Source organism: Theropithecus gelada, chromosome 4 (assembly GCF_003255815.1).
Source record: "Theropithecus gelada isolate Dixy chromosome 4, Tgel_1.0, whole genome shotgun sequence".
Classification (NCBI taxonomy): Eukaryota; Metazoa; Chordata; class Mammalia; order Primates; family Cercopithecidae; genus Theropithecus; species Theropithecus gelada.
Window position 1 is genome coordinate 155,207,368 of NC_037671.1, and position 72,089 is coordinate 155,279,456.

A 72,089-nucleotide genomic window follows, 5' to 3' on the forward strand; every position below is an offset into this window, starting at 1 on the left:
TTGGATGTGTTGTTGAGATGCTTTAATGAGATGCTACAAAATGCAAAAGTGCTTCCTGTTGTGCAAAGGAAATCAGTGCTCAATAAATATTAGTTTCCTATAATAATTCTTTGTTTTCTTTCTCAGAGTTCCATCAAGGGTAAGACTGTATTTTCAGGAAAACCAGACTGGATTGAAATGTAAGAAAACTCTGATCTACTAAATTGTGTTGCAGCTGGCCTATTTGGGATGGTAATATATTAATACCATTTCTGAGGAGTACTGGAGGTCTAGAAAAGGGAGCTATTGAGCAAGAATTTGTCAATACTTTTCCTTTGGTATCTAGGACAGGGGCATTTTGTTTCTAGACAATTAGTAAGATTCTATAGACAGACTGACATATCCCTCGTGAATATTTCTGTAGAGCTACACATTTATACACCCCACAACTGTGTCACAAAATTGTATACCTATAAAAGGAACGAAAATGAAAAAATGCAACAAGAAATAACTTCAAGGAGAGACTAGTTAGCTATTTTCTTAAGGACATTATGTGGAGATTTCTTGATTGTGGTGATGGGGTCATGTTAATAGAGTCTTTTTCAATTCCATTTCTATTTAAAATAGATAGGCTAACCATAGAGACCAATTCTCAAAGTATACTACCAATTAATTCAGTTTTACAGCACAATAATGCAGTGCAGTAAAAAGAATCTGACACAGCAAAATCTGCCTAATTAGAATCTGGGTCAGTTCATATAGGAGTATATTTTCTACTCTATAGTTAAGAAAAGTATTTTTAAAACATTTTTTACAATAATAGGCATATTTTATCAGATTATATGTTCATTGTAATATTCAGGCCAGTTCCTTGATAACTGCAAGTTACTACTCCCATCTGAAAGTTTCCTATAATTTCTGCTTTGGTTAATTGCTTTAATAAAATAGTTCTTAATAAATTATTAAGATCAATAACCTAACTCAGGAAACAATCATGGAAAGAGTCTAAGTATTCATCTAGTTCAACCCTCTCATTTTATAAAGGAGGAAGCAGAGGTCCAAAGAGAATAAGTTGCTTCAGACCACAGAGCTAGTCAATGTCAGGGGCTACACTGGAATCTATGACTCTGATTGTCCAGTACATTGATTCCACTAGCAAGGTGGAATGTATTTTAGAATGTAAATAAAATGTTTTCCTTGTAAACCATGAAATAAGAAGAGGAACAGCTGTGAGCATTGAATGAAATGATAAATGTAAAAACAGGTAGCACATTACCAAGTACTTGTGACGTACCCAGTAAAAGTTATTCATGCTCATATGTCTTCCCTCTAATTAGAAAAGTTATGATGATACATTCCAGATATACTCATGATTCTGTTTGAGAAGTGCTGAGAAGTGCCACCAGCACTAATGAGACTAGCACCTTTGTAACATTCCAAGATCCCATACCATTTCCCACCAAATTAACTTTGATATTTAATGTGTCAGTATAGTTCTTTATGATTTCTTTATAATTACATATGCACATATCAAAAACATATTGTTTTATTTTGTATGATTTAAGCCCTATACAACATGCTATTATGTATTTGGCCAACTGCTCTTTTTTACATTCTGTATTATGTTTAGGGGATTTATTTAGGTTGATTTAATTCTAGTTTATTCATTCCTTTTCATTGCTGTACAATATTCAAGTCCATGAAGATTCACAATGTAATGACCTGATCTCCTATTAATAGTCATTTATAGGTAGTCTCCTACTTTTTACCATGCAAACAATCCTGCCATAAACATTCGTGTATGTTTCCTTATACATATGTACAAGAATTTCTCCAGGGTATAGTCTTAAGAATGTAATTGCCAAGTTGAAGATGTACGCATCTTCAACTTAGCTAAATATTGCCAAACTACTGTCCAAAGTTGGTTATGCCAATATAGATTCCCACTTGCAGTGTGTAAGAGATCCTGTTGATGTACATCTCTGCCAACTCTTGGAACTGGCAGACTGAAACTTTTAGCAATCTGAATGGTGTGAGATTATATCTTATTGTGATTTTAGTTTTCATTTCCTTAGTTAATAGTGTTAACAAATCCACTGAAAAGAAAAAAAAAATGTTTTAAATTAAAGAAACTTTATTGCAGCCAGCAGTTGGCAAGTCAGGGAGATGCGGCCTTCAGTACAAAACAGAGGTGCACTCCGCCAAAACAAAGAGAGAGGTTGTTTTTATAGAACCTCAGGTTTCTGCTTGTCTGCTATGCAAATAAAGGGTGGCTGATTATTTGTTCTGATTGGTTGATGTTAAGATTTATCACAGGTCACAATCTAGTGGTTAGATCCAGGAATTTTCTGGCAGTGTTGATTGGGGCAGTGTAAACAGGAACAGATAGCTATGAAAGTCCCAAAGTTCCCCTTGCCTGTGGTTTTTCTGAGAATGCAGGATATGTGTGTGGTCTCTAGTCAGCAAATGGACACTTGGCTCCATTTTGAATTTAAGCCCAATTAGTCACTCAGGATCCATCTTGAAGGATTGGCTGTTTTGGAGTTGACAACAGAAAGGATAACCAACTTTTCACATTTATTGATCTTTAGTGTTTTCTTCTTTTTTGAATTGGTCATGGGTATTTGTTGTTCATTTTTATTGGGTTACTTATATTTATTTCATATTGAGTTTTAGGAATTTTAAAGAGCATATAGTCTGGTAATTACTCCTTTCTGGGGCCTAATGTGTGAAAATATCCTCTGCCAATTTATGGTTTGCATTTGAGCTATGTTGTCTTTTGTTGTGAAGAAGTTTTAAATTTTAATATTTATTTTTCTTTATATTTGGGTATTTTTTAATAACCCATTTTCCATTTTAAGGTAACAGAAGTATTCTCTGACATCTATAAATCTAAAATGTTTACTTTTCATATTTCTGCCTTTGGTCGACCTAGAATTCATTTGTGAACATTGGCTGGAGGAGGACTCCAAGTTAATTACCTATTAAGTTAATACATCCTATTGACATAGAAGCCAATTTTTCCAGTACTATTTCTTGATGCATTTCCCCACTGCTTTGTAATGTGATTGTAATTCTATTCCTTGATTTAATTCATTCTATTTATTTGTTTATCCCTGCCCTGATACCACGCTGTCATGATTTCTGTAGTTTTATAATTAATACCTTAATATCTGGTAGGGCTAGTCACCCTTTAGTCTAGTTATAGTGTGAATGTTGACTTCTCGTATAAACACAAGCAAAAGTTTCAGACATGTTTCAGACCTCATGAAAGAATGTCAGATAACTAGTCAGTATGGGGTTGTGGGAAAAGCATGGAGCACTGACTCAGGGACTGTGAGAAGTGGTGCAATATTCACAAACACTCTGGGGTTCAGTTTCCTCATCCTTAAAAATGAATTAAAATGATTGGCTTATAAAAGTTGCTATTTTGAGATAGCAAGGGCAGCAAGGATGATGGAAAAGAGGAAGGTTTTTACAAAACAAGGAAGTACTCCATTTTAAGGGACCTCTATGGATAGGTATCTATAGCTAAAGAGGGCACAAATGGGCCTCTAGAAAGGACAGACCTGGCAGATCATGTTTAAAACATCTGCAGAGAAGCACTTTCCAGTTGGAATATAGATGGCTTATCTGCTGCTTAATAAGAAAGAATGGAATGCCTCCATGGATGGGCTATAGACTGAGCTACTTAGCTGTAATATGAAACAGAGGTACAGCTGTAAGAATCTAATGGTTTTGGAGGCCATAAGTTGAATTAAATATCTATACGTTCTGTGTTTATGCAGCTGGTCCTTGAGATTTCCTTTCCCAAGGAAAATAACCATTGTACCTCACACAGCTAACAGAGTGTGTGTCTCATAAAACCCGACAGTGGGAATGCCACTTACACAATCCAAGGAAGGAGAGCACTTTGATCTTTATGATGCGGTGGTGAGTAGTATTAATAGCAAATGTGATTCCCCAGTTAGAGCTTCCATGACAAATTTTACCATATATAGAAACTCTTGACCATATTATATGCTTAAGGGCCTAATTGGCTTCTTTATTTTAAAGCTACAGACCCTAAACCAATGTCGATACTGTTGATGATAGAATTCCCAGCAATGTGTATTAAAGACAACTGAAATTTAAAAGCCATTTTTTGGCCTCGTGCAGTGGCTCACACCTATAATTCCAGCAGTTTGGGAGGCCAAAGTGGGTGGATCACTTGAGGTCAGGAGTTCGAGACCAGTCTGGCAAACATGGTGAAACCCCATCTCTACTAAAAATACAAAAATTAGCTGGGTGTGTTGGTGCATGCCTGTAATCCCAGCTACTCAGGAGGCTGAGGCAGGAGAATTGCTTGAACCTGGGGGGAAGAGAGAGGTTGCAGTGAACCAAGATTGCACTATTGCACTCCAGCCTGGGTGACAGAACGAGACTCTGTCTCAAAAATTAAATAAATAAATAAATAAATAAAATCCATTTTTGTCCTCCTTTGAGGGCCTACAAAAAGGTGTTAAAATTTTATAAATTAAAAAATAAATGAGGTCTATAAATTGCCTGTAAAACACCTAACCTTTATTGTCTCGCTTGATACTTCCAACAAACCTGTGAGATAGGTCAATTGTCTTCTTCATTTTATAGGTATGAAAATAAGGTGCAGACAAACTTGCATAAATGATCAAGTTAATAAAGCAGAGCTAGGCTTTAAACCCAGGTGACTTCTTGAAAGGATGAAATCTTGACTACTAGGTGTTGCTGCCTGTGTCAGTTAAAAAGCTGTTGGGCTTTTTTTTTAACTTTGTACAATTTTTAATGATTTTTATTCCTTTTAACATATCCAACATCCTTGTTTTTATTTCATGGCAATGGTGTTGAGTTGTGAATGTTCTAATAGAGAAGCTGATCTAGCAGTCTGAACTCAAACTTGCCATCAATGTTCATACAGTGAGAAAGTGATATGGTTTGGCTCTATGTCCCCACCCAAATCTCATGTTGAATTGTAATTTCCAATGTTGGGGGCAAGACATGGTGGGAGGTGATTGGATCATGTGGGTGGATTTCCCCCATGCTGTTCTCATGATAGTGAGTTCTCACGAGCTCTGATGGTTTGAAAATATGTGACAATTCCCCCTACACCTTCTTTCTCTACTGCCACCACGTGAAGAAGGTGCTTGCTTCCCCTTTATCCTTCTGCCATGATTGTAAGTTTCCTGAGGCCTCCTCAACCATGTTTCTGGTACAGCTTGAAGAACTGAGTCAATTAAACTTCTTTCTTTATATAAATTACCCAGTCTCAGGTATTTCATTATAGCAGTGTGAGAACAGATTAATACAGAAAGTATCCTCAATTTTTGGTGCATTAATTTTACATTGCCATAGTTCCCTGAGCTTTATTCCATAATTTCACTAACTGTTCTGTGTAGCATTTGTGGGATCCTTCTACTAGACAGGAGGCACGTTGAGGGCAAGGACGGTCATTTTTTCTGCTTTATACTCCCAGGAATTAGCACTGTTCCTGATACATAGTAGGCACTTAATAAATGTTTGCTGAGTGAATAATGAAGGGAAACTCCACTTTAAATTATTTTCAAATTCTTCACTTTACCAATAATATAACTGGGGCAGAAATCAGCAAAGTCGACTTACCAAAGATCTACATTTATTGTGTAGTAGACACAAGGCCCCTCGTGTCCAGAATCTGTGCCCAGTGCTGTTTTTTCCATGGATAACTAAAATCTATGAGTACAAATAGGAAGAAAGAGAGAGTCTGCCTATAGAGTGAAAATTGCAGATATATTCTGTTACCTAGCGACATCATGAGAAGTGTTTCAGTTTCATCTCTCATAAAAACAAAGGACACCATTGTTAGTATCTGACTCACATCAGTGCTGTTGACAACGCAAGGTGTCTCAGCACCTGGAAGAAACCAGCAGCATTAGTAAGTGTTCCCATTATAGAACCACTAATGAGGTAATTTGTTAAACCAGCATCCCCCTGGAAACCAAAATCAGACAAATGAACTGGTACATTTGCAGGTTTAGGAAAACAAAATTCTCAGTAGAAATAGAAATGAGTCTATGCCAGGTATTTGTGACATATTGAATTCATCTGAGGCAATCATCATGACTCATCATCAAATGGAAAACCTAGGATATCCAGCCCGTTCTGCTGGAAAAAGTGGTCATGAGGGTGCCAGCAGGTAGGATGGTTTTATTTAGGAGGACTCTCCCTTCTCCTAATCCACTGAGTAACAATGCATGACCAGTAATATTTTCAAAGGAACTACAAGAAAATTGTATTGATACTTATGTTCCGGTATAATTAATTAGCAGATGAAGTAATTTCTTAACCTGATACTCAAGTCTTCTATGATCTGATGACCATAAATGCCTCTGTACCCCATAATACTCACTGTACTGAGAGAATATCTGCATCTCTTTACTCATGCTGTTCCCACCTTGCTGACATTACCTCCTCCTGTGCATCCACCTATAAGATCCCACTCTTGGAAATACTGGACTTCCGCCCTCCTTCTACACTCAGTACTGACCTAGTTCCCAGCTTCAGCAACTCTAGCAACACTGCCCTTAACCTTTTGCCTTTGGAAACTTGGCAGCATCATCTCCAAAGGATCCAAACCCAGAGTCAAGTCCAATGAGTCTTCTCTGGTCCTGTGGCTGAGCAGCCCAGCTGGCACAGCATGGGTAGAGACCACCTGTATCCCATCAGCTTCCCAATCCCCCTTCAAAGTACTTAATAAGTGTGTGCTGCTAGGTGATGTTGTGGCACAGAGACGGTTTTGTCAGATAGAAGAATGCTGCCACACATCTATTTTTACTTGACTTATTTAACAGTTTGGAAGGACATGCACAATCGCTCTACACAGTATAGATCTGGCCACCCAAGAGATGGCTCAGACTCACCAGGGGACAGGGGACAGCCAGTGCTGAGGAGTGCCTGCCTTTCTGCCCCTGGCTACACTGTGTCCCAGAAAAGACATTTTCTCACAGTCAAAAAGCAAGCAGTCACATCACTGAAAACTATCTAAAAAGATATTTTTCTTAACTCTGCACCTAGAAAATCATTTGGAGGATGGTGCTAGCAAAGACTGCTAGCTCTTATAGACAGGTGACCTTAGAGAAGAGCAGGGGACTGAGGGGGGTGGAAATCCCATGGTCCAAGTCTTAGCTTAGACTCTAATTGAGATGATAGAACTGTTACTTAAATAGCAGTTTCTTTTTGTTTCTTCTTTTATAAAATAAGGAAAATAAAATCCACCCTATTTGACAGATGGGCAAACTTAAGATAAAATCAATAATATATGTGAACTGACTACGGGATTGCAAAAAGCACAATGGATTGGGACATGTTGAGATAATAATAATTGTTCCAGAAAGATATGGAACCTCTTATCTTTCCAAAAGCCTAAATGTGGCTGAACATGGTGGCTGATGCCTGTAAACCCAGCACTTTGGGAGGCCGAGTTGGGAGAATCACTTGAGGTTAGGAGTTCGAGACCAGACTGGCCAACATGGTGAAACCCCATCTCTACCGAAAATACAAAAATTAGCTGGGCGTGGTGGCACATGCCTGTTGTCCCAGCTACTCAGAGGCTGAGGCAGGAGAATCACTTGAACCCGGGAGGCAGAGGTTGCAGTGAGCTGAGATCTTGCCACTGCACTCCAGCTTGGGTGACAGAGCGAGTCTCAAAAATAAAAAGTAAAAAATTTAAAAAGCCCAAATGCCTTATGAAACTTCAGTGAGTGATCACAATCTTTAACATTTGTAAAGGATTTTACAGAGCACTTTTACATAAATTATGCTGCTTAATCCTTACATTGACATCAAATTATGCGTGATTATTTTTTCCATTTAAAAAAAAAATGAGAAAACTGAATTCCAACGAGGTCAATCTACTTAAGACAGCTCAGCTGGTTACAAGCCATTAACTGAAGTCTTTTGACTCTCATTTTCTTTTTACAATACTACTGGTTCAAGAAAGCGATTGCAGAAAAAGTTGCATTAAAAGCACCACACTTAATACTTTGTTATTTGTGCTAGACAAAAATGTCCTGTGGGCATATAATATCCTCGGATTCCTTTCATAAACCAAATTATCCTTGAAAATTGTTAAAAGATTTTATTCAGATTCATGTATCTGTTAGGCTAATTAATATTTCCTACAGAGGTTAACTACCATAAAGAACATTTCCACCATTTTGCTAACTAAATAGACTTCTTCATTATGAAAACAAAAATGATATATGGAATTAGATGGCAGCTTTAATAATTACAACTAAAACCATATGTAAAGACATAGATGAAATAAATCTAAATGAAATCATTTTTCAGGCAGGTTATATGAAACATCAGTAGCCTTTTTTTTTTTTTTTAATTATACTTTAAGTTCTAGGGTATATGTGCACAACGTGCAGGTTTGTTACATATGTATACATGTGCCATGTTGGTGTGCTGCACCCATTAACTCATCATTTACATTAGATATATTTCCTAATGCTATCCCTCCCCCACCTCCCCACAATAGGCCCCGGTGTGTGATGTTCCCCTTCCTGTGTCCAAGTGATCTCATTGTTCAATTCCCACCTATGAGTGAGAACATGCGGTGTTTGGTTTTCTGTTCTTGCGATAGTTTGCTGAGAATAACATCAGTAGCCTTTTAAGAATAATAGGTTTGCTTGATGATGGTTCTTAAATATAGACTCATTAGATGTCTTATTATTGATGAGTAAGAATATAGTACAAATCTTAGAATACTGTGTATATTTTTAAGTGTAATTTTTTAATTAATAAAGTACATTTGGTATTTGAGTTAGTAAGGACAGGGCTAAGGGATCTGTTTTGCTCACCACATTAAAAAAAAAAAAAAAAAGGATTATTCATTGATTCCCTGTCCCCAGGGAGAGTGAAATATGGGAAAATTAAATGGTACTTGGCAGATGACATTTCTGAAGCCTGGTAACAGAAATGGCAGAATAAACATTCACAGAAGCCCCTCCTATGCCATAGGAAACTTGTTCTAATAGGATCATCCTGATGATCCTGATGGTGTGTCTCATCACTCTTTATTGCCCTCATTAGTCACAAATTAGATTACAGAATCAGCATTTAGTAAATCTTAGCCTCCTTCCTTTCCCAGACTAGTGACTCATCCTCGAGTTTAGGAAAGAACACAGGAGGGAAAGAAGGCAATATCCCTCTCTGCTATCTCTGCTGAAGCTAGAAAACTGAGAACAATGTCCTTTATTTCTCAAAGCAAATAGCATGTCTTATTGTATTAATCATGTTTTTTATTTTCTGTATCTTACGATGCTTTGATATCTTGGGGAGTCTTGCTAATATGGAGAGACTGCCCCTCCAGGGGTCAGCTAATTCCTGGAAATAGCACAAGATTTCCCACCCTGCCCCCGCACCTTGCCAACACATTTTTCAGAAGCAAACTAACCAATCCAGATATCCCCACAGAAATGTCATATCTCTTTTATCTAAGTGACACACCAGGCCAATATTTTCCTGCCCTGAACCATCCCAGGGCCAGGTTTTAGATGACTAGAGACCACCTCTATAGCCCAGAGCCCACCAAAATTAAACTACCCAATCCTCAGCTCTTCACCCTGTTCTGCACTCCTGTGGGAACCACATTAAAGGCCTGTGGTCATGCTTTTCCCTCCTTCTCCTGTCTTCCAACTGACCTGGTGCTTCCCCATGTGACCCTGTGTGGTATGGCATGCCCCCTTCTCTTGGGGACTCTGAGTACTACAACTTTTCTTTCAAAGACAGTTGCTCTGCACCAGTCACCTTATCATACATGATTAAAACACATCCCAGGTACAAATCTCGAGGCACTCATATAGATGTTCTGTTGTGATGATTGTATGGAGAAAGGGCAAAAACAGTCAAGTCCCAGTTTCTAATTCCAGCTATTTTACAGAATGTATGGCCTTCAGCAACTCTCCAAGATTCAGGAAGAGCAAGAGATCTGGACAATAAGTTATTTGTGAATCAGTGGATCAAACTAGATAATCTCTGCCTAATTTCAGAGTTAAAATGCTATCATTATGTATACGTAAAAAACTTTACCTAAAAAGGTCACTGTATTAGTCCACTTTCACACTGCTGATAATGACATACCCAAGACTGGGTAATTTATAAAGAATAAGAGGTTTAATGGACCCCCAGTTCCACATGGCTGGGAGGCATCACACTCATGATGGAAGGTAAAAGGCACATCTTACACGGTGGCAAACAAGAGAGAATGAGAGCCAAGTGAAAAAAGAAACCCCTTATAAAATCACTAGATCTCGTGAGACTTATTCATTACCACAAGAATAGTATGGGGGAAACTGCCCTCATGATTCAATTATCTCTCACCAGGTCCCTCCCCCAACATGTGGGAATTATGGGAGCTACAATTCAACCTGAGATTTGGGTGGGGACACAGGAAAACCATATCACTTACCATTATTAATATTTTTAAATTTAAGATGCTATTGCTAAATTCAAACTCACCAGTGAATTACCAAGCCCCCTTGCAGAGTGATTCCCAAGCCTAGGTGATTATTAATATATCATCTGATGAACTGTGTAAAATTACATATGCCCAGGCCTTGCCCACAGCCTCTCAGCAAGGATCTACGATGGTGGGCCCCAGAATTGGTTTATTATAAAAGCCCTTTGTATGACTTTAATGATCTGCTAGGTTGGGCACTACTGCTTTAACAGTAATTCTAAAATTATTATTTCACAACCACAACGCTTTCGAGAACTTGGATCCAAGCCAAGAGACAAAAAACTGAATCTTTCAGAAAGGATTGTTTACATTTTACAGGCAAAAATAACAGTAACAGTAACTCGAGATTTCTGAGATCCACGTTGTTAAGTGACTTCTAAAAGGTCAATGAACAGGTGAGTAACAGAAGTAGGCATGAGCCAAATTCTGACTTCAAATCCAGTGCTTTATCCACTATGTCACCAAACCATCTTATCATTCCAATTTATGAGACAACTACTTAATCAAGCACCTATTATGTCAAAGACACCATCCTATCACATGTAGTAGAGGTTAATACGTTTTTGAGTTTTGACTATGTGCTGAGCACCATTTTAGGGACTTAAAAATTATTTAATTCACAGAACAAACCTATGGGGTAGATATTAATACTATCCCAATTTCATACATGGAACAAACATAGAACAGAAATGATATGCAACTTGCCCAAGGCCATACAGCTAGTAAGGGACAAGGTTAAAATTAGAGCCCAGGTGGTTAGCTCCAAAACCTGAGCTCTTTAAACACTATGCAATATTGTGTAGAGAACATTTGTTGAATATTCTAGAATTGAGGTTGCTATATGTAATGTATTACCTTCTTTAATCCTCCTGGGTAAATAGGCTCAGGATCTTGAGTCACTAACCCAAAATCTCACGGAGTGGTGAAGAAATTGTTTTACTACTGTATAACTTAGGACTTTCATTTTTGTTTTTTGAGATGCAGTCTCGCTCTGTCATCTAGGCTAGATGGAGTGCAGTGGTACAATCTTGGTTCACTGCAACCTCCGCCTCCAGGGTTCAAGTGATTCCCCTGCCTCAGCCTCCCGAGCAGCTGGGATTACAGGCACACATCACCAAGCCTGGATGGCTTTTGTATTTTTAGTAGAGACGGGGTTTCACCATGTTGGCCAGGCTAATCTTGAACTCCTGACCTTAAGTGATCCTCCTGCCTCAGCCTCCCAAAGTGCTGGCATTACAGGTGTGAGCCACCATGCCCGGCCATAACTTAGGACTCTTTTCGATGTGTCAGCAAACTCAATCTTAATGGACTTAAACAAAAAAGGAATAATACTGGCTCAACAACTGGAAAGTCCAGGGATAAAATGATGTGACCGGGACACGATTTTCTTGGGCTCTGCTTCAGCTACCTCTGTGTTTATTTCATTCTCTATCCCCTCATGGAGCTCCATGAGAAGACCCCCTTAATCAGAAAACAATCTACTTCCCAATAGCTAAAACCCGAAAGTTTTTACCCTGAGACTATGCACCTACTACTGAAACAATCATGCAGGGTGTGTAATATAATGACTGGCTTAGCCTGGATACAGAGACTGAGAGCCAAAAATAAGAGATGCCAACTGCAAATCAAACCCCAGCTAGCTGGCCTCCCTATAAATAACAGATTATTTGTGAGTACATTGGTGTGTTTTCTGTTAGCATCCCACAGTGTTTTCTTCATAGAACCTTCAGTTTAAAAGCTTTCCACTACTATCCAAGGAGAAAAACATGTGGTCAAGCGTTCACTTGTGTTGCTACTGAGGGATGCTGTTCCTGTTCACCTTCCTCCCAGGTCCATACTCCCTCTGCTGCGTGTGGGCCCTGCTGGGTCATGGGAATGTCCACGTGCAGATGCCCTCTCTCTCTTTGAGCACTGCCATCTCCCTGGGGCTCTGCTCAGGGAGCAGGACACAGGTTCCCTTTTCCTATCAGATACCAGAATCCTATTTGGGTTTTGGAGCCTCCACATGGCTCTGGCCAAAAGGAAGCCACAGGGTCTTTTAATCTAATGTCCATCAGAGTTATTGATTCTCCTCAGATCTCCTCTCCTCATCTTTTGCTGAGGAATCTTTGTTGTCTATCAGGGTTTAGGGGGTCGAGAAACTGGGAAAAATCCCTAACCTCTTCAGCAATCTGACATGCAGACATATGTCCTACTCTTTCCACCACCCAAAGGCCTAAATTTTTGGAAAGCCAAAGCCAGGAACGGATCAAGTCTACTTCCCCTACCTCCTCTCTCTCCTGAGATACAAAGAGCAAAGAAGAGAAGGAAACTACTAGTATAAAAACCAGTGGCTAATATTTCAAAAATCTTTTTCTACCACTCTACCATCTATCAAATGCCCACAGTGTACAAAGATACAAACTAGGCACTTTGCACGTCTCTTTTGTTTTCCACAACTATCTACTATGTCACCACTGCACCGACAAGGAAACCAAATCTCAGAGATGTAAAATGACTTGCCTACTGACACAGGGCCGAGCCTGGACCCCTTTGTCCTCAGATCCATTCTTCAACCATGCCCTGTTCTGCTGTGTTTGGGGCAAAGGGAGGTTCCCACATCAGCTGATGGCCAGCTGGTTTGGCCAACAGGAGGCACAGATAGGAAATAAGAGGGTGGGGAGGGGAAATATATCACCCCTTTTGTCTAAGACAGCTTCACTGGCAGCTGCTGAATCTCCTCTGTGGCTCCAGCTCCCATTAGACGGCAGTCTGGTCTTGGTTTCTATCGGGTCCTGCTTTGGGATGTAGTAATGAGGATGACCAACCATTTAGGTTTGTCTGGCAATGAGTTTCCTGGCACGCAGGGTTTTCAGTGCTAAAATTGAGAAAGTTCTCAGCAAACTGAACATCTTGGTCACCCAAGTGGTAATAGCACCTCCTCTTTACCCCTAGGCTGCCTCTGTAGCCAAAGAGTGCTAGGTTCCCACCTGCAGGTAACCTCTGAGTCTCTGACTATCCTCTGCATGGCTTCTCAGCCTCCAACACCTGTTCTACTCATCCCCTTCATTAAATTCCCTGTGTTGTAAATAGTTGAAATTGTTGCTGTTTGTGTGGTTAGAAGGGTTAGAAAGGCATTTCCTTTCTCTTCTTTGCTCACCAACCCTCAAGGGAGGGTTGGGGTAGGGAAAATAGCCCGTACGTCTGATACAGTTACCCAGCCAGTAAGTGCAAAGGTGATACTTTTACCAGGGCTGTGCTGTTATCACTACATTAAATTCACTCAGAAAAACAGTGCACTTCAGCTCAGGGAAAGAGGCTTCTCCCCACCTGCCTGCCCCTGCCTGTATAATTTCACCACCAGGAAGTATAATTTTATTTTAACTTTGCCTTGAAGGATTAAGTCATAGTAACACAACTTACAAATGAGTTATTTTTAGCTTGAGCAAGTGAAACACAGCTTCTGTCTGCTTTTCTGAGGTGGAGTAGGAAGGAAACAGGGGGAGGTTCTTGCTTGCTGCCTTGTGGAGTTCTACAGAGAAACCAGAAGCTTCTGTTAGCTTTTTTTTTTTTTCAAAAGGAAGCAGTGGTTACACTTATGGTAATGGCAGAGGCCTCCCAGACACTGACTTGGAGTTCTGTTTATTGGTTATGAGCAGATTTCTGGATACCTCCCACCTGACCAATAAAATGGCCCTCGCCGTAGAACACATTTAGGTAATTCACATTAATGTGTGTAGCTATTGCTATGGTAACAAGAAACTGGGATTTTTTATCCCTTTTCTTATTTTTCTAAAGTTCCTTTTTTGAGGGCAAATATACATTCAATATTTGAAAGAAAACAATTCGTAAGTCAGAAATATGGCCTTAGATATACAGATGCAATATAGGCTTGTCTGAAATACATTACAAAATAGTGATGTTGGACATACGTCAATTAGTTCAAATTAGGATTTGCTGGTTGTGAATCGTACAATTTCAAGACAAAAGAGTGTCCTAAAGAGTCATGTTTCAGATCAATCTGCTTCTCATACATATTTAATTTTCTTGCAAATGTTGAAACATGAAACAGTTCGTGCTGAGCAATAAGCTATCAATTTGAATTCAACAGCTTCTAAAAACAAGTGGTCTGAGGTGTTCAAGTTCACAACAGCCTGTTTCCAGGTTTTATTTCAGTTAGACAAGTCATTGAGCAGCCTGAACCCAGGAGAGTACAGCAAGAAATTACTTTATTTTTTCTTTCATCACTGCCCCCAAAGGAGATGTAAGATGGTCCCCTTTCTGGCCCCCTCCAGACATCTCATGTAGGAGTCAGAGTTTTCTGGCCATTTTCAAATACAAAAACTACAGTCTGGTTTAGTCCCTTTAAAGCTTCAGTTCAACCCAGTGTTCAGCTCCTGTCTCCCTGAGGGTCAGCATTAGGACCTGGAGTTGGGAGGGCACCTGGTCAGTTCCTCCACTGGGATTGGGGCAGGGGCAGAGGAAGAGGGAGAGGGAAGGGGTTAGTGTCTCTACTTTCCCAGTTGATTCTTATCTCTCCTCTTGGTTGTCAGTGAGCCCCCCACTGCATAGTTGTCTGACCTGAGAGACTGCTTTGGCCTCCTGCCCTGGAAGCTCATGGTGAGGCTCTCCCTCCTGGAGGCCTGTGAACTTGTATAGACTGTTAACAAGATGGCTCAGCTCAAGCCAGGCTACCTTCCAAAGTAGCCACTAGACCATCCTTCCATGCCAAACAGTGGGAGGGGGAGTTCTTCCTGCCCTGCCACCACTCTCAGTTCTTTTAGCCAGATTCAAAAAGCATGGAGGATGGATTAGCACAGAATGAATTGCTGTTTCTGTGCCCTGTGCCCAATCCTAGGAGCATTTTTCTTAGAACTCACCTTCATATAGGTTGAAGATGGAAGGTGGAAGCTTTCCTTTTATTTCCCTAGGGAAAATCCACTGTGTCCCTCTTCATAGACTGACATCTCTTTTTTCAAATGACTCATTTCAAGTATCTCCAGATTTCTGTCTAAATGAAGGACCAGGCTCGTGGTAGCTGGCCTAGTGTCGCTGCTGTTTAACAGGTTATGTCCTGCTCCTCCTGGGTACTTATTGTTTTTACTTTTAGGACTCTAAATGCAATCAAACAAAATAAGAACAGCTCCAGTCAACATTCTATTAAATAAATCATGAGCCTTTGCAATAAAAGTATCACTACTAAAGACTATGCAAATAAGGGGCCCCTGGCTTCCAGTTCAGGTGGCTCTGAGTTGAGGGTAAGCACCAGGGCAGTGCCCTTTTACCAGATCCATCCAAGTGGGATCACCCTCCAGTGGGGAGCTGGCCCCTTCTCCCAAGCATGCCAATCAAATTAAGTGCTCATCTCTTTAACACTTAAGGAGAGGCATATACAGGGGAGTTTTGGTCTGGGTGGGTAGAGCAAGGGCTTTCTGCTGAGAGGAAAAAGGCTAGATCTGAGGACTGAGGGTGCACTGGGACAGTGGGAGTAGTGGGAGGGAAGATGTGGCACCAGGCTAAAGGGACATCCAGGCTAGGGTTGGGCTGCACTGAGGGCCAGGGAAACTGCTCTGGATATATGCAACTTATTCCCAATGGTTCAGAAAAATTTACATATATGTGTGTATATGTGTGTCTGTACACATACATATGTATATGTGTGCATAAAAAGAAGAGAGAGAGCTAATGACAAGCAAATGAGGTAACATTGAATAACAGGTGAATCTGGGTAAGAGGATCATAGGTGTTCTTTGCACCATTCGTATTTTTGCAACTGTCTATAAATTTGAAATTACTTCCTAACAAAACTTTTTAAAAGGTACCCTTTGAATCTCTACTGTAGATAACACAATCAATGAACTTTGTTCACCTCCCTTCATTTTCTCTTTCCTTCCACTTCATTTCTGCATTGTAAATAATATTTACATACTGTTCAAACATCCCAATTCTCACATTTGCTCTAGCCATGATATTACAGTTAAATATTTTAAATGTCCAGCACCCGTGCTTTTGCCATGGTTTTTCCAGTCATCTCTTGATTGGTTGAAGGTTCCTTTAAGGAGATTCCTTAAGAAAGGCTCATGGGAACAATATCCATGAGATCTTTCTTTAAGCACGTTTTACTATAGCTGTTATACTTGAATGTCAGTATATTAGTCCATTTTCATGCTGCTATGAAGAAATGCCTGAGACTGGGTAATTTATAAAGAAAAAGTGGTTTAACGGACTCATAGTTCCACATGGCTGGGGAGGCCTCACAATCATGGTGGAAGGCAGAAGTACAAAGGCACATCTTATATGGCAGCAGGAAAGAGCATGTGCCTGGGAGCTGCCCTTCATAAAACCATGAGATCTTGTGAGATTTATTCACTGTCATGAGAACAGCACAGGAGAAACCAACCCCTGTGATTCACTTACCTCCCGTTGGGTCCCTCCCATGACATGTGAGGATTATGGGAGATACAATTCAAGATGTGATATGGGTGAGGACACAGCCAAACCATATCAGTCAGCTTACCGAAAGATAAAATCCTTGTTGCACACTTTGTAGAAATGGCCCCATTATCCTCTGGTAGTAAATATAACTGTGGAGAAACCTGCAGGCAGCTGGTTTTCTTTTACTGCTAAAGAAAAGGCTTGGTCTTTTTTCTCTTGGCTGGCCAAAGGCTTTGTTGTTGTTGTTGTCATTTTAAAGTTCAATTACTTTAATAAGATATGCCTTTGGGTTGATTGATCTGGGCCAACTTTCTCTAGAACACATTTATGTCTCTGGAGATGTAAATGTACACAGTTAAGTCTCTGATTTCAGGAAAATTATCTTTAGTAATCTCCTTGAACATTTATGGTATCCCATTCCTTTGCCTTATTTTTTCTTTAAGGACACCAAATGATATAGTTTGGATGTGTGTCCTGCCCAGATCTCATGTTGAAATGTAATCCCCAGTGTTGGAGATGGGATCTGGTAGGAGCTGATAGGATCATGGGAGCATATTTCTCAAGAATGGTTTAGCACCATCCCCTTGGTGCTGTCTTTGCCATAGTGAGTGAACTCTCATGAGATGTGGTTGTTTAAAAGGGTGTGGTACCTCGACCCTCACTCTTTTGCTCCTGCTCTGGCCATGTGACATGCAGTGCTTGCTCTGCCTTTGCTTTCTGCAATGATTGTAAGTTTCCTGAGGCCTCCCTAGAAGCTGAGCAGATGGCAGTATCATGCTTCCGCTATAGTCTACAGAACCATGAGCCCATTAAGCTTCTTTTCTTTATAAACTACCCAGTCTCAGAGTTCTGAAGGATAATGGATAGGGGGCAGGACTAAATTGCAGCTCACACTCAGACAGAGCAGCATGTGAAGACTCACATCATAAACTTTCGCTTTAAGAAGTACCCCAGGAATGTACCAGGAAAGCCGAGAGAATCCACAGACACTTTGATGGAAGTGGATTGCTCCTACAGGCCCCAGGAGACACTGAAAAACTGTGAGTACCCAACATGTGAAAATCTGAAAGGGAGATTGTCCGCCCCCCAAACACACACCCTCACTGGGAAAACTGAAAGTCCAGGTCATGGGAGAAGAATTTGACCTTACCTGGACCTGAGACAAATTTAGAGAGCAATATACATGGGTAGAAGCAGTGGGAAGAGCCCTGTGAGCTCTCTCAGTCCCCAGGGAAGGCATTTCTGACTGTGTCACAGAGGTCCTTGGGGAGGGCTGCTAAAGGAACTGGGAAAAGACTACAGAGAGAAGGAAACTTCGAGCTGAACTTTGTAACAATTTCAACAGAAGGCAGAGTTACCTGGACAGAATTCAGGGGAGGGGGTGAATCAGGAGTGCAGATGCAGCTCAGAAGCCACAGCAGGCAGGGAGGCATGAAACCTGAAAGCCCTTCTTGTTTTCTCAGCCAAGAGGCTGGTAGTCTGGGGCAGGTTCTCAGCCCTGCTCACCCACTGCCTGGAAATAAACTCAGTGCTACTGGGGGACATGGTGGGAGTGAGACTGGCCTTTTGGGCTGTGTGAAAGCAGGGTGAGACCCGTGGCTGCCGGCTTTCCCTCGCTTCCCTGGCGACCTGCATGATGCAGCAAAGGCAGCCATTGCCTACTGGGAACATAAATCCATTGATTGGAGAACCACACTGCTATGCCTCACAGCAGCCACAGCAAGCCCCACCCAAAGAGAGTCTGAACTCAGACATGCTAAGACAGACCACATTATAGGCCATAACACAAGTCTCAATAAATTTAAGAAAATCAAAATTACATCAAGTACTCTCTCAGACTACAGTGGAAAATAATTTGAAATCAACTCTGAAAGGAACCCTCAAAACTATGCCAATACATGGAAATTAAATAACCTGCTCCTGAATGATCATTGGGTCAAAAATGAAATCAAGATGGAAATTTAAAAGTTATTTTGGCTGAGTGCGGTGGCTCACACCTGTAATCCCAGCACTTTGGGAGGCCGAGGCGAGCAGATCACTTAAGGTCAGGAGTTTGAGACCAGCCTGACCAACATGGAGAAACCCCGTCTCTATTAAAAATACAAAATTAACCAGGCTTGGGGGCACATGCCTGTAATCCCAGCTACTCAGGAAGCTGAGGCAGGAGAATCGCTTGAACCCAGGAGGCAGAGGTTGCAGTGAGCTGAGATCGCGCCATTGCATTCCAGCCTGGGAAACAAGAGCAGCAAAACTCTGTCTCAAAAAAAAAAATTATTTTAACTGAACAATAATAGTGATACAACCTATCAAACCTCTGGGACACAGCAACGGCAGTGCTAAGAGAAGTGTTCACAGCCTTAAATGCCTACATCAAAAAGTCTGAAAGAGCACAAATAGACAATCTAAGGTCAACCTCAAGGAAATAGAGAAACAAGAACAAATCAAACTCAAACCCAGCAGAAGAAAAGCAATAACAAAAATCAGAGCACAACTAAATGAAATTGAAACAAAAAAACACCCACAAAAGATAAATGTAACGAGATGCTTCTTTGAAAAGATAAATAACATTGATAGACCATTAGTGAGATTAACCAAGAAGAGAGAAGATCCAAAAAAAAAAAAAAAAAAAAAAGCTCAATTAGAAGCAAAATGGGAAATATCACAACCAATACCAGAGAAATAAAAAAAAAAATCATTCAAGGCTACTATGAACATCTTTACTTGCATAAACCCCAGAAAACCTAGAGGAGATGAATAAATTCCTGGAAATATACAATCCTCCTAGATTAAACCAGGAAGAAATAGAAACTCTGAACAGACCAATAACAAGCAGCAAGGTTGAAATGGTAATAAAATAAATTGCCAACAAAAACATCTAGAACCAGAAGATTCACAGCTGAATTCTATCAGACATTTGATAATGAATTGGTACCAATCCTATTGACACTATTCCACAAGGAAATCCTCCCAAAATCATCTATGAAGCCAGTATCATCTTAATACCAAAATCAGTAAAAGGATAAAAAAAAAAAACAAAAAACAAAACACACACACACACAAAAAAACACTACAGACCAATATCCCTGATGAACATAGTTGGAAAAAATCCTTAACAAGATACTAGTTAACCGAATACAATGGCATATCACAAAGATAATCCACCATGATCAAGTGAGTTTCATACCAGAAATGCAGGAATAGTTTAACATACACAAGTCAATAATGTGATGCATCACATAAACAGACTTAAAATCATATGATCATCTCAATAGATTCAGAAAAAGCATTTGACAAAATTCAGTATCTTTTTATGGTTAAAATGCTCAGCAAAATCAGCATAGAAGGGACATGTGCCTTGAGTTAATAAAAGCCATCTGTGACAGACCCACAGCCAACATAATACTGTTTGAGAAAAAGTTGAAAGTATTCTGCCTGAGTTCTGAAACAAAACAAGGATGCCCACTCTCACCACTTCTATTCAACATAGTACTGGAAGTCCTAGCTGATAAGAGAAAGAAATCAAGGGTATCAAATTGGTAAAAAGAAAGTCAAACTGTCACTGTTTGCTGATGATATGATCATATACATAGAAAACCCTATAAATTACCCAGTCTCAGGTACTTCTTTATACCAAGTTGAGAATGGACTAACACATCAAATATGTGCATGCTGTATGTACTGTGTCTTTTTCTATAGCTATCGTGGGATGGTATTGAATAGAGGCTCTTTCCCCAAGGTGACTGCAGTTGGCTCCTACTCCATCTATTTTTTCAAGTGGAAACTAATTGAGTCAGGCCGTACCTGATAAGCAGAATGTGTACCACACCAACTTGCCAGAATTGGGCTTCTATTTTCCAATAATATGCTTTCCTCTTCTCCTTTGATCAAAATGAGCAACTGACCCTCACTGTCCTATCACTAGGAAGAAGGCTATATGAGAAGGAGGGGACTCCCTTCTCATTGGTTTAAAAGTCCTAAAACTCATGTTTCCGTGTCTCTCAGGATAACAAAATGATCAAATGAAAGAGGTATAAACACAATTTTATGGTTAGTATTTGTTGATGAGTAGTGTGTTCTTTTTACCTTCCATTCACACTAATTGCAGTGCAAAAAAAGAAATCTGGACTCCTCTTTACCTTTTTACCTCTCAGAACTTCTGTTTTATTTCCTGTAAAATAAGGTCAATAAAAGGTATCTTGTGAAATTCTTCCAAGGATTAGTGATAGAATATGTAACCTTCAGCTATGGTTTGTGGCATACAGTAGGTGCTTGACAGCTGGACAGGTATTGATCTTCCTATCATCTTATCCCTTTGCTTTTCCCTCTTTTATATTTAGAAAGAACCCATCCCAATGGAAATAAAAAATGACTTTTGGGAATTTAGCTTATCCCACAGTTGATAGAATTATAGAAAGGAAGTTTGAAACAAAATCTCTCATTTGATTTTAACTCAATTTAGAAAACTCGAATTTTATAAGACACATGCACATGTATGTTTATTGCGGCACTATTCACAATACCAAAGACTTGGAACCAACCCAAATGTCCATCAATGACAGACTGGATTAAGAAAATGTGGCGCATATACACCATGGAATACTATGCAGCCATAAAAAACGATGAGTTCATGTCCTTTGTAGGGACATGGATGCAGCTGGAAACCATCATTCTCAGCAAACTATGGCAAGAACAGAAAACCAAACACCGCATGTTCTCACTCACAGGTGGGAACTGAACAATGAGATCACTTTGACACAGGAAGGGGAACATCACACACCAGGGCCTGTTGTGGGATGGGGGTAGGCGGGAGGGATAGCATTAGGAGATATACCTGATGTAAATGACGAGTTAATGGGTGCAGCACACCAACATGGCACATGTATACATATGTAACAAACCTGCACGTTGTACACATGTACCCTAGAACTTAAAGTATAATAAAAAAAAGAAAACTCGAATTTTAGTGCACCCTGATTTACAACTTTAAATAATATATATATATAGGGTTTTTTTGGTTTTTTGTTTTTTGTTTTTTGTTTTTTGAGACGGAGTCTCGCTCTGTCGCCCAGGCTGGAGTGCAGTGGCATGATCTCGGCTCACTGCAAGCTCCGCCTCCCGGGTTCACAGCATTCTCCTGCCTCAGCCTCCCAAGTAGCTGGGACTACAGGCGCCCGCCACTGCGCCTGGTCAATTTTTTGTATTTTTAGTAGAGACAGGGTTTCACCGTGGTGTCGGTCTCCTGACCTCGTGATCCGCCCACCTCGGCCTCCCAAAGTGCTGGGATTACAGGTGTGAGTCACCGCGCCCGGCCTAAATAATATTTTTTAAAAACAGTAGGAAAAATATCTTACTTATATTTATTACTATGATAATAAAATACTAATCTATTCAAGAAAGATAATTTGAAAAGCAGTTTTGAAAAATCACTTAAATGTTTAGTAGTAAGATCCAACAAAACATAGTGAAAATAGTACAGATTTTGACATAAAAAATGCCAAGCCGAATGACTTGAGCTTAAACTACACAACTCTTTTGAACTCCAGGTTTCTCATCTATAGAATGGCAGGTATTTATTTCTCTCATAGGACAGTAGGGTTAAATGAAATAAGAGATATGAAGAGGGTATGCAATTTTAATTATTATCTACTGTTTCCCAAAGTATTTGTATTACAAAAAATCACTTTGGGATTCATTATTCATGCTTGTGAGTCTGAATTTCTATAGTTTCTATATTCACCAGGGTCAAGGTGGAAGCTACTTAAAATAGCAGTGATTACCTTTGCCTAGGTGTTATCTAAGGACCTGCGAGCTAAAAAGGGAGCCAAAGATATCTTAATTGCCACCTCCCTTTCAATAATTTACTTGAAGTCTATTAATGTTCCTTTTGCATGAAATGTTTCAGCATCTGGTCAGGCCAGGCAGGCACCCTCAGATCAGTTCAGCAGGTACTAAGGCCAACTAAGGAGATGAAACTAAAGAGCACTGGGAACAAGATTCTTTGTCTGCATCCATTTCTAGGGCAAAAAGTCAATTACATCTTTGTTGTTACAGCTGGGGAAAGATCTTCACAAATTTGCCATTTCCCAAGCTTTCTAATAGCTAGCTATTCATATGTGGTTCCTGCACTCAGCCAGTTGTCTGTCATCCAAAAGCACTCAGAAAAATGCCTTTATTTTAAAATTCTGTGGGTGCAAAATTCTTATAAACTCTGTGAAATCATGTCTTCTAGTTTTCCAGGTGTGGCACCTTATTGCTGTGATCTCTGAATAACGCAATTATCAGAAGATGTAGTCATAAAAAACTTGAGTAAAGAGTTTGTGTTTTCAACATGTCACATTGAAGAGGCATGTGAAATCAACAGTGCCACTATTTTGGCTGTATCACCTACAACTTCTAGGCAAAGTGCACAGCCATTCCTGTGAGCTGACTCTATCCAACATAAGCCATGTGTCATCCGTCATGAAGGTATGCTTCAACTACAGCAATCGCTTCATTCGTGGGGCTATTCAACATTTGCCAGGTTTACTTTATCTTATTAACATTTTTAAAAGGCAATCTTTTTGAATGTCTACAACTCACTAGGAAAAAAAAATCGATGAAGTAGAAATCACTGTCTTGAAGACAATTTCTAGAATGTCAAGTATTTTCTGACTTTCCAGTCAGGGCTGGCTCATGATGATGACTGTATTCTTGCATGATAAGCTCCTATTCCAATCACTTATGCATCAATTTACAGTATTGGACACTACTTAGCCATGATTTGTCTGATGGATCTAAGATATAACTTGCCAACAAGTCAAGAAAAATGCTTTTTACATAATGAAACTACATATAAACAAAAGGCTTTGATGTTATCCAGGGATCAAGAAGAATTCTCTCCCAAAACCCCTTCCTCACTAGGATTTTTTGGTACTTTTAAAATTTGAACTAATCTTGTGGTTTGTAGCATTTAGTTTGCATGATTATGATAGAAGTATGTGATAAAAGCATTTCAACTGAATAAAAAGAGAGAATATATACAGTAATGAGTTATACTGGTAAATGGATTATTGTCTATATGACCAATTTATTCCTTCAGAAGGATTTTAATGATGAAATGCTGAAATATTGCAAGTGTTTGACAGATAAAGCAAACAGCTATGTTGGAAACATAAGCAGGTGACTTGACAAATGTGCTTTCACAATGAATAACCAGAGCATTCATCAAACCAAAGGCCAATGCCTAGAAGAAAATGTGCATAGCCACTGCATTGGCCCATGTCAATAGATGGTGCAGGTTTTTTTTTTTTTTGGTGGTCGCTCTCTCTTGCTGTTGACTAGAGTACAGTATTGAAACCCAAGTCATGGGTAAATTCCTTACACAGGCCAGAGAGAGTTGCTCTAAGCACTGAAGCTCAAATGGCTGTGCTTTGGTTTTTAAGAGAGGTCAATTGAAAGAATGTGGATTGATTGGTTTAAATCTACATATTCATTTTGTGGAAAACATCCACGTGAGAGTAGAATTACATGACCTTTCACGCAGGAAGACAGTATTATGTTTTATGCACAGGTAGTCTGAAATCACTGCTGCTTTTTTTTTTCCCCCAAAAAATAGCCTCACAAAGCTCTTTTATTATAATAATAATAATAATAATAATAATAATAATACTTTAAGTTCTAGGGTACATGTGCACAACATGCAGGTTTGTTACATATGTATACATGTGCCATGTTGGCTTGCTGCACCCATTAACTTGTTATTTACATTACATTAGGTATATCTCCTAATGCTATCCCTCCCATCTACCCCCACCCCACGACAGGCCCTGGTGTGTGATGTTCCCCTTTCTGTGTCAAAGTGTTCTCATTGTTCAATTCCCACCTATGAGTGAGAACATGTGGTGTTTGGTTTTCTGTCCTCACGATAGTTTGCTGAAAATGATGGTTTCCAGCTTCATCCATGTCCCAACAAAGAACATGAACTCATCCTTTTTTATGGCTGCATCATATTCCATGGTGTATATGTGCCACATTTTCTTAATTCAGTCTATTGTTGATGGACATTTGGGTTGGTTCCAAGTCTTTGCTATTGTGAATAGTGCCGCAATAAACATACGTGCGCATGTGTCTTTATAGCAGCATGATTTATAATCCTTTGGGTATATACCCAGTAATGGGATGGCTGGGTCAAATGGTATTTCTAGTTCTAGATCCTTGAGGAATCGCCACACTGTCTTCCACAATGGTTGAACTAGTTTACAGTCCCACAAACAGTATAAAAGTTTTCCTCTTTCTCCACATCCTCTCCAGCACCTGTTGTTTCCTGACATTTAATGATCACTATTCTAACTGGTGTGAAATGGTATCTCATTGTAGTTTTGATTTGCATTTCTCTTATGTCCAGTGATGATGAGCATTTTTTCGTGTGTCTGTTGGCTGCATAAATGTCTTCTTTTGAGAAGTGTCTGTTCATATCCTTTGCCCATTTTTTGATGGGGTTGTTTGTTTTTTTCTTGTAAGTTTGTTTGAGTTCTTTGTAGATTCTGGATATTAGCCCTTTGTCAGATGAGTAGATTGCAAAAATTTTCTCCCATTCTGTAGGTTTCCTGTTCCCTCTGATGGTAGTTTCTTTTGCTGTGCAGACGCTCTTTAGTTTAATTAGATCCCATTTGTCAATTTTGGCTTTTGTTGCCACTGCTTTTGGTGTTTTAGACATGAAGTCCTTGCCCTTGCATATACCTATGTCCTGAATGGCATTGCCTAGGTTTTCTTCTAGGGTTTTTGTGGTTTAAGTCTAACATTTAAGTCTTTAATCCATCTTGAATTAATTTTTGTATAAGGTATAAGGAAGGGATCCAGTTTTAGCTTTCTACATATGGCTAGCCAGTTTTCCCAGCACCATTTATTAAATAGGGAATTCTTTCCCCATTTCTTGTTTTTGTCAGGTTTGTCAAAGATCAGATGGTTGTAGATGTGTGGTAGTCTTTCTGACGGCTCTGTTCTGTTCCATTGGTCTATATCTCTGTTTTAGTACCAGTACCATGCTGTTTTGGTTACTGTAGCCTTGTAGTATAGTTTGAAGTCAGGTAGCATGATGCCTCCAGCTTTGTTCTTTTGGCTTAGGTTGTCTTGGCTATCCGGGCTCTTTTTTGGTTCCACATGAACTTAATGTAGTTTTTTCCAATTCTGTGAAGAAAGTCATTGGTAGCTTGATGGGTCTAGCATTGAATCTATAAATTACCTTGGGTAGTATAGCCATTTTCACATATTGATTCTTCCTATCTATGAGCATGGAATGTTCTTCTATTTGTTTGTGTCCTCTTTTATTTAGCTGAGCAGTGGTTTGTAGTTCTCCTTGAAGAGGTCCTTCACATCCCTTGTAAATTGGATTCTTAGGTATTTGATTCTCTTTGAAGCAATTGTGAATGGGAGTTCATTCATTATTTGGCTCTCTGTTTGTCTGTTATTGGTGTATAAGAATGCTTGTGATTTTTGCACATTGATTTTGTATCCTGAGACTTTGCTGAAGTTGCTTGTCAGCTTACAGAGATTTTGGGCTGAGATGATGGGGTTTTCTAAAGATATAATCATGTCATCTGCAAACAGGGACAATTTGACTTCCTCTTTTCCTAATTGAATACCCTTTATTTGTTTCTCCTGTCTGATTTCCCTGGCCAGGACTTCCAACGCTATGTTGAATAGGAGTGGTGAGAGAGGGCATCCCTGTCTTGTGCCAGTTTTCAAAGGGAATGTTTCCAGTTTTTGCACATTCATTCAGTATGCTATTGGCTGTGTGTTTGTCATAAATAGCTCTTATTATTTTGCGATACGTCCCTTCAATACCTAATTTATTGAGAGTTTTTAGCATGAAGGGCTGTTGAATTTTGTCAAAGGCCTTTTCTGCATCTATTGAGACAATCATGTGGTTTTTGTCTTTGGTTCCATTTATATGCTGGATTACATTTATTGATTTGTGTATGTTGAATCAGCCTTGCATCCCAGGGACAAAGCCCACTTGATCATGGTGGATAAGCTTTTTGATGTGCTGCTGGATTTGGTTTGCCAGTATTTTATTGAGGATTTTTGCATCGATGTTCATCAGGGATATTGTTCTAAAATTCTTTTTTCTTGTTGTGTCTCTGCCAGGCTTTCGTATCAGGACGATACCGGCCTCATAAAATGAGTTACGGAGAATTCCCTCTTTCTATATTGATTGGAATAGTTTCAGAAGGAATGGTACCAACTTCTCCTTGTACCTCTGGTAGAATTTGGCTGTGAATCCATCTGGTCCTGGACTTTTTTTGGTTAGTAGGCTATGAATTATTGCCTCAATTTCAGAGCCTGTTATTGGTCTATTCAGGGATTCAACTTCTTCCTGGTTTAATCTTGGGAGGGTGTATGTGTCTAGGAATTTATCCATTTCTTCTAGGTTTTCTAGTTTATTTGCATAGAGGTGTTTATAGTATTCTCTGATGGTAGTTTGCATTTCCGTGGGATCGGTGGTGATATCCCCTTTATCAATTTTTATTATGTCTATTTGATTCTTCTCTCTTTTCTTCTTTATTAGTCTTGCTAGCGGTCTATCAATTTTGTTGATCTTTTCAAAAAACGAGCTCCTGGATTCATTGATGTTTTGAAGGGTTTTTTGTGTCTCTATCTCCTTCAGTTCTGCTCTGATCTTAGATATTTCTTGCCTTCTACTAGTTTTTGAATGTGTTTCCTCTTGCTTCTCTAGTTCTTTTAATTGTGATGTTAGGGTGTCAATTTTAGATCTTTCCTGCTTTCTCTTGTGGGCATTTAGTGCTGTAAATTTCCCTCTACACACCGCTTTAAATGTGTCCCAGAGATTCTGGTATGTTGTATCTTTGTTCTCATTGGTTTCAAAGAACATCTTTATTTCTGACTTCATTTTGTTATGTACCCAGTAGTCATTCAGGAGCAGATTGTTCAGTTTCCATGTAGTTGAGTGGTTTTGATTGAGTTTCTTAATCCTGAGTTCTAGTTTGATTGCACTGTGGTCTGAGAGACAGTTTGTTATAATTTCTGTTCTTTTATATTTGCTGAGGAGTGCTTTACTTCCAACTATGTGGTCAATCTTGGAATAAGTGCAATATGGTGCTGAGAAGAATGTATAGTCTATTGATTTGGGGTGGAGAGTTCTATAGATGTCTATTAGGTCCGCTTGGTGCAGAGCTGAGTTCAATTCCTGGATGTCCTTTATAACTTTCTGTCTTGTTGATCTGTCTAATGTTGACAGTGGGGTGTTAAAGTCTCCCATTATTATTGTGTGGGAGTCTAAGTCTCTTTGTAGGTCTCTAAGGACTTGCTTTATGAATCTGGGTGCTCCTGTATTGGGTGCATACATATTTAGGATAGTTAGCTCTTCTTGTTGAATTGATCCCTTTACCATTATGTAATGGCCTCCTTTGTCTCTTTTGATCTTTGTTGTTTAAAGTCTGTTTTATCAGAGACTAGGATTGCAAACCCTGCCTTTGTTTGTTTTCCATTTGCTTGGTAGATCTTCCTCCATCCTTTTATTTTGAGCCTATGTGTGTCTCTGCACATGAGATGGGTCTCCTGAATACAGCACACTGATGGGTCTTGAGTCTTTATCCAATCTGCCAGTCTGTGTCTTTTAATTGGAGTATTTAGCCCATTTACATTTAAGGTTAATATTGTTATGTGCGAATTTGATCCTGTCATTATGATATTAGCTGTTTATTTTGCTCATTAGTTGATGCAGTTGCTTCCTAGAATCGATGGTCTTTACAATTTGGCATGTTTTTGCAGTGGCTGGTACCGGTTGTTCCTTTCCATGTTGAGTGCTTCCTTCAGGAGCTCTTGTAGGGCAGGCCTGGTGGAGACAAAATCTCTAAGCATTTGCTTGTCTGTAAAGGATTTTATTTCTCCTTCACTTATGAAACTTAGTTTGGCTGGATATGAAAAAATTCTGGGTTGAAAATTCTTTTCTTTAAGAATGTTGAATATTGGCCCCCACTCTCTTCTGGCTTGTAGAGTTTCTGCCGAGAGATCTGCTGTTAGTCTGATGGGCTTCCCTTTGTGGGTAACCCGACCTTTCTTTCTGGCTGCCCTTAAGATTTTTTCCTTCATTTCAACTTTGGTGAATCTGGCAATTATGTGTCTTGGAGTTGCTCTTCTCGAGGAGTATCTTTGTGGCATTCTCTGTATTTCCTGAATTTGAATGTTGGCCTGCCCTACTAGGTTGGGGAAGTTCTCCTGGATGATATCCTGAAGAGTGTTTTCCAACTTGGTTCCATTCTCCCCATCACTTTCAGGTATACCAATCAGATATAGATTTGGTCTTTTCACATAGTCCCATATTTCTTGGAGGCTTTGTTTGTTTCTTTTTACTCTTTTTTCTCTACACTTCTCTTCTCACTTCATTTCATTCATCTGATCTTCAATCACTGATACCCTTTCTTCCAGTTGATTGAATTGGCTACTGAAGCTTGTGCATTTGTCACGTAGTTCTTGTGCCATGGTTTTCAGCTCCATTAGGTCATTTAAGGACTTCTCTACACTGGTTATTCTACTTAGCCATTTGTCTAATATTTTTTCAAGGTTTTTAGCTTCTTTGTGATAGGTTCGAACTTCCTTTTTTAACTCAGAGAAGTTTGATTGTCTGAAGCCTTCTTCTCTCAACTCGTTAAAGTCATTCTCCGTCCAGCTTTGCTCTGTTGCTGGTGAGGAGCTGCGTTCCTTTGGAGGGTGAGAGGCGCTCTGATTTTGAGAATTTTCAGCTTTTCTGCTCTGTTTTTTCCCCATCTTTGTGGTTTTATCTACCTTTGGTCTTTGATGATGGTGATATACAGATGGGGTTTTGGTGTGGGTATCCTTTCTGTTTGTTAGTTTTCATTCTAACAGTCAGGACCCTCAGCTGTAAGTCTGTTGGAGTTTGCTGGAGGTCCACTCCAGACCCTGTTTGCCTGGTTATCAGCAGCAGAGGCTGCAGAATAGCGAATATTGCTGAACAGCAAATGTTGATGCCTGATTGTTCCTCTGGAAGCTTCGTCTCAGAGGGGTACCCGGCCATGTGGGGTGTCAGTCTGCCCCTACTTGGGAGTGCCTCCCAGTTAGGCTACTTGGGGGTCAGGGATGCAGGTTTTTGAAAAGACCAGATGTATGCACCTCTAGGACCAATCAAACAAGGCTTATTTTTCAGTGGACACCAAATAAGTCAGCTTAGTCAAGACACACAACAGTAGTATCACCATCAATGGATGCCCAGGGTGTGCACTGCCCAATTCCAGAGACACCATTCAACTGCAATGCACTGTGACTAGAACCCTCTGCAACTTGGCACCCTGACAAGGAGAGAGTTGCATTATCTCAGACAGATGCAGCCTTTGGACCCACCCCCAATACCTCTCTATAGGGTTTTCAAAGTTGCAGATGATAATGTTTGAGTGACTTTCTAGAAGCACAACCACATCTCTCCAGTGCCAACTTCGCAGGCATCAACCCAGTATATTTCTGCACACAGCTTCACAGGGATACATTCCAGAGGCTACCATATGCAATCCAGGCATATTTCATCAGTCTCTGTGATATGTAATGCATAATACACAGCTTGCTCAGGCATAAACAAAGGACTTATTCATCACCCTCACTCTCTCCAGGCTGGTACATCCTGATCTGGGAACATTCTTAATGCTGCAGGTTGGGCCATTTTCCCAGTCTCTGGGAGCCATACTAAGAAGCCCTTAGACTAGCTGAGTTTATTGTGAATGCTGAAATGCAAGGAGCATTGGAACCATACATTCCCACTCTGACTTTATAACATAAGGCCCAGAGAAAGATAACTTTGAGGAAGACTTCATGCAGAAGTGATGCTAAAATCTTTATCTTCATATCAGCCAATAAGAGGAGTCAGCTTGTGTCAGTCTGTGACATAAAGCAAGCATTGGGTAATGGGCATTGCATATGCTTTAAAGCCTTACAGAAATGAGTGTGAATCCTGGTTCTACAATGGAGCCCCTGCCTTATATTGGGTCAGGTGCTTGGTCTCTATGAAGATTTTTTTTTCTGCTTATGATACTGTAATAACACTTAACTCCCAGGATTAATAATAGGATTAATGAAATGTGTATAGAACTCCTGGTATACTTCCTAGCATGTGGTGGGTGACTAATGAATAGTACCTATTAATTCTATTATAAGAATGAACTCTAAATCATGAGAATAATTGTATAGCACTAAGTGAAAGAGTATGTGTATGTGTGTGCATTCATAGCATTGTATTTCTATGGTAAGTTTGAAAATTAATCTTAATTATACAAATTAATAGAACAATACAGTTCCTTTAAAAAAATAGAACATTATAGACGAAGTTACAATTTATTTTGGCCACTCACTACCACTCCACATTAATTCCATTTTCTTCTCTACCTCCTAGAACCAATCAAGATTTTTATATTTCAACATACATGTGTGTAAAATACATGCTTTAAAAATAATCAGGACTTAGCCATTCCAGCCTTTGGGCTCTAGAGAGTCCAATCCAAATGGGGGTGGAAGGGATTGCCCAACACAGCACAGCTGCTTTACCAACAGGTGGCCAGACTGCTTCTTTAACTGGGCTCCTGATCGCACTCCTAACTCAGCAGGACCTGCCAACTAGGATCTTTGGCCAACCTCTCCTGTGTTCCCCAGCCAACAGAAATTTGAATTTCTTCTGTGACAGCACTCTCAGAGGGAGGGGAGGGCCACCATCTTTGCTGTTTGGGCAACTTAGCAGTTTCAGTCTTTGGGCACTGTTTTGGCCCAAGCCAACTGGAAGCAGAATGGATCCCACAGTATAACACAGCTGGTCTACCCAAGGATGGCCAGACTGCTTCTTTAAGTGGGTCCCCGATCCCATTCTTCTTAACTGGGCAGGACCTCCCAACTGGGGTTTCTAGCAGCCCCTGTTGGTGTTCTCCAGCCAACCGAGATTTGTAACCTCCCTGGGCTGGAGCTCCCAGAGGGAGAGGTAGGCTACCAACTTTGCTGTTTAGGCAACTTAGCCATTCCAGCCTTTGGACTTCAGAGTGTCTGAGGTGACTGGGGGATGAAGTGGACCCCCAGCATAGCACAGATGCTCTACCAAAACATGGTCACACTGCTTTTTTAAGTGGGCCCTCAATTCTGTTCCTCCTCACTGGGCAGGACCTCCCAACTGGGGTCTTCAGCCACCTCCTACAGGGCTGGAAACAAGTCTGTACCTCCCTGAGACAAAGCTTCCAGAGGGAGGGGCAGGATGCCATCTTTGCTGTTTCACAGCCTTCACTGGTGATACCTCCAGGTGCTGAAAAACCTGAGGTGACTAAGGACTAGAGTGGGCCCCAAACATACTACAGCAACCCTACGGAAAAGTAACCAGACTGTTATGTGGGTACACATTCCCACGTCTCCTCACTAGGCAGGTCCTCCAGGCCTGGGCCTCCAGCCATCGCCGACCAGAGCTATTGAGTCAGTAGCAGCTTGGCAACTCCCTAGGCAGGGCCTCCAGGGGTAACTGAAAGCCTCTCTTCCACTGCCTCTGCAGCGGAAGTGCCCTTGCCACCCTCAGACTAACAGAGGAGCAATTACCTTAAGTACTTTATCTACACCTTCAACAAGCTCCAGCCAACCAAAGGAGAGGCGGCTGGTCCATCTCTTATGGGCCACCCCCACCCCCTCAAACTGCTTGTCACCAGTTAGGGAACTCCTGGCTTGGGCCCACAGCACAAACCCTCCATCCTGGATTGATTGCACTGAGCAATTGCTGAACTGCATTTCTCTGGTGGAACCCCCAGGAAACAAGCAAATGACCCTCAGCCACAACCACTACTAAGATCCATTTTTCTGCTGCCTCCAAGTGGGGATAAAAATATAAACACCGAGATTGCCCCAGAGCTGCAGCAGGCAGTCCAGGAGTGCCAAGTTGTGGTCTACAGCCAGCACTGAAGGTGGAAAGGAACCTACATTTTCAGAGAACTGAGAAGGAACATGGCTGCAACTGTAAGGAAATATTGGGGAGCCATACAACTGAACAAGTGTCTATTAATTGGCCAATAGGCACAGTGCCACCTGCTGGATCACACCTCAAAGCTTCAACACCAAAAATACCTCACTAACATATCCCCGTATGAAACTAGAGACAAGAAGGCAGCTTCAAATAAAGACCCTGCACAAAGCCTTGGCTTGGTGAAAACATCCAGAAAAGAAGTCTACACTGCAGTTGAAGGAACACCCACATACAGAGATGAGAAAGAACCAGTTTGAGAATTCTGGTAACTTGAATGGTCAGAGTGTTTTATGTTCTCCAAATGACCATACCAGTTCTCCAACAAGAGTACTTAACCAGGCTGAAATGGTTGGAATGACAGAAATATAATTCAGAATATGGACAGGAACAAAGATCATTGAGATTCAGGAGAACAGCAAAACCCAATCCAAGGAAAATAAGAATCACAATAAAGTGAAACTGGAGCTGAAGGACAAAATAGCCAGTATTAAAAATAACCTAACAGGTCTGACAGAGCTGAATAACACAATACAAGAATTTCACAATGCAATTACAAGTGTTAACAGCAGAGTAAATCAAGCTGAGGAAAGAATCTCAGAACTTGAAGATTGGTTCTCTGAAATAGGACAGTCAGACAAAAATAAAGAAAGAAAAGCACTGTGACTAAAAAGAATGAGCAAAACCACCAAGAAGTATTGGATCACGTAAAGAGGCCAAATCTCTGAATTGTTGGCATCACCGAAGGTAGGGGAGAAAGCAAACAACTTGGAAAATATATTTCAGGATATCATCCATAAAAATTTCCCCAACTTTGCTAGAGAGGCCAACAGTCAAATTCAGGAAATACAGAGAACTCCTGCAAGATTCTACACAAGATCATCCCAAGACACATTATCCTCAGATTTTCCCAGGTCAAAATGAAAGAAAGAAAAAATGTTACTATGCAGCCATAAAAAAGGATGAGTTTGTGTCCTTTGTAGGGACATGGATGCAGCTGGAAACCATCATTCTTAGCAAACTATCACAAGAACAGAAAACCAAACACCGCATGTTCTCACTCATAGGTGAGAACTGAACAATGAGATCACTTGGACTCGGGAAGGGGAACATCACACACCGGGGCCTATCATGGGGAGGAGGGAGCGGGGAGGGATTGCATTGGGAGTTATACCTGATGTAAATGACGAGTTGATGGGTGCTGATGAGTTTATGGGTGCAGCACAGCAACATGGCACAAGTATACATATGTAACAAACCTGCACGTTATGCACATGTACCCTAGAACTTAAAGTATAATAATAATTAAAAAAAATAAAAATAATAAAAAATAAAAGCAGCTACAGAAAAAAAGGGCAGGTAACCTACAAGGGAGCTCCATCAGGCTAAAAGCAGACCTTTCAGCTAAAACCCTACAAACCAGAAGACATTAGGGGCTTATATTCTATATTCTTAAAGAAAAAAGAATCTTCAACTACGAATTTTATACCCAAACTAAGCTTTCTAAGTGAAGGAGAAATAAGATCCTTTTCAGATAAGCAAATGTTGAAGGAATTCATTACCACCAGATCTGCCTTACAAGAGATCATGAAGAGCACTAAATATAGAAAGGAAAGACTGCCACTAGCTAATAAAAAAAACCACACTTAACCACACAGATCAGTGTCACAGTTAAGCAACCACACAAACAAATCAACATAATAACCAGCCAACAGCACAATGACAGTATCAAATCCACACATATCAACACTAACCTTGACAGTAAACAGGCTAAATGCAACACTTAAAAAGAACAGAGTGGCAAGCTGGATAAAAAAGCCCGTACCAATGACATGCTGTCTTCAAGACACCCATCTCACACTTAATGACAATCATAGGCTCAAAATAAAGGGATGGAGGAAAATATACCAAGCAAATGAAACAGAGAAAAAAGAAACAGTTGCAATCCTAATTTCAGACAAAATATATTTCAATCCAACAAAGATCAAAAAAGACAAATAAAGACATTACATAATGGTAAATGGTTCAATTCAACAGGAAGATCTAGCTATCCTCAATATATATGCACCCAACACAGGAGCACCTAGATTCATAAAGCAGGTTATTAGAGACTTATGAAGAGACAGACTCCTACACAGTAATATTGAGAGACTTCAACACTCCACTGACAGTTTTAGACAGATCATCAGAAAATTAGCAAAGATATTCAGGACCTAAACTCAACATTGGACCAAATGGATCTGACAGACCTTTGCAGAACTCTCCACTCCAAAAAGAACAGAATATACATTCTTCTCATCGTCACATGGTACATACTCAAAAATCAATCACATAATTGGACACAAAACAACGCTTAACAAATGTAAAAGGACCAAAATTATGCCAAACACACTCTCAGACCACAGCACAATAAAAATAGAAGTCAAGAGTATAAAAGTCACTCAAAACCATGAAATTACATGGAAATTAAACAACATGCTCCTGAATGACTTTTGGGCAAATAATGAAATTAAGCCAGAAATTAGGAAATTATTTGAAAATAATTAGAACAAAGATAAAACATATCAGAATCTCTGGAACACAGCTAAGGCAGTGTTAAAAGAGAAACTCATAGCACTAAATGCCCACATCAAAAAGTTAAAAGATCTCACATTAACAACATAACTTCACAAGAATGAATTAGAGAAGCAAGAATAAATCAACCCCAAAGCTAGCAGAATACAAGAAATAACAAAAATCAGAGATGAACTGAAGGAAATTGAGCCACACAAAACCACTCAAAGGACCAATGAATCCAGCAGTTCGTTTTTTGAAAAAATTAATAAAATAGATAGGCCACTAGGTAGACTAATAAAGAAGAAAAGAGAGAAGATCCAAATAAACACAATTAGAAATGATGAAGGGAATGTTACTACTGACCACACAGAAATAAAAATAACTATCAGAAATTACTATAAACACCTCTATGGACACAAACTAGAAAACCTAGAAGAGATGGATAAATTCCTGGACACACACATCCTCCCAAGACTGAGCTAGGAAGAAACTGATTCCCCAAACAGACCAATAACAAGCTCCAAAATTGAATCAGTAATAAATAGCCAACCAACCGAAAAAAGCTTAAGACCTGGCAGATTCACAGCCGAACTCTAACAGATGCACAAAAAAAGAGCTGGTGCCATTCCTAGAGAAACTATTCCTAAAGACTGAGGAGGAAGGACTCCACCTCAACTCATTATATGAAGCCAGCATCATCTTGATACCAATACCTGGCAGACACACAGCAATAATAATAATAAAACCTTCACACCAATATCCTTGATGAACATTGATGCAGAAATCCTCAACAAAATACTTGCAAACCAAATCCAGCAGCACATTCAAAAGCTAATCCATCATGATCAAGTGGGCTTCATCCCCAGGATTCAAGATTGACTTAACATGTGCAAATTAATAAATGCAATTCATCACATAAAGAGAAATAAGACAAAACCACATGATTATCTCAATGGAAGCAGAAAACGCTTTTGGAAAAATTCAACACCGCTTCATGTTAAAAACCCTCAATAAACTAGGTATTGAAGGAACATAGCTCAAAGTAATAAGAGTCATCTATTACAAACCCACAGCCAACATTATGTTGAATGGGGAAAAGCTGGAACCATTCCCCTTGAAAACTGGCACAAGACAAGGATGCCTTGTCTCACCACTTCTATTCAACATGGTATTGGACATCCTAACCAGAACAATCAGTCAGGAGAAAGAAATAAAGGGCATCCAAATAGAAAAAGACGAAGTCAAACTATCTGTTTTCAGACAGCTTCATTCTATATCTAGAAAACCCCATAGTCTCAGCCCAAGAGCTCCTCCATCTGATAAACAGTTTCAGCAAAGTTGCAGGATACAAAATCAGTGTACAAAAATCACTAGGATTTCTATATACCAACAATGGCCAAACTGAGAGCCAAATCAGAAAGGCAACAACATTCACAATTGCCCCAAAAAGAATAAAATACCTAGGAATACAGCTAACCAGGGAGGTGAAAGATCTCTATAATGAGAATTACAAAACAAAAACTCAAAGTAAGTCAGAGAAGACACAAACAAATGGAAAAATATCCCACGATCATGGATAGAATAATCAATATCATTACAATGGCTATACTGCCCAGAACAATTTACAGATTAAATACTATTCTTGTCAAACTACCATTGACATTCTTCACAGAACTAGAAAAAGCTATTTTAAAACTTGTATGGAACCAAAAAAAAGAGCTCCAATAGCCAAGGTAATCCTAAGCAAAAAGAATAAAGCTGGAGACATCACATTACCTGACTTCAAACTATACTACAAAGCTTACCAAAACAGCATGGTACTGGTACAAAAACAGACACATAGACCAATGGAACAGAATAGAGAGCTCAGAAATAAGGCCATACACTTATGACCATCTGATCTTCAACAAAGCTGACAAAAACAAGCACTGGGGAAAAGACTCACTATTCCATAAATGGTGCTGGGATAACTGGCTAGCCATATGCGGAAGATAGAAGCTGAACCCTTTCCTTACACCGTACAAAAAAATCAACTCGAGATGGATTAAAGGCGTAAGCGTAAAACTCAAAACTATAAAAACTCTGGAAGATAACCTAGGCAATACTATCGTGGACATAGGAACGGTAAAGATTTCATGACAAAGACAGCAAAAGCAATTGCAACAAAAGCAAGCCTTAACAAGTGGAATCTAATTAAACTTAAGAGCTTCTGGGGCTGGGTGCAGTGGCTCACACCTGTAATCCCAGCACTTTGGGCAGCTGAGGCAGGCAGATCACTTGAGGTCAGGAATTCAAGACCAGCCTGGCCAACATGCTACTCAGGAGGCTGAGGCACAAGAATCACTTGAACTTGGGGGGCAGAGGTTGCGGTGAGCGGAGATCGTGCCACTGCACTCTAGCCTGAGTGACAGAGGAAGACTCATCTCAAATAAAGAAATAATTAAACCAACAAACAGAGCTTCTGCACAGCAAAAGAAACTATCAACAGAGTAACCTGACAACCTACAGAATGGGAGAAAATATCTGCAAACTATGCATCTGACAAAGTTCTAATATCCAGCATCTATAAGGAACTTAAATTTACAAAAGAAAAAACAAGCAACCCCATTAAAAAGTGAGCAGAGGACATGAACAGACACTTTCCAAAAGAAGTCATACATGTAGTCAGCAAGCATATGAAAAAATATCTCAATATCACCAATAATTAGAAAAATGCAAATCTTAACCACAATGAGATACCATCTCACACCAGTCAGGATGGCTATTACTAAAATGTCAAAAAACAAGAGATGCTGGCAAGGTTGCGGACAAAAGGGAATGCTGATACGCTGTTGGTGGGAGTGTAAATTAGTTCACCATTGTGGAAAGCAGAGGCAGATTCCTCAAAGAGCTAAAAGCAGAAGTACCATTTGACCCAGCAATCCCATTACTGGGTATATACCCATAGGAATATAAATCATTCCACCATAAAGACACATGCACGCAAATGTTCATTGTGGCACTATTCACAATAGCAAAGACATGGAATCAACCTAAATTCACATCAATGACAGACTGGATAAAGAAAATGTGAGACATACACACCATGGAATACTATGAAGCCATAAAAAGGAAAGAGATCATGTTCTTTGCAGGAACATGGATGGAGCTGGAGGCCATTATCCTCAACATACTAACACAGGAAAAGAAAACTGAATACCACATGTTCTCACTTATAAGTGGGAGCTAAATTATAAGAACTTATGAACACACAGAAGGAAAGAACAGACACTGGGATCTACTTGAAGGGAGACGCTGGGGAGAGGGAGAGGAGCAGAAAAGATAACTATTGTATACTGGGCTCGATGCTTGGATGATGAAATAATATGTACAACAAACACCATGACATGTGTTTACCTATGTAACAAACCTTTTTATGTACCCCAAACCTAAAACAAAAGCTAAAAAAGAAATTCTGGAAATAAAAATATAAAAATAAACAAATGAAATTTTCAGTCATTAAATGCTATAATAGTACTACATATACTAGCACTATTTTTGTTTGGTTAACACAGCATTGTTTATTAAATATGGCCATGTCGTTATGCTTCAATCCAGTGCACTCCTTCTCACTATTGTACAGGGGTACCCCAGCTTGTGAGCAAAGCACATTTATCCATCCCTGATAAATGGAATTTATATTGCACGTATAAATGCCCTTTTAAATTCCTTTTCATGTTTCACTTTTGCAAATTATGCCATGAACATCATTGGCACATATGCAAAATTTTGTAAAGGATACATGCTAGAAGTAAAACTTCTAGGTATAAATATTTTAAATTTTATTAGCTATTGGCAAATTCCTATCTAAAGTGATCTTAGTAGATTACATTCTTATCAACAGTTTGGAACCCTTTCTGTTTCCTCAAATTCTTGCCAGTGTTTAAATTTTGCCAGTGTGGTTAGTGAAAAATAGTATGTTGTTTAATTAACTTTTCCCCTATACGTTCTAGATAGGAATCCTTTGTTATGTAGTCTGCAAATATATTCTTCAAGTGTATCACTTATCTCTTAACTTTTGAATGAAGTCTTTGTGGTATAGAAGATTTTGTAACCTGAAGTAGGCACATTTACCAGTGTTAACTATTTTGAGTCTTTTTGTCTTAAGAAATATTTTCCTACTTGACAATCATAACATACTCTATATATTCATTGAATGTAAGTTTTAATTTTGCTTTACATTTAGGTATGAAATCCAGTTGCATTTGCTTTTTGTAGCTATCTAATTTGTTTTTTCCACGTATTACACCAGTTGTTTATGAAACCACTTATTAAGTAGTCCATCCTTTCTTTCTTCCCACTCTCATATCCCAGGTATCCACGTGTCTAGGAATCTCTTCCTGGCTGTTTTGTTTCATTCATCTATTTGTCTATTCCTGCAATAATACTACTTTATTTACCCTACCTTTGTAATAAAGTTTGATATCCGATAGGTTAAGTCCAACTCATTTGACTTACTTTTCAGGATTGTTTTGATTAGCCTTCCATATTTAGTATTATAAAAATGTTAGATTCAGTTTATCAATTATTATGAAAAGTCTGATGGGGCTATTGAATGAAACTACATTTATGTATTAATTTTGGAAAAAAGTAGCATTTTTATAATAATGTGTCTTTCTTTCAATGGTATCTCACCATTTATTGGTGTCTAATGTCCTTCAATAACATTTCATATTTTTTTCCAAAATGTATTTTTCTTATTAAGTGTATTTCTTGTTACTTCAATGTCTTTGTTGTTATTGTAAATGGGATTGTCTTAATGGTAATTGTGCAGGTATATGGAAGCCATTTATTTTTCTATGCCGATTTCATATCGGTTCCACTTCCAGACTAACTCACGTACTTCTAATAGTCATTCATTATGTGTTTTCCAGCTAAACAATTATATTATCTATAAATAACCATGGTTTTTCTTTTTTAATCATCATACCTTTCACTTCTTATTTTTGACTTGTTGCCTTTGTCTAATACAAATGGAATATTAGCTGTGACAGCCAGCTTCCTTGTGTTATTCCTGGCTTTACTTGCAATACTTCTAAGTTTCAACTTTAAGTATAATCTTTGCTAGATAAATCTGGTAAATAACCTTCACAGGCTAGGGATCATTTCTTCTATCCCTAGCTTGCTATTTAGTGTATGTATGTGTATGTGTGTATTTTAATCATGCACAGGTATTCAATTTTGAATTTCTAATTAGTTTTTTCTTTTAGCTGCTTGTAATTTGTTTCCTGGGTGCAATATTTTCCCTAATCTTTCTGATAATAGCATCAGATTCATTGTAAGCAATGTGTTCTTAATACTTCACTAGCTGTTTTTTCAGACAAGTTTTTGCATTTGTCTTCCTTTTGTTGCTCTTCTGTGTGTGGATTTGGATTTTTTTTTTTAAACAAAATGTGTTCTGTTGTCTTCCTAAGGCAACAAGTTCATTTCTTTACGAATATTATCAGCTATCATTTCTGTAGTCTCTCATTCTTGACCCTGAGTTCATCCCTCTGCTGTGATTTCCACAGATGGACAGCTGTTTCTCTATAAGATGACTGCCTTGGGGGAAAAGGCAGGGGAACGGGGCTCCACAGGGCTTTAAATGAGTGTAAGGAGAAGGCAGGATGCCCCTAATGGGATGTCTTGGTGACTGATCTTCTGGACTTAACAGTTCCTGTTCCTCCACCTGTCACCAAGGGCTTGGCTCTCTGTCCCAGAGAATTGCTTCTTCTGGAAACAGATACTCCTGTCAGAGCTTCCTAGTCCTAAAATATAGAGAGAGAAAGAGAGAGAGAGAAAAAGAGAGAGAGAGAGAGAGAGAGAGAGAGAGAGAGAGAGAGATTGACTGAGGGATTGAGTCTAAGAGGTTCAACAGCCAGGTAGATTTTATGATAATCCAATTAAGTTCCTCCTTATTGCCTCTTGGCTTCATCCAGCTGCTGATTTGTTCTCTTTGTGGTGTCACTGTCCCCTAGACTTCTGTACATGTTTGGGGTTGCTTTTCTTCTCTTTAGAGTCTGATCCAATTTGTTTTAAGTAATTTACAGATTCATCACAATTTCTGAAAACGTTTCATCTTTTAAGGGAGAGAGTGTGACTATGTATTTGTTTTTATATCTATACATATGCATACATACACATATACACACACACAAATATATATGCACACATACTTTCATTTCCAGAGTTTATTGTAGTGTATTAGGGTTCAATGTGTGCTCAGTCTACTATTTAGAAATCAGATTATTCTGTCTTCAAATTGGAAGTATTTGTACACTGGGGAATTTTCCTAAACTTGAATCTGATGTCTTGAATAACACAAGGCATTGATTACATACATTGGAAAATCAGCATCAAGTATGATTTTATTAACTCTTATTTCATCTCAGAAGGGCCTGCTTCAATCTAAATATGGGGGGTAGGTGTTGACCAATATGAAAGCGATCTGCAAACTGTTACATTTTGGTCTCACTGACTCCCTTTATTAGGTCTGTGACCTTGAATAAGGTATTCAGTATCTCTGACCCTCAGTTGTGTTATTGCAAAGGTCAGGTAAAAAAAAAAAAATGTACGTGAAGGTAGTTTATAATCAGCTAAACACCATGCATGAAAATGATCATTGCTGGCATTACCTTGTCATCTTTGATTTCTCATCTGTCACACCTCAATTTTCAAGTTGTTCACATGTTGTTAATATATGTTGCCTATTTATATAGAAATCTACTTAATGGACATATTGGTATATTATTCCTGAAAACTGAAACACATTGTTTTGAATACACAATTCATGTTGACTGAGAGAATATAGTGCTGTGGTTTTTAGTATGGATTTTAGAGTCAGGTAGATGTGGGCTCTAATCCTCACTTGTTTACTTCCTAAATCCTTTCTTGAGACAATCATAGCTCCTTGGCAGTTACATGACATGTGGAGTCCTTCATGCTGTTATTCTTGCAATAACTTCAGATGACTTGCAGGATTAGGAGACCATTTCTGCGTCTCATTAAAATCCTGTGTTTGAAAGGTGCAACTAAGAATGCCTCATAGAAGACTGTTGGCATATCCTGACAAGAGGACATTCCTGGATTTCCAGCGCTCAACATGTCAATCTTTTATTGAATCAAACATTCAATCTCGCTAAATTGCTAGTGCAGCTTCCCATCTTGCTATCCAAACTTCTGAGAATTTACTAGACCAAAAAATATATATCCTAGATTTCTGCTCTGTATGCACCAATGTTTTAGGGTTATTTCGTGTTAGTCTTTATAGGAAACTATAGACTTGAGTCTTGCCTCAGTTGAGGTCATGAGGCCTACATATAATGAAGTTCATGTGGCAACATCACATTGATCAACCACAGTTATTTTCCAGAGGGGATCGCAAACACATCACCTTCCAATTGCTAGTGTTGTAGGGTTCTGTTTATTATGTTTCATTTTCAGTGTTTGTTTATTTGTATATACTTCCTAGAAATTTCCGGGAATAAAATGTCAGGATACAGTAATTTTACTCTTTGCAAACAGTGAAATCACTAGGGTATGCTAAACTTGAGAAGGATGATAGAACTAGATGATCAGGATTCTTCTAGCACTGAAAATCTATAATTCTTTATGAATTCATGCAAATTTCACACAACAGGATGTGCCTTTACTAATTCAACAATGACACCAGTTAAGAGAAAAGAGTTGTGTGTGACAAGATATTTCTTTGGTACTTCTTGTAGTTTACAGACAACAAAGAAGATAATTTGGCACTGAGTAATTTTGAAGAAGTAAAGGTTAATTTATTAAAAAATTCACTTTGTTGTCATCTCACTGCTCTTCTGTGTGGATTTGAATTTTTGAAAAAAGAGGTTGTGTTTTGTTGTCTTCCTCAAACAGCAAGTTCATTTCCTTATGCATATTAGCAGCTATCGTATCTGTTAAGGGTCATTAAATATAAGCAGGGCTTACCACACAAAGACCTGGAGCATCAACTAACCCCTGCACTTGCTATGCATTACCAGCAGCAAACTCATGACATTCTGACTCCGGTAATGGAACTTGTCATTCAAAGAAGAAACAAACAGTATAATTATTAATCATCAGGCACCTATAGTTTGAAACCTTGATAATTGAATTATTGTTAATGAGAAGTAAAATATAAGATAAATGATCCACAGATTTAATCTGGAGCCTAAATGGTCTCCATTGCTCCCTGGATAGCTGTGCAGTTCCGTGACATACTGGCAAGAGCATGGAATGTACTGAGGTCATACTACCCAGTAGCTGTGTAACCTTATAGAATGACACATATCTGAACCTGTCAAATAGAGAGGACATCCCTCCAAAGTGCTTCATTAAGATTCTTGTGTCAATTGAAAATTAGACATGAGATCACTTTGGAAATGACTGTTAAAATTGCCTCATATTAATCTCATTACAAGCTTTCAGAGCAATTCAGAAAGCGTATTGCTCTCTAATGCCAGAGAAACCCCCATATAAACCTCATCATGGACTGAGATGCTTGTGTTTAGCTGTAAACTCTCAAACTTGTGATGCTGTAATTACATCCTTATGATAAAAGCCCTTGAAATAATAGATTTTATTTCCAGAAATTGATTTGATAGGAAATATATCTCTACACTTTTTCTGTATCTTTCCTTTTCATACACTGTTCATTGAACATGCATTCATTCATCCTGTGATTTATCAACCAAACACTTTCTGAGCTCTGCTTTTTATCGGGCCCATGCAAAGTGCTGGAGATACAAAGTCTTACAAGGCAGAACCCTTGTCCTCAGAGAACTTGCTGTTGTGTTCGTTAGGCTGTTTTATGTTTTATATTTCCTAGGGAATACAAACACACTTGGACACCAAGAACAGCTGAAAAGGCAGGCTTTGTTATGATAAGCATGTTGTCTGCATACTGGGAGAGTCCAGCACAGCTTACAGGCCAGCATATGCCTTTGTCACTGAGCAAAAAGTGTTTGCTGCTCCTCCACCACTGTGATGATGGGACCCTTTACCATCTTGTTTCTATTATAACTGCCACACTTGACCAATTGCCCACACTCTTTTCTCTGGCTCTCAGATTCTACTCAGAAATTTATCTGAGCATAACCCTACCCTATGCATCTTTTCAGCTTCTATTTCTACTACCAACTAAACAACTATTTCTTAGTTCACAGTCAAATAACCAAGAAAGGGAATGTGTTTCATGCTTCATTTCCTCAATTCAGAAAACCATTTTCTAAATGTAATATTCAGCTGGCTCCTAGCCTGGGATATGCAAGAAGACAGAAAATTCATTTTGCAACGGTTATGTAAAGTTATTTTATTTCTTTATGTGCCATTAGTTGAGTAACCCTGGACAGAGCTTGTAAATTTATAATTGAAGGCACCTTACTCTGAGAGAAGCAACCCTCCAACTCCTTTGTCTTTATATTTCTATGCCCCTTGACATCTCTCAAACACAGGAGCAATCAAGTCATGCAAAATGCTTCTTTCAAAAGGAACATGTTTGAAATCATAGCAAAAGCTTAGGTTGCTACTGCAAACCATAGGTTCTTGCCATCCACAGTGAGATTTGAGCTGGAGTCTTGGAGTGCCCCACTCGCTCTACATCCACAACCAAATGTCACACATCTCACATTCCCCAAGAGGTTGTTATGAGCAATCTAATGTCCTGGTTTTCTGGATGCAGGCAACATAGATTCGTTCAAGTTTTTCAATTAATAAGGGTTTGTAGTAAGTCTGTCTGTGGTAATAGGACAAGGTATCAGGGAAAGACAGTACTCCTGGTAACAGGAATCCCACAGTGGGCCCCACAGAAGTGGAACTCAAAGTCAGTCAGCTCCCAAGGCTTCTCTAGGACCAGGTCAACTGATCTCTCCCATAGCAGCTTCAATGCATGGGTCCTACTGGATGCTCTGCCATTAGTACAATCCATCTACTGCATCCCCATGTCCTTGCCCATGGTTCTTCCTGCTTCTCCTTCTGCTGCTTACCATATAATTCATTCATGTCTTGGAAAGTAGCTTTTTCTTTAAGGCTACTTCACAGGTCAGTGAACAGTTTATGGAAAGGTTGCCCTGGGATGGGACACCCAGTAGCTGAGTCTGAAGTTGAGTGGTGGTGAAAACAGAGCTGTCCGATCCTGAACTCAGGGCTGCTTTTCTCTGCAAGGGGGTGAGCATGGCAATGTCCCTTAGAAACTGGCATGCTATGTCCTGGCCCACCCACCACTGTCTCTCTCCTGGACCACAATAGTAGCAGATCATCTCCTGCCTCTGTTCTCTTCTCCCTATATCCTTTTCCTCACCAGCAGCCACTGTAACATACTTAAAACCCAGCTCAAATAATCTAATTGTTCTGCTGAAAATACTCCATCTGAACAAAATCTAAACTTAAATGTATACAGGATACCACATCATCTGTTCCTAGGCTACTTCTATGTCTTCCACCATTCTGTCCTTCTCTTGCTCTCTTCCGGCCACACCAGCTACCTTGCTGCTCCTCAGGACACACAGCCCCCTCCTCATGATCCTTTCACACACAGTTTCCGTGCTCTGGCCTGTTCCTATCTCAGATATGCACATGCCTACTCCCTTATTTCACTTGGGGCTTCTCTCAGAGAAGCCTTATCTGAGTCTTTATTTAAATTATTATTCTTCTACCTATCACTATCTCCCTGACTTCCTTATATTGTATAATTACTTCTTTGTTTATTGGTTATTTTTTCCACTAGAATTTAAGTACCATGATAACAAGGAAATTATTAGATTGATTTACTGATATACTAGTATTTACAACAATGTTTAGTACATAGTAAGTGCTCAATAAAGATTTGTCAAATAAATGTGTAAATGAATGAATTTTAATTCAAGGTATTGTGGGCATGGACGGACTGTAATCGATGTGTCCAGAACAAGGCTATTGGAGGAGATGAATGAGCAATCTTAAAGAGAGTAATAAGCTCTAATACCTAGGCAAGCAAACAGTTCTATCATGTAAACTTTAGGCAGTTGTGAATGTCTTGACTCTCTTTTAGAGACCTGCAGGCTAGAGAAAGGGCTTTCTTTCTGGAAGCATGTGGACAGTTCAGAAGGGAAGCGAAAATATTGCATGTTGGCAGCAACTCCTAATCATGATGCCTTTAGCTGCAAATAATAAAGAAACTGAATTTGGGTTGGTTTAAGCAATAAGGAAATGTATCAGCTCATCTGAAAGTAAGTAAGTAGGGCAAGCTCTAAGAACAACTCATAAGGCCACCAGTGATACTTTTCTGAAGTTCTTCTGACTCAGCCCTCCTCCTTCTATTGGTCTTATCCTCATACTTGTAGCAAGATGGCTTCAGAAGGTCCAGATGCCATGTCCAGACACAGAAATGTCCAGAAGCAGAATGAAGCCATTTTTTCCTTGAGTCTATTTATTATGAAATAATTCCTAGGATACCATCATCAAATGGTTTCTTATATCCGATTGGCCCAAGCTAATTCACTTAACCTTTCCTAAATAATCACTACCATGATTTGTTTTGACAAATCACCTTGGGGAAAGACCTTTAGGGAGTCAATCACCATTAACACTGGAACTGAGTGTATGGGGAGGAAAGATGTGGAGAGATATGAGACTATAAAGGAAGCAGGAATCAGTCTTTTGTGTTATGCTATGAAGTTTGAACATTGCCATAAAGGCTACTGGTGAACAATGATCCATTTCAAGCAAGGAAATTGTAGAATCAGTTTCTCAGTGTTTAGAGGTCATTAAAATGGCATTATAGAGAATAGAAAGACTAAAAACAAGGGAAGCAATTGTGATCACTGTGGCAATACAAGAGAGAAATACAGAGTTTGAACTAAGATAATGGTACTGAGAATAGATTTGGAAAATTTAAAGAGGCAACAGAATGCTGGCCTTACTCAGTAGGGTCTGGTGACTGAATGGGTGTCAGGGCAAGGGAAGGGAAGGGAATATTGAGGATGAGCCAAGGTTTCTGCCTTGGGTAACTGGATGGAGGGTGGAATAATGTACAGAAATAGAAAATGAGGGGGAAAGAGATGTGATGGGAACTCAGTGATTATTGTAGTTGATGTTCTCAGATGGAAATATATGAAGGGTAGTTGGAGATAAATATTTGGAGTTCGAGGAAGCCTTTATTTCCTGATGATGCACTCCATGACAGTTACAGTGCTGGGTGTGTGAATGACGCAAGATGCATCTGGAGCAGCCCCACCCCTCAAAAAGCTTACAACTTTATTGACTATTTTAGGAAACAGTCACATGATTCCACAGGGGCGCTTAAAGAAGTTACAAGGAAAAATCTTTTTGAGTTATGGCAACCAGACAATTTAAGTGAGTCTTGAATGATAGAGTTTTGATCAGTGAAACAGAAATGAGCTGCTAAGCAAGGGGACTGGCAATAGCCCAGACATGAACTAGGAAGGAATCTAAACTAGCAGCATCAGAACCAGCAAAAAAAAAAAAAAAAAAGGACTGGAGAGATGCCCACAATGTTTTGATAAAAGAATCAATACATTTTTGTGACTAATTGGATGGTAGCACGAAGGACGACTTCAAAATATTGAATTTTGGGGGAGGAGAGAACTGGAAGAAAAAACCAGGAAAATTAGTGCAAGGAGTTCCTTGGGGTTATGAAGCATGAAAAGAGAATGTCCATTTTAAACATGTTGAATTTCAGACAAGTCAGTGTATGAACTAGAAATGTAGAAGGATTAGAGCCAGAGGTAAGGCGGTAGGGGTTCCTGTGCACATCTGGTTGTGGTGTCCCCTGGAATTGTGCAGTGCTGTGGCACGCATTAGAGGTATTTACGTTTTAATTATTGAGGATGTTTTCCTCAGCTGGATTTGAACAAATGACTAGTTAGATAAAAATTATTTCTCAAAGAACTAAAAGTCGATCTACCATTTGATCCAGCAATCCCACTACTGGGTATCTACCCAAAGGAAAAGAAGTGACAACATAAAATAGACACCTGCATGCATTTATCTTGGCACAATTCACAATTGCAAAAATACTGAACCAACCTAAGTGCCTATCGACTGATACATGGATAAAGAAAATGTAGTATATATACACCATGGAATACTACTCAGCCATTAAAAAGAACAAAATAATACCTTTTGTAGCAACTTGGATGGAGCTGGAGGCCATTATTCTAAGTGAAGTAACTCAGGAGTGGAAAACCATATACTATGTTCTTATTTATAAGTAGAAACTAAGCTCTGGGTACTCAAAGGCATACAGAGTGGTATAATAGACATTGGAGACTCTGAAGAGGGGAGAGTAGAATGACAGTAAGGGATTAAAAAAAACTGCATATTGGAAATGCTGTACACCACGTGAGTGATGGGTGCACTAAAATCTCAGATATCATCACTACACAATTTATCCATGTGACCGAAAACCTCTTGTGCCCCTAAGACTATTGAAATTAAATACATAAACATACCTGAAGTCTAATATCCTATGAATTTCCCCTAAAATGTTCATTAAAATATTTAAGGATTTCTTATATGAGAGAGACAGACTCAGCAACAGAGAATGGAAGAGAAAAGCTACTATGAAAGTAAAAGAACCAGAAAAAGAAAATAGCTACTTCCAGATGATGATTAATGTGGAAGAATACAGTATTTGATATACACTACATCAATCTTCTATGAAAAAAACAACAACAATATTTTAACTCCATGAATATGGGGATTATGCTACATAAGAATCATCTCTGACAGCAAAAAATCCAGACACTTTGAGTGTGCAGCTCGCTTGGTACAGCAACTACCCCATGCCTTGTGCAATTATGCACTTAATAACACTTTTGGACAATAATGCTAGAGGGCATATGTCATGCCTGTTCAACTCACTTAGTCTATAAGCAAGTAGATAAATAAATGATTTAATGAGGAAGAAAAGAATGAGAAGATAAGGAAATTGTGTGGGCTTAAGAGAATCAGGATTAACTACTGGCTGCATATTTATAAACATTTAATCACACACACATGTACATAAATCGAATCATATGTGCAATTCTTTAATTAAGTTTAACAGCCTACAGCTATGATTTACAAGGTAGTAGAAAATATCCATGACATTTCAAAGGAAATTCCATTTATAATGAGTACAAGTAAATAAATGTTATCCTATAAACCATTGTAGTAACAGGCACTAAATTCTATTGCAGAGTTATATGAGGATAGAATCTTAATCAATAATTTCTATATTAATGATGCTAGCAACCTTCAGCAGAAAAGTGGAATTTTGTAGCATGCTGCATTATCTGTCAATCTACACAAGTTTAATGTAAATACTAATAGCTACATATATCACAAATACAAACACACACATATTCATGCAAGGTACATTGAAGTAAATAAAGTATGTTGAGAGAAAATACTTATGCAGATGTAGTAATTGACTGTAGAAAGCTTCATTTATATAGATTGTATCATCCATGAGGTCAGGAACCATGTGTGTTTATATTCCACTGTATTAGCACATAATACTGAACCTGCTGCAAAACAAGGACTCAGCTAATACATGAATTAAACACAGACTGCCCTAGGAACTATGTCATTACCAAATAAAATGTAGTTGTTTTTTATTAATTTTAAAACCTAAGTGTTAAAGCAAGACAAATTTATATATCACATTGAGAAGCTTATTCATTTAATTATCATTCATTCATGCTTCATTATGAAAAGTAATGTATTTAAGAAAACACACAAACAGGAAAAGATACACGCAGAAGTTGAGACAAAAAATAAAAAATGTGAATAGATAATAGAATAAGGGCAGAGGGCATTAACATGTATATGCCATAGAATTCTGGGCACCTGTCAAGGGCACAAATAGGGTTTGAGTGTCTTAAAGAACAATGCAAGAGAAAGGTGCTCATAGAGGCCACATGTGCCACTGTCATCAGATATAGCTGGTCACCATTCTGCTTCTACCCTGATTCACTGGGCAAATACGTTGTTTAATATTTATTTCCTGGGGAAAAATGCACTACAAAAATGTATTAGAGAGACTACTGTTATTTTCTTAGTAGTCTTACTTTCTTTCAAAGCAAAGTGATTAAATAAAATCCTGGTGCTTCTCTATTTGTTCTTTTTTTTTTTCTTCGTTCTTGTTTGGTTCTCCAATTGAGATGCAAGTGAATTTTTTAAATGAAGCTTCGCTTTTTAAAGTTTCAAGGTTTATAATAAAGGAAAATGTAAAGAGAGCAGTTTCGATGGCTATATTTTTACTTATCTATACATTCATGCAACAGAAAGAAGAACCACTCCATAAATAGCTTGTGCATTTCCTTGATCAATGTGTACTCATATTCTATATTGAAAACTCATGTAGAGGTTGCATAATGGTCAAGGTGAAAAGAACAAAAAGTGATAATGAGAAAGGACTGTGGCTTCAGATTTATTACTTACATTGCAATTTAGACTTGAGTATGTACACAATGGCAGCCCACGGAGAGGATGAGGGCAAGGGAGACAGAATCTCCTGAGCCTGGCAGAGCAAATGAAAACACATCAGAGAGGTGAGGGACAAAGTGGAAGAGTTTCCTTCCCAGGGCAGCTTTGAAATTGCATTCTGTAATCTAGAGCTGGCTCCAGTGACATTTAACTGATCTACTAAACTCAGACAGGAGAATAAGATGGAGAAATGCAAAATCTGTCACTGGTGTTTATTTGATCTGCAGAAAGGCTGGATTCATGTCTTGCCATATTTCTGTGTTCTGAAGGGCAGTGAAACAGATTATCAAGGCCAAGTATAAAACTTCGTGAGATGAGTTTAGCCCCTAGAGATTTTAAAGAAGAAAATTAATAAATGGGATTCTCGCTGAGAGCTTGTCCTCATTTGCTGTTCTCCTTTCTTCTTCCAAATTTAGATTTATTGTGTTTCTTTACATGTCATTTAAAATTTGCTCTGGGCTTGGGTCCAGAAATCAAGTATGTATTTTAAATAAACAAACATTCAAGGAACTTTTCACACATTTCCCAGAGTAAGTTCATTCAGCTCTTTGCATTTTATGTTTGAGATAACATCTATAGCCCAAGTTTCAAGAACTTGTATGAACATTAGAATGTCTCTGTGATTTAACAGGACTTCTACCAAAATACTCTAGAAGAAAACAAACACTTACTTTTTGCTATACACCTTGCCTTATTTCCTGCTTACACAGAGCCAGAGACTGTACTAACTACCTTATATGGATTATTCTTACAAAAAACCCTGAGTTTGTTATTATCATTTATCTGTCTACAGATGGAAGAACTGAGAAATTCATCTCAATTAATAACTTTCCCAAGTTCTCACATTAAGTCGTACCATCAGAATCTGAACTCAGGCAGCCCAGTTCTTGATCCAGGTCCTTAACCACCAAGTTATAGTTTTGACATTTCATTCCAACTTGTCTTTATTTTTATTTTTATTTCATTCTTTTTACTCTGTCATCCAGGCTGGAGCAGAGGCACAATCATAACTCACTGCGGCCTTGAACTCTTAGGCTCACCTCCCACCTCAGCCTCCCACATAGTGAGGACTGCAGGTGCATGCCACCATGCCCAGATCATTTTTAAATTTTGTTTGTAGAGACAGGGTCTTGCCATGTTGCACAGGCTGGTCTGAACGGCTGCCTCAAGCAACCCTCCCACATCAGCCTCCCAAAGCTCTGGGATTAAGAGCCATGAGGAACCTGACCTGAACCTTTATTTAATAAACAAAATATATATCCTTGGACATAAAAGAAGCTTAATTCATTGACATAGTAAAGACTAATAAAAATAAATATATATAGGTCCTATTCATGACACTAGCCATGTGACCTTAATCAAATCAGTTCACCTCTTGTTCCTCAACAAATCATTGTTCCTGAACACTGTCAGGGGCTCAATAAAAGCAAGTTGAATTGAGTTGACTTTTAGATACTTTTAGGTTTCAACTTTCTACGTTTTCTAACTAGATGCCTGCCAGTGCCTAACACGCCTTTGGTCAGAGAAAAAACATGGTGTTAATCCAAGAATGTGTAGGCTGGGTTGGTGTGGCACCCCCGTGGTTACAAGTGGGAACTCTTCATAGCAAAGAGAAGGTGAATGAAGAAATACAAATCCATTTCCTGCATGAGATACACTAGTCAAAGCCCACACTTGGAATTCTATGGACTATGTATTATTTTTAAACATGGCCTAATGCTATATTCTAAAGAAAGACTAATTTATGCTTATTCAGTGCCTAGAGTGGGACCTGGCTCGTAGGGAAGGGCCCTTCATAATCTTTAAACAAATACAACGAAGGGGAAAATCCTCTTGATTAGTGTCTGTCCATTAGAAAATCTAGGTTGACTGCTGAGTGAATCATGTTCCGTGTTGTTGCTGAAGTTTGAGAGGAAACTCATCAGTAGAGTTCCCATTTGTAAGTTCCAGGCGAACAGCCACATCTCTTTCCTCTCCCTCCCAAAGACTCTTTCCTCACCCTTATACTTCTGCTTCTGAGCACACTGATCATAAGCTATTTTTCCTCCCTGTGTAGAAGAGAGAGAGAAGGGGAGAAGGAATATACACATATACATATAATAAAATAATTTCTTCTTTCCCATTATGTTGCTACAGGAATAACCTATCTAATTAGATGGAAATTCAAACTGTGATATTTCTCATACTAAAGCACCAAGAATTCAGCATTAAGAGCAATAATAATAATAATATCAGGGACAATTATCACAGTGCCTACCAGGATTATCTTCACATACCATTTGGCAGATCCTCATATTCCTTGGTGATATCTCATTTTTAAGGCAGCTTATAAAGAGGACTTGTTTATAAAACTGATTTATAAAAATCAATATTTTTGCTGTAACGAAACACATATTTTTCCTATTAAGCAATGTTTCATAAACTCATTTACCCTCTGTAAAGGGAAAAGCATAAAACAGGTGAGAATACTGAGGAAGAAAGGGGTTAAAAGATTGAGGTCACACGTTAAGGCCGTAAAAAGGTAAAAATAGAAATGGGGGTTTTCTGAGTCATAGCCCAGTGTTCCAGCCAATGGCAGGCCCTGTGCTGATGCACAAGCTCACATTAGCTCACAAAATAACCACGGGCACATTTCTCCTGAAACCAGGCCATGCACTCAGTACATGCCCTGATGCATGTGCAAATTAATTTTTGGCAGCAGGAAGCCCTGGTACATCTCAAGTCCAGTGTACAAGTGATTAAAATAAAGACACATCCAGTTTTTTTCCTAGGTGAGAGAGCTAGAGTTCTAGGTCAGTCCCTAACAATTTCTTGGGTTTTTGGAGTAACTTATAATGAGGAAAAAAAAAAAAAAAAAAAAAACCACCAAATCATTTCATTTGCAGTATTGGTATTTTTTTGTACAAGTCACTCTCCTTCTAGAACTCTCTCTTCTGTACATAGTCCAGGCTTAAATGTATACACTCAGTGCTTGTAAAATTTATCCAACCTATTTAGATGTACATTGGATGAAATGCCATTTATTGCTCCTAGCAGAAAAATTGCAAGAATTCTTAAAGTGTTGTTTGATGTCTCAAGCCAGAAATAATGGCTTATTCCCTAAATAAAGGGGTTTGAAAAATTAGGGTTATACTTGGGGCTTAAAGGAAGCATGTCGAATGACTCTGTAGTGAGCTCATTGAAATTCCTAGTGTTTTATTTTTATGATTGCTTTGTACTCCTTCCTGTTGAACCAACAGGAAGAGCCAGGTAACCTAATAAACATTAATTGCATGAATTACAAGGTGTAATTATTGCATGGATGGATCAATGGATGAAGATATCTTAAAGGTAGAGGCTATGAATAAACTGTGTCTCAATTCCTTGAGCCCACTGAAGTACTGCACACCCTATGTGTATTAGTCCATTCTCATGCTGCTAATAAAGACATACTTGAGACTGGGTAATTTATAAAGGAAAGATTTAACTGATTTGCAGTTCAGCCTCAGGAAACTCACAATCATGGTGGAAAGGGAAGCAAATATGTTTTTCTTCACATGGCAGAGGAAGAGAGAAGTGCAGAGTGAAGTGGGAAATCCCCTTATAAAACCATCAGTTCTCATGAGAACTCACTATCATGATAACAGCACAGGGGGAACTGCCCCACGATTCAATTACCTCCCACTGGGCTCCTTCCATGATACGTGGGGATTATGGGAACTACAATTTAAAGTGAGATTTGAGTGGAGATACAGCCAAACCATATCATTCTGCTCCTGGCCTCTCCCAAATCTCATGTCCTCATGTCTCAAAATACAATCAAGACTTCCCAACAGTCTCCCAAAATTCCAACTCACTCCAGCACTAACTCAAAAGTCCAAGTCCAAAGTCTCACCTGAGACAAGGTAAGTCCTTTCTGCCCATAAGCTTGTAAAATCAAAAGCAAGTTGGTTACTTCCTTGATACAATGGGGGTACAAGCATTGGGCAAATACCCCTGTTTCAAATGAGAGAAATTGGTCAAAACAAAGGGGCTACAGGTCCCATGCAAGTCCAAAATCCAACAGGCCTGTCCAAAATACAAATATGTATTTGACTCCTTGTCTCACATCCAGGTCACCCTGATGCAAGAGGTGGGCTCCCAGGGCCTTGGGCAGTTCCCCCTCTGTGACTTTACAGGGTACAGATCCCCTCCCAGCTGCTTTCATAGGCTGGCATTGAGTGTCTGCGGTTTTTCTGGGTGCACAGTGCAAGCTGTCAGTGGATATGCCATTCTGGGTTCTGGAGGACAGGGGTCCTCTTCTCAAAGCTCCACTAGGCAGTGCCCCAGTGGGGACTGTGTGTGGGGTCTCTGACCCCACATTTTCCTTCCTCACTGTCCTATTTCACATACGACTTCCAGTATTGTTAAATAAAAGTTAACACTGGATTTTAGCAATAGCAATATTACTAACTCATTTACTCATTCATTTATTTAACAAACATGTACAAAACTCCTATTCCATGATAGAAAAAGCAGGACCCTGGAAATAGAGTTGTAAAGTGTGTGAAGACACGCTGCCTTCAGTGAGCTCACAGTCATTAGTAGGCAGCCACATAAACAGACTCCACAATCTTGAATGGTAACAGCTCTAAGCCAGAGGAACTCAGCTTGTGATGAAGACTTTCACAAGGAGAACCCGGTCATGATGAGACTTAGGCAAGTGGTGAAAGGGCTTGTAAAGGAAGGAGATAACATCTGGCCTTGCTGTGAATGGGGAATGAGAGTTATCCAGGCTAAGAAAGAAGAAATTGCTGTTCAACGCTGAGTGGAAACTGCAAGCACAGGAGGAGGAAGAGAGCATAGACCACTGGGGGTTTCATAGGAACTGATTATGGGGTGCCCTTCTCCTGGGGTGACTATTCACATCTTAAGTCTCTGTAAATAGTGCTCTGTGGGTTCGTGTGATGCATCAGCCCTTGTTATAAGATGTGAGTTGAAAACTGGTAAGAGGAAAGAATTATAGGCATGTTGTCTACTAAGCCAAAGGGTGGAAGAAGAGAAACTGCAAACCAGTTTTTCTTTGTTTTTAATTAGAAGACTTTTTTTTTTTGAGCAGCTTTAGGTTCACAGAAAAATTACAGAGAGCTCCTATGTATCCCTCCCACAACATATGCAGTCTTCTCTACTATCAATATCCCCCACCAAAGTGGAATATCTGTTGCAACTGACAAAACCAACATTGACACATCAATATCAACCAAAGGCCATAGTTAACATTAGGGTTCACTCTTTGCATTGTACATTCTACCTGTTTTGACAACTGTGTAGAGACATATATTTGCCATTATAATATCATACATTATTATTTCCATGCCCTAAAATTCCTCTGTACTTCACCCACCCATCCCTCCCTACCTCCTAATGCCAGCAACCTCTGGTGTTTTTACTCTCCACAGTTTTGCCTTTTCCGGAATGTCATGTAGTTGGTTACAGTATGTAACCTTGTCAGATAGGCTCCTTTCACTTAGCAATATGAACTTAAGTCTCCTCCATGTCTTTCCATGGCTTGATAACTCGTTCCTTTTTAGCACTGAATAATATTCCATGGCCTGGATATACTATAGTATTTTTTTTTTTTAATTTTTTTTTTTTTTTTTTTTTTTTGAGACGGAGTCTCGCTCTGTCGCCCAGGCTGGAGTGCTGTGGCCGGATCTCAGCTCACTGCAAGCTCCGCCTCCCGGGTTCCCGCCATTCTCCTGCCTCAGGCTCCCGAGTAGCTGGGACTACAGGCGCCCGCCACCTCGCCCGGCTAGTTTTTTGTATTTTTTTTAGTAGAGACGGGGTTTCACCGTGTTAGCCAGGATGGTCTCGATCTCCTGACCTCGTGATCCGCCCGTCTCGGCCTCCCAAAGTGCTGGGATTACAGGGTTGAGCCACCGCGCCCGGCTACTATAGTATTTTTATTTTTAATTTGGAAAGAATAAAGGTGACGGAGTCTGTCCCATAAAGTAGGAGGAGAGGCTATCTGTTGGGAATGAGTGGAGGGGAATGTAACAGCTTGAGGAGAAGGGTGATGTTCTGCAATAACCCTTGTAGGGTATAAGTCTCTGGCTAAAGGCTAAACCACAGCACCAGTCCTGGTCATGACCCCAGAGGTAGGAGCAGAGACTCCAAGTGCTTGTATAGTTTCACGGTTATTGTTTCCCAGCAAAATACAAGGAAGACAAAGTGCTAAAAGAAATAGGGCTGTTGGTAGCTAGTGGGATGGGCCATAGGGGGCTGGTTTGTTCATCAGTATTGCTTTTTAGAGTTTTAACTTTTACTGTGAAAAATTTCAAATATAAAGTAGAGCAGGTATAGTAGAGTATAATGAACTCCTCATGTATTTATTACCCAGCTTCAATAATTAGAAATGTTGCAGCTTTGTTTTGTTTAATCTCCCTAACCTCTTCATGTTTTCCATAGGCGTTTTTAAAGAATATCCCAGGCATCATATCATTTTATCCATAAATGTTTCCATGTATATATATAAGATAAAGACTTTTAAAAACCGTAACTACAATGTTTCTCTCATAGCTAACAAAATTAACATTATTTCCTCAATTTAACCCAATTCTCAGTGAAAAATCAAATTTCTCTAATTATTCAAAAATTGTAGATTTTTTTAAAATTGGGATATAAATGGGGTCTGCACATTACATTTGATTGATATTTAAGTTTCTTTTTATAATAATTTTTTATGTACAATTTACATTCAACAAAATTTACTCTTTAAATCTGCAGTCCAGTGACTTTTGATCAATGAGAGTTGTGGGGGTGGCAGGCATGTTAAAACATAAGAGTAACTTCAGAACAGAATCTTATATAAAGTCAAAGACACAGTTCAAATGATATTTTAAATTTCATACGAGGAAAGAGAGGGTCAGGATGTGATGTCTGGAGTAACTTGGAAAGATGTATTGAACTTGTACCCCGGAGTAGAAGTGCGGGGCAGTGGGGTCAAGGAGATATTCTGGGTAGAAGGAACAGCATAGTGCATTATGCAGTAGAAGTAGATTGATATTGTTAAAAATTAAATCAAGATGACGTAGGTAGGGAGAGAGAATGGTGCAAACCTAAGTTAGATAAGACAGACATCTTGTATGTCATACTCAAAAGCTTGGCTCTTACCCTGTGGGAATGGGGGAACTACTAGGAGAACAGAATTATCATTTTAGAAAGATTTCTCTGTTGGTGCTGTGGACCAAGGACTGGAGGAGGCTTGCACAGGTAGATCAGTTCATTATTGCAAAAATCAAAAGAGACAGCATGGGCAGTAGTGACAGGAGGAGGAGAGCTAAGGACTTGGGAAAGACAATTGGCAGGTAAAGGACAAGTCTCAGTGAGTGACTGACATAGGAAGAAGTGATAAGGTGGGGAAGCTAGTGAACAATCTAGGATGACTTCCGACTTGATGGCTTGAGAGTCTCCCAAGGATGGTGTAATACAGATTTTGACTTTTGAGTCAGATAGACATGTGTTCAAGTGCCAAGTCTGACACTTATTTACAAGATGTGTGATTTTGGGTAACTTACTTCCCTAAGCCTCAGTCTCTCATCTGAAATGAAGATAAGCTACCTCGCAAGACAGCTGTGAGATTACATTATATGCAGTGCTAATCAGTGTTTGATATACCGGAAGCATTCAAGAAATATTAATTATTAAAATTATTTGGATCTAAAGTCCCTGGTTGTAATATGAATACCTGAATAGAGGAAATCATTAATTGTGGGACCCTATTAAATGGAGAAGCCACGAAATTTGTATGAGGGCAGAAACTGTGCATCAGAATGTTGGTTATAATATGACTCACAACTGAAACATACTGAGACCGATGCACACCAAGAGCAATACAGTGACTAGCATTTGCCATTCACATTGTGCTTTTACGTAGGTGTTCTCACTAGTCTTATGACAACACTAAGAAGCCATTATTTTTATTTATTTATTTATATTTAATTAATTAATTTATTTATTTATTTTTATTTTTTTGAGACGGAGTCTCGCTCTGTTGCCCAGGCTGTAGTGCAGTGGCGCGATCTCGGCTCACTGTAAGCTCCACCTCCCGGGTTCATGCCATTCTCCTACCTCAGCCTCCCGAGTAGCTGGGACTATAGGCACCCGCCACTATGCTTGGCTAATTTTTTTGTATTTTTAGTAGAGATGGGGTTTCACTGTGTTAGCCAGGATGGTCTGGATCTCCTGACCTCGTGATCCGCCCGCCTCGGCCTCCCAAAATGCTGGGATTACAGGCGTGAGTCACCACGCCTGGCCAACACTAAGAAGCCATTCTTTATTGTTACCTCTAATTTATAAATGAAGAAATCTCAAAGTTAAGGTCACATACCAGTAAGAGTGAAGCCAGGTTTTAAAATCCTGTGATCTTTCAACTATAGATCACATCAATAGCTATTACTATGCACCAGGTACTATGTTAAATATTTTACATATATTTTCTCAAATATCACTCACAACCAGCCTATGAGGTAGATCCTATTGTTAACCTGATTGAGACAATAAAAGGCATGGAGAGTTTAATTCAAGATCCTGTATCTGATAAGTGACGAGGCCAAGATTTAAAACTAAGAGGTCTGACTCTAAAGTTCAAACTTTTAACCACACTGCTGTGATTACTTTAATCTTTGAGACCCCCTAGTAAAATCTCTGAGCTTATGCTAGAGGTCAAGAATTCAAGGCAGAATTTGGGTCCCTAAGAAGTTCTAAATTATACAATTTCATTTTTGGACCAAAATTAACCTGATTGTGGGAACATATGCAAAATATCCATTAAAAAGTGGGGAAAAGTCTGCGGTTTCAAAGTGAAATTAGATATATTAAAGAACCAGAGACATTCAGCGCAAATTTGTATCTGTTTTACTGAGTTTTGTGCTGTCCTCAAATCTGATGTTTCCATCATTTACTATATCCAAGTCTGTGACAAAACCAATGGCCAAGGTAAAACCCTATAACGCACATCTGGGCCTCCCTCCAGCTTACCATCAACCCCCAATCAATACTCTCTGGATACCATCATTTCAGCAGATAAGACAACTAATGTCCTGAGCAGGAATATTAGATCGTGCCATATGAAAAAGCTGTGGAGTTTAGGTTCTAGAAAATACACTTAAAAAATCAGCTGCACAAATACAGCATGAGCATAGTCCCAACCATCACTAAACTGGCTTTTCCTTAACATCACTGTTAAAGATAATTTTTAAATGATATGTTTTTCTAGGGAAGGTGTGTAGAAGCAGGTGAGAAGACCCAGTCCCCATAAGCAGCCTAGTCTGGGAAGCCCTTCTGCCCCTGTGGGCCTGAAATTCTCCAACTTCAGTCAAAGACACAGGGTGGGCAGGTGAGGGACCCAGCAAAGGCCAACAGCCTAGCAGCGGGGTCTGGCAAGTTTCATTGTCCCATCAGCTCTGAGAATTTCTCTGTCCCCACTATTCAGAGACATCAGGGCAGCAAGGAGGTATCCTGCCATGCCCCACTCTTACTGAAAGCCACTTCCATGCAAATTGGCCCTTCTGCTCCGATAGGCAGCACCAGCAGGGACCAGTGAGAGCCCCAGTGGCACCTGATATACTGAACACACCAAAACAATCCCATAAAGGCTCTAAAAAGTAAATGGCCATTGGAAGAACAGCCCACAAAAATAAGCCAAAACCTGCATGCTGAACCTAAACAGAGTAACTGCTGCTGAAATAAATTATAGGACTCAGAGTCCCCGAACATAATTGACAAGATGCCCAGGATATAATATAAAGTCACTCATCATCAAGAACCCAGAAAATCACAACTTGAAAGAGAAAAGGCGATCAATTGATGCTAAGCACTACATGGATCAGATGTTGAAATTCTCTGACAAAGATTTTAAAATACCTATCATGAAAACACTTCAATAATCAAAATTCTTTTGAAATAAATGAGAATAAAAAAATCTCAGCAAAGAATAGAAGTTACAAAAGAGAATCAAATGGAGATTACAGAATTGAAAAATACAATAACAAATGTCAAAACAATGACAAACTTGCTGGCTGGGCTCAATGGAAAAGTGGAGATGACAGAGGTTAGAATCAGTAGACTTGAGGATAAAACAATAGAATTAACCCAACCTGAAACAGAGAGAAAATGGGCTAAAACAAAAAATGAACAGAGTCTCAGGGACCTGTGGAATACTAACAAAAGATATGACAGTCATTTCATCAAGTCCCAGAAAATGAAGAGAAAGAGCAAGAGCAGAGCAGAAAGGGCACTTGGAAAAACAACGGCTGAACACTCCTCAAATTTGGCGAAAGATATAAACTTATTGTATTAGTCTGTGCTCACATTGCTAATAAAGACCTACCTAAGATTGGGTCTGGAAACTGGAAAGAGGTTTAATGGCCTCACAGTTCCACATGGCTGGAGAAGCCTCACCATCATGGGGGAGGGCAAAGGAGAAGCAAAGACATGTCTTACACAGCGGCAAGAAAGAGAGCTCATGCAGGGAAACTCCCATTTATAAAACCATTAGACTTCATGAGACTTATTGACTACCATGAGGACAGTATGGGAGAAACCACTCCCATGATTTAATTATCTCCACCTGGCCCCACTTTTGACTTGTGGGGATTTTTACAATTCAAGGTGAGATTTGGCTGGGGACACAGCCAAACCATATCACTTATACATCTAAGCTGAGTGAAACTCACACAGTATAAACAAAGAAAGTCATACCAAGACACATGATAATTAAACTTTTGAAAATGAAAGATAAAAGTCTTGAGAGCAACTAGAGAGAAATAATGCATTACTTAAAAATACCAGTTCAGATTATAGCAGGTATCTCATCTGAAACCATGGAGACAAAAAGCAAGTGGTACACTAGTGTGGAAAGAAAAGAATTGTCAACTCTGAATTTCACTTTATCTGGCAAAAGTATCCTTCAGGAATGAGAGGAAATGAAAACATTCTTGGAAAAAGGAAAACTAAAAGAGTTTGTTTCTAATAGACATACCCTTTAAGATTCACTAAAGGAGATTCTTCTAACAGGCAGACAATGATAAAAGAAAAATGTTTCAGCATCAGGAAGAACGAACAGAGAAAAGGGAAGAAATAGGGGTACATACAGTAAACTCTCATTTTCTTCCTATGTTTAATAAATTATATTTGATGATGGAAACAAAAATATAACACCATCTGATACGTAAGATTTAAACGTGGTAAAGATAAAGGAACCTAAATAGAAGTGAAGTTCCCATACTTCACTCAAAGTAGTAAATATTGGTTCTAATAGACGATGTCACATACCTATAAAACCCAGAGTAACTATCATGAAAACAACACAAAGAGATACACACAAAATCACTATCTTGAAATTACTTTTTTAAAATTACATTTAATCAGGATGGAATTATTTTTTAAGGAGTTCAAATAACCTGCGAGAGGCAAGAAAACAACAGAGGCACAAGAACCAGAGGAAACAAGTAGAAAATAAATTATAAAATAGCAGACTTACATGCTACAATATCATTAATTACTTCATTTTTTACAAAAAATGTTTAATTTAAAAAATTTTTGTGGGTACATAGTAGGTATATATACTTATGGGGTACATGAGATATTCTGATACAGGCATGCAATGCGTAATAATCACATCATGGAGAATGGGGTTTCCATCCCCTCGAGCATTTATCCCTAGTGTTGCAGACAATCCAATTATACTTTTAAAATTATTTTTAAATGTACAGTTACTACTGATTATAGTCATCCTGTTGTGCTATCAAATAGTAGATCTTATCTATTCTATTTTTTTGTACCCATTAACTATCTCCAGCTCCCACTCATCCACCCTGTCCCACCCACCCCACCCACCTCACTACCCTTCCCAGCCTCTGGTAACAATATTCCTACTCTCTGTGTCCATTGAGTTCAATTGCTCTTATTTTTAGATCCCACAAATAAGTAAGAACATGCAAAATATCATTACTTTAAATGCAAACAATCTCAAGACCCCAGTTAAAAGTGAGGGGCAAGAGTGAGGGGTTGTAGAGGGAGTGTGGGAGGGAGTGACAGCATGGCTGTAAATGACTGCACGAGAGATCATTGTGGTGTGGGGCCTGTTCAGTACATGAACCTTTATGGGTAATAACATTGTATAGAACTTAGTACAAGTAAGTCCAGGGATAGAGGTGGATTGTATAAATGTCAACATCCCAGCTGTAACATTATACTATAATTTTGCAAAATGCAATATATTTTAACTTAAATCCATTTATCAAATAATAAAAACAAGGATAAACTCACATCTCCTGCCACTTACAGGGGCAAACTTCTGGCCTTTGGAAAAGGGAGGAACAGAACATTTTCACAAATGTTTTGACCTGATGGCCTTGTAGACCCTTGAATGAGAATAATTGTCTAATCTTTCACCAGAAAATTTATCCTATTTTTTAATGCAAAAATGAGGAAGAGTTTCCCCCACAGGAGGAATGAGTTGTCCCAATGAAGAAACATCCTTATAATCCACAACAAAGGGGTTCGAAATGCTCTATTACTATTGCCTCCTTAAATTAAACAGCACAAGAAAAGTAAAGATAGCTTGAGTGCCGTTTCAGACTAAAACTTTATTACCACTTGCTTTTCAGATTTGAATTTTGCACTTTAGTTTGTGATTATTTGCAAGTTTTCCCTTGGTCTTTCGCTCTTAATCCCTATTGACTGAGGTTAATAGGAATGATGCAGGTTATTGGATATTAGAAGCCCACATCATGGAACAACAACAGTTGTGGGACCAGCAGTACAGCACACCATGAATAATAAACTGGAAAAAAAATCCCTTCTTATATTTCCTTAATCAAATCAGCAAATGCACGGTGTATAGTAATTTTAGCACACATGACTGCAATCATATTTTGCTGCACCCACAATCCAATATTGAATGTGGGAAAAAAATGCATCAACTGAGTCTCAGGTCTGTATCATACCTAAAAGAGTTGGGCCCGTATTTCTCTACATTTTTAAAAATCCCTTTTAATAAATGAGATGAGTTCATAGCAGAGTCTTCTTTGGTCTAGAATCTAGATGAACAGTGTATTACTATCTAACCTTGAACCAAAGAAGAGACTGTTCAGTTCAGTCTTCTATCGTGTCCTCAGTTATGTTTGCAGCACACTTAAAATTCTGAACATTTTATCATTATATCGTAAATTTAAAGAGGTTAAAAGACTGCAAAGAGTATAAACAGATTAATAGTTGCAATGCAGTCTCCATCTCATATAACAAGGTCTCATAGAATCTATTATAGCATCCCTGGTTATCATGCTCGTTGCCCTTCAGTGCTATATCTCTATTTGAGTAGAATTGTTTACTGGCCTGATCATACCTTCTTAGAGACCCACAGAGCTGAGTTCTCTTATTCTCCTGGGAACATGCAATCTTTTATTTATTTATTTATTTTTGCCTCCATTAAGTACTTTCTGTGGGTTGAACCTTACTCTACGCTACCATTATCTTCTAGCCCAACATTCTAACAGTGTAGGATTTATGCTCTAATTTTCCTAAGTGATCTTAAAAATATATTTACCAAGGAAGAAGTCGAATCTCTGAATAGACCAATAACAGGTTCGGAAATTGAGTTAGTAATTAATAGCCTACCAAACAAAAAAAGTCCAGAACCAGATGGATTGACAGCTGAATTCTACCAGCGGTACAAAGAGGAGCTGATACCATTCTTTCTGAAACTATTCCAATCAATAGAAAAAGAAGGAATCCTCCTTAACTCATTTTATGAGGCCAGCATCATCCTGATACCAAAACCTGGCAGAGACACAACAAAAAAAGAAATTTCAGGCCAATATCCCTGATGAACATCAATGTGAAAATCCTTAATAAAATACTGGCAAACTGAATCCAGCAGCACATCAAAAAGCTTATCCACCAAGATCAAGTCAACTTCATCCCTGGGATGCAAGGCTGGTTCAACATATGCAAATCAATAAATGTAATCCATCACATAAACAGAACCAATGACAAAAACTACATGATTATCTCAATAGATGCAGAAAATACCTTCCACAAAATTCAACAGTGCTTTACGCTAAAAACTCTCAATAAATTAGGTATTGATGGGATGTATCTCAAAATAATAAGAGCTATTTATGACAAACTCATAGCCAATATCATACTGAATAAGCAAAAACTGGAAGCATTCCCTTTGAAAACTGGCACAGGACAAGGATACCCTCTCTCACCACTCTTACTCAACATAGTGTTGGAAGTTCTGGCCAGGGCAATCAGGCAAGAGAAAGAAACAAAAGATATTCAACAAGGAAAAGAGGAAGTCAGATTGTCCCTGTTTGCAGATGACATGATTGTGTATTTAGAAAACCCCATCGTCTCAGCCCAAAATCTCCTTAAGATGATAAGCAATTTCAGCAAAGCCTCAGGTTACAAAATCAATGTGCAAAAATCACAAGCATTCCTATACACCAATAACAGACAAACAGAGAGCCAAATCATGAGTGAACTCCCATTTGCAATTGCTACAAAGAGAATACCTAGGAATCCAACTTACAAGGGATGTGAAGGATCTCTTCAAGGAGAACTACAAACCACCGCTCAAGGAAATCAGAGAGGACACAAACAAATGGAAAAACATTCCATGCTCATGAATAGGAAGAATCAATATCATGAAAATGGCCATAGTGCCCAAAATAATTTACAGATTCAATGCTATACCCATCAAGCTACCAGTGACTTTCTTCACACAATTGGAAAAATCTGCTTTAAATTTCATATGGAACCAAACAAGAGCCCAGATAGCCAAGATAATCCTAAGCCAAAAGAACAAAGCTGGAGGCATCAGGCTACCTGACTTCAAACTATACTACAAGGCTACAGTAACCAAAACAGCATGGTACCGATACCAAAACAGATATACAAACCAATGGAACAGAACAGAGGCCTTAGATATAACACCACACGTCTACAACCATCTGATTTTTGACAAACCTGACAAAAACAAGCAATAGGGAAAGGACTTCCTATTTAATAAATGGTGCTGGTAAAACTGGTTAGCCAAATGCAAAAAGCTGAAACTGGATCCCTTCCTTACACCTTACACAAAAATTAACTCAAGATGGATTAAAGACTTAAACGTAAGACCTGACCTAAAACCATAAAAATCCTAGAAAAAAACCTAAGCAATACCATTCATGACATAGGCATGGGCAAAGACTTCATGACTAAAACACCAAAAGCAATAGCAACAAAAGCCAAAATAGACAGATGGAATCGAATTAAACTAACGAGCTTCTGCACAGCAAAAGAAACTATCATCAGAGTTAACAGGCAACCTACAGACTGGGAGAAAATTTTTGCAATCTATCCATCTGACAAAGGGCTAATATCCAGAATCTACAAAGAACTTAAATTTATAAGAAAAAAAAAAACCCATCAAAAATGCATAAAGGATATGGACAGACATTTCTCAAAAGAAGACATTTATGCAGCCAACAGACATATGAAAACATGCTCATCATCACTGGTCATTAGAGAAATGCAAATCAAAACCACAATGAGATACCATCTCATGCCAGTTAGAATGGCGATCATTAAAAAGTCAGGAAACAACAGATGCTGGAGAAGATGTGGAGAAATAGGAATGCTTCTACACTGTTGGTGGGAGTGTAAATTCGTTGAACCATTGTGGAAGACATTGTGGCGATTCCTCAAGCATCTAGAGCTAGAAATACCATTTGACCGAGCAATCCCATTACTGGATATATACCCAATGGATTATCAATCATTCTACTTTAAAGACACATGCACACATATGTTTATTGCAGCACTGTTCACAACAGCAAAGTCTTGGAACCAACCCAAATGCCCATCAATGATAGACTGCATAAAGAAAATGTGGCAAATATACACCATGGAATTCTATGCAGCCATATAAAAGGATAAGTTCGTGTCCTTTGCAGGCACATGGATGAAGCGGGAAACCGTCATTCTCAGTAAAGTAGTACAAGAAGAGAAAACCAAACACCGCATGTTTTCACTCATAAGTGGGAGCTGAACAATGAAAACACATGGACATAGGGAGGGGAACATCACATATCAGGGCCTGTAGGGGGCTGGGGGGCTGGGGGAGGGATAGCAGTAGGAGAAATACCTAATGTAAATGACGAGTTGATGGGTGCAGCAAACCAACATAGCACATGTATACCTATGTAACAAACCTGCACGTTGTGCACATGTACCCCAGAACTTAAAGATTCTCTCATATATATATGTATCAACTTGCTGGCACAACTGGGTGGGAGTCATGGTTACCTCTCCAATCTATAGTACAACAATGAGAAACTGTTGTATGACATGCAAGACTTTCTCTGTCAGGGAGCATTCAGCCTTTTCTTGAATATTCATAGTTATAGGCAGCTATCAATAGCCACACTCTGAAAACGCCGGTCACTCCATTTTCAAACAAATCTGTTAGGAAGCTCTTTAACTGAGTTCAAATCTGCCATATGTTCTAATTTGACACTTAGCACAATACAGAGTAAACCTACACCATGGGCTACAACTTCAAATGCCAGTGAGTGATGCTGTTTGGGAGTGAGAAACATTTCGATAAAGATGTGAAAACAATATAACTCTCCTATTAGAAAAAGTATGGGGAAAAATCCTGGTGAAAGATTGCTGTGAAGATTACTTAGTTGTTAAGGGATATGTTGAAAATAATGGAGATTGGTAAAAAAGAGAGCACATCCCCTATACAATGGGCAACCTCTACTCATCCCTGGGTATTGGCTGCTGTAAAGGGAGATAGAATTTCTAATTCTTCAAAAATTGGAAGTCAGAAATCAAGATTTCTACACAAAATCTCGTGACTTTAAGAGTTGGCTGCTAATTCAAAACATTTAAAAAATTTATTTGGGTCAACACAGTGCATTTGTAGGCCACTATCCTGCCACCTCCAATCTGAAGGCTGCACTATATCACAGCCTGTGAGCTTTTGAAGACAGACAGTGGGTCTCTAGGGATATTTTTTCTTCCAGATCAAATGGCACCACCTTCATTGACCATTCTGTATATAAGGATTCCAAACTTCTCTCTATCGTGAATGATCTGCTGACTTGTTTTGATTTTCTAAAAAATCTTCCTGAAGTGCAGGATTGAGAGAGACAGAGAGAGTCCAACGAGGATCTGATCTGCAGGACAGCATGGCTGTTCTAGACCTACACAGCATCTTTACTTATGGGCCTCTCTTCCACCAGCCTCTGTGTGTGTTTTTAAAAATCTATGATGAGGATACTCTTGGAGTCTTATTTCCTTCTCATCACAGTAAAGGTGTGATCTAAATGTTGTTGTTGCTAACCAATCTTCTCATCTCTGGCTGTAAATTCATACCATTTTGTCCTGGAAAAATTTTGAGATCTATATTTCAAAAGCAGAAATGCCATCATTTTTATGCTCACCAAGGCAAATTTGTATTTTCTGAAGGCCGTGTTTTCCTAGAATTTTCTTAAGGATCACTTCTCTCTAAATATTCTGATTGCTTCCAGTTCAAAAATCAAATATGGCTTTTATGTTTAAAAAGTATGTTCTTGTTATGCATTAGGCCTTTAACCTACGTTATCTTTTTTAATTGTTCCAACAACCCCATGAAGTATTTATTTTTCACTTAAAAAATTTATAAAGTCTAGTCAAGTGAAGCAGTGGGAGTGAAGAAGGAACAAAGAAATCTGTAACTGGTTAAGATCAATTAGTTGTTAACACCACTGCACTCAGACCAGTCCCCATGAAGTATTATCTCGGTTCTTTTATCTCAGATGGTTGGGAAGACAGGCTTGGAAAGACTAAGAAAATAGCGTATGGTCAAACAGCCAATAAGTATAAAAGTCATTTATACTTATTAAAATGTATAATTAAATACATTTTAAATGTATTTAATTAAAACCTGACTGTCTGATTTTAAAGCCTGGACTATTTCCACCATACCACTTGTCTAATTCTTTCTTGTTGGTTAGAATTAAGCCTTTGTGTTAGTTCCATTCACTGTTTCTTTTATCTTTTGAGACATTTATTTGTTATCAGATGTTCAGCTTTATGCCAAACAGGATAAGGCTTGCCACAGCTGTCAGGGGAGTTAAAATCTTCCAACACTTTGGAGTTTGCCTCTGTGCAGTATAATCCCTATATGTTCTCTATTGCTTGAAACACATTGGGAATAAATGAGCACTCAAAAGCCATTTTGCAGTTTCACCACAAGTAAGTACAAGCTGAGTTGCAAACAATAAATAGAAATGAGTATTTTCAGAACTTCAGTCAATCCAGAGTTAGGAATTGCCAGCTTAAAAATGATTTTGAATAATGATTTATGTTTACAGCAGACACTACTGGCTACCTACTATCTATTTTCTTCTTCTTTACAAAAGAACCCCAGCTTTGTTCAGAGTGACAATGTATGCCCAGTTTAAAACAGAGACACTTTTTTCAGCCCGCCTTACAGTTGTAGTGTGGTCTTGTGACCTAGTTCCCGGCCAATGAGAGGTAGGCAGAACGTGCTGGCTGTGGCTTCACTCAGGAAAATATAAGAGGAGATATTCTTGCTTAGCCTGTATCTTTTGCTCTTTACCCTTCTCCTTCTTCTTCCTGGAATGCAGTATGATGGTGAAGGTGGAGCAGCCACTTTGCCACCATGAGGCAACGATCGTGAAAATAAAAGTTACATGTAAAGGGGTGGCTGAAAGCAGAAAGAGCCTGAATCCCTGATGGCATTGTGGAGACAATGAACTGTCTAGTTACACACTTGTTATGTGAAAAGCACTAAACCCTAAATTTACACTAAATTTGTAAATTTAATTGTCAGTTACAGGCAGCCAAAACTCTTCCTAATCGTTATTACCCTGAACCATACTTTACAAGTACAGGATGTAGCTATTTGTATTACTAAAGTGATAAAAACCCATATGAAGAACTTAGCCCTTTTGTGTCTTTCCACGATGTATCTGGCAACTGAGTGAATCCTCAACATCAGGCAGGGTTGCCGAAAAGATCAATGATTCCATGACCCCACCATAGATTGAAAGTCTATGAAAGTAAAGACAATTTCCACATGGTTCACTGTTGTAAATAAGATTCTGTCGGTGACATGCATAGAAAGTTAAATACTTGTCCAAGAGATTAATACATGGATGAACGAATGAGCTGACAGTCTAGTAAGGGAGATTATCAAGTAAATAGATTACAATAAGGGAATAAAATTTCAGTTAACATAACTGTAGAGCTCCCTGGAGATTAGTTTCAAACTGGAGCATGAAAATTGAAGAGCAACTAGCAAGGTAAAAAGTACAGGGAGAACTTTCTGAGGTTAGGGAGTCAGTAGCAAATGACTGAGAACTGTGTAGTTTTACAGGCCTTAGTGTAGAATCCAAGGAGACTTGTTAGGAGCCACACGCTGGGGAAGCAAGCAGGAGTTAGATCATGAAGGGCCTGAGGCATCATCTTCTGGGTTAGTCTGGGCGAGTTGTAGCTGATAAACTGTTTTCAAAGTGCTCTCAATTTCTCCATTTGCAATCATAAATTTTAGCCTTGAAATTTTAACCTCCCTGAGTTAAAAGCTTTAGGGATTGACAGGCAGTCCCATCCCCTTCATTTAGAAATCCTTTGTGCCACAGCTGTCTTTCCCACAACCTGTGAGGTTTCTTGTTGTGGCTACAGCAGCTGTGGTCGAACATTTCTGTGGCTTCCTGTCTTAATATGGCTTTGTGGTGTGCTGCATTGACTCTATATACATATGCCTCCGGTTTGCCTGTTGGAGCAGACAAAAAGGAATTGAAAGCAGCAGGTTAATATTTGCCTGTGAATGGGATGAAGGTCAAATAAGCAAGTCAGAATTTTTCTCCATTTTTTCCTACCTGTTCCCTCACCTCCCAAACTCATCAACCATCTTTACAATTGTTCTCTTCTACATTGGCATTCCTCCAAGAGGTTTGGGCCATTTATTGTTGAATCTGATGTACCTTCAACGCCCAGGGAATCTGGGGTGCAGGGAGCTAGCCTGGTCTTCCTGTGAACCACGTCCCACCACCACAAAGCTTAACTTGGAAAGAAAACAAAAATGCTTTGAACATAAACTCACCCTTTCCTCATGTCTCTAATGAATGCATGCTCCTTTGCATATTTATAATATGCTGTATTGATCATACACTGTATGAGCAATAAAAGCTGACTCCATTCAGAAAGGCTCTTGGACTGAATGACGGAAGAAATGTGAGGATTTCGGATTTCAGTTTGCTTTCCCATTGGCTGCCGTAGAACTTTAAGTCAGTTTTGCATTTCTATAAAAAACAAGTGATCAAAAGCTCAAAAGTGCATAAATTTTTCTGATCTCATTGTAGATTTTCTATTTCTTTTCAGAATTAAATAATGGGGAGGAAATCATTACATGTATAAGCGAGAAATTATTTCTGAAGTTAAATTATTTCTAATCTAATTAACAGCTATTATAATGAATAGATTCGTCCAAAAATTTTCATTGTCACATATGGGCATACAGATTCCTTTGTTTATGTAATAGTGGGTTTCTTTTTTGTCTCTTAATGACAAATTTGCCTTTTGGCCTTGCCTTGTGGCTGATAGCCCAATTTATATATCTGATTACATTTACTGATGACAGTTTTCAGTCACATTTCAATAGCTAATATTTTTCTTAATGAAAATTTAAAGGTGTGAAACAAATGTTTCTGATGCCCGCTGTCCCTCAACACATTTATAGGTCAGTCTGCTTCTAAAAACAATATATTAGTCTGCTTTTTTCCTACTCCTATGTTTTAAAAAATTCACATGAAGACATTTTTCTAATTTTTGTTTCCAATAAGTGTAGATCTCTGCAGACTTTGTTTCCTGCTGTTAATATGCATTATTCAAAAGGCAACGATTGGATTGATGTGGTTCCATTGTACAGGAAGTGGCATTTATGTATAATCCATGTACTGCTTTTTAAAAATGTAAAATGGTGAAATTCAATACAAATGAAAGTCAAGTCTAGTCTCGCAATGGAATCTTAAGTTCTTGTCATCAAAAATCATCAAAAATATTAAATGGTTTACTCAACAGCTAAATAACAGTGAAAAAATACTCAATAGCACATTTGTACCT